Here is a 70,601-nt window from a genome sequence, read left to right as displayed (position 1 = left end):
GCAATGCTAGTATTGGTGTTGAAAAAAAATTGCATATGCAGTAGGTTTTGTGATTTTATGATCTGGTTTTATCTGAGGGATCAAACTGCTCTGACAGAGGAACTTTGGTCTTGACCAATGTTTTTAATTTAAGATGCAAATACAGTGAGCAGAAAGAGACTTCTGTATTCCTCCAGTGAACAAGTCTCAAACATCCCCATGCTAGGCTGTGAGGGTACACTCAATAGTCATGGTTAGAAGAGCACAGACAGTTAGACTGGAAGAGGCATCAGTCAGTGGGACAGTTAGTAGGGGTAGAAAGTCGCAAATGGAGATTCACGTTACTAACACAAAACTGACCTGCACACAGGTGAGACCAACAGATCAGGTACTAGACAAGGATGGAGGCAATTTGGGTCCCAAACCTCTATTTGGCCTGTGCCCATTGAGCCCCAGCCGACTACACTTTGCAACAGGTAAGAGCAAGTCTGTACAAATACTGTGCTCAGCAGAGGGAGGAGGCTCTGAATAATGCCATGGATTTTCTCCCTTAAGGTCCAGAAGGTTGGCAGAAGTCTCTTAAGATATTTCCTTTTCAGTCTTTTTTTTCCGTTTCAAAACCACACTCAGAACTTCAACCCTCCGGTTCGTTCCAGGAGCCCTGTGCTGCCTTCCCACCTCCACCATGCACCCCAGAGAGATACTTGCTGAGCTCTGGCACCTCTTGCCTCAAGCATTTCAGCTAAGGCTAAAGCAACGTGAAGAGGGCATGACATGAATAATTAGTCCCTACAGATCTGCTGGGATGTTATCAGCAGCTCAAGCTGCACCCTGGGCACCTCCCCAGGCTCTCCCAGGAGAGAGCATTGAACCAAGCCAAGCCCAACCTGTTCCTGCCTTTAACCAAAACTTTTGGCCTCACCAGCAAAAAACATGCCTTGAAGTACCTCAGGGAGTGGCCCACAACAGCACATCCTGAGGCAAGAGGCTGTGAGGCAGCACTGACTAAGCTGCAGAAAACAAAACACAAGCTTCCCCTCAAGGGCTGGGCCAAACACCCGCACCTGAGTCAGCGTGGCTGCCCTCCGAGCAGATACCGCCATGGGAGAGCTGCTCCCTGCATCGCCACTCCACTGGCAAGCACTGACCTACAAAGCCAGGGTGACCCTGCTCCCCAGATATTATTCCTGGTATCTGCAATTTCACTCATCTGCTTACAGTTTTTACAAAATGCAGAAGTGTTGTCTGGTGCATAAAACTGAACTGAGCACAGAATTTGGTTTTTCCCTTACCAAGTGATGTTTTTCAGATAAAATGGCATTTAAAAGGGGAATATGATAGCTACAGATTTTTTAATAGCTTTTACTCAGAGTGATGTAATTAGTCATGATCCAAGAACAGTTTGCCACATGAAATCCAATTTCTAGTTGTTGTGTAAATCAATGTGAGGCTCACTTCTTTCTGTCATTAAAATCAATGGCAATTGGAGTTTAGGAAGCAGCTGGGCCTTGATTTTGTAAAAATATAAACCAGACCTTTCCCTCTTGGCCCTGCTTTTTTTAAAAAAAGAAACCCATCAAACCTACACCACATCAGTTTCCCTCTCTTCTAAATATATGTTTCTAAATAAGTTTCAAAAAATATATCACTCTTTTGACTGAAATGTTTCCTTCATATGACATTACCCATAAAGATGGTTCTGTGATGTTTTAGCAACTGTATATGAATTTCCCAAAGTATGTAAGACTGGACAGCTTTTGTGTAGGTGGTGATCTTCTGTAGCTGTATGACTCTAGGGTCTCTTACCCTTTGCATCTTAACAAGCCTCAGGAACATTCCTGAGACTCTAGGAAGCAGATCCACTGTGTCCCACCACCTGTGGACACACTACAATTTGCAGGGACCAGTTAAGGCACTAATTTGCTCTAAGGCTTCACTGACAAATAGAAAAAACGACTGAGGTGAAAGAGGTCTAGTCAATACGAGGTAAAACAGGTCTAGTCAATACGAGCTGTTGGAGAGCTACTTTATTTCAGCTCTAGTTGTACAAGATCTGAGAGCACGGTTTTCTTCCTCTATGAACATTCAGTCAAAGAAAGAGAACTAGTGTAGAGAAATAAACTGGTGGGGAGGGGAGAAAAGAATACAAAAAAAAATCAGAAAATTTATTTTCTGTTTTCAAGACATTCTAGGAAATTAAAGCAGAAAAAGAAAATATTTTCAAAAGTCTGCTTGAAACAAGAGGTGGAAATAAGAGGTCTAATCCAAGGTACTACTTTCTAGAAACAGAGACCATCAGAAGGAGCAAATTGTGGCAAGCATGCAGCACCCATACCTGCATCTGCTGTGATAGTTGACACGGTGGTTCCATGATCTCTTAATCAACACAAGTGCTTACTCAAGCTGGAAGGGATGGTCCAGTCTTCCCCCTGCTCCCAGGCCTCATTCCCTTCCTCTCCCTTGAACCCACGCTTGGCTTTTAAAAGTCATTTAGTCAACATCCCTGCAGTGAGCAGCAATGTCTTCAACTAGATCAGATTGCTCAGAGCCCCTTCCAACCTGACCTTAAATGTTTCCAGGGATGGAGTATCTACCAGCTCTCGGGGCAACCTGTTCCAGAGTTTTATTTACTCCACAGCTAAGCCTATAGCCACTTATTCCAGCCCCTTTCAGCCCCTGGTGTCTTTCAGTTACCAGGACACCCGTGGAAGTTGCTAGTGTTCAAGGTAAGCAACCCATCTTACTGACCTGTGGTCTGCTTGATGCGTTCTGGGGTTTACCAGGAATGAAAATTATACACATACAGTCCACCAGGCAAAAACGGAGTTTAAATAGCCAAGCTTAATTTTCTTAGAAGCCTTTACCCCCCTCCCTGTTTAAGATAAAACAGGATCTGGACAAGAGGGTCTTTACTACACCCTACCCAGGCAGGTTGCTGACACAGTTGGCTTTTAGGTGCCCAATGCTGTGCTGTGATCAGGAGCTAGGGATGAGTATTTTAAAAAGCTAACATTATGCACATCATTCATTTTGGAAGCATAAGCTTCCCCTGCTGATTCATGTCAAATCAATTCCACATATTGTAGAGTACAACAATGCAGTAAGAAACACTGATTAATGTATTAAACACAGATACCAGTCCATGGTGCTAATACGCACAGAGTAGAGTTCAAAGCCTTCCAGTGCCTGTGTGGCCCATCCTACCACCCCTGGGGACAGCCATCCTCTTAAGCCCCAGCACTGGGAATGCTAAGCCTCCTCATCAGAGCGATGTTCCAGAAGAAATCAGATGACTGCAGCTTTTAAGTCAGTCTGGCAGAGGCTAGGGTTGAGGGAAGGACAGAGGAAAGGCAAGCACTACATCTTGAAATAAAACTCAGGGCCCAATCATGACAAAGCTATCTGTTGGAAGCAGGAGGAGAGGTTAGTAGTCTTGACCCCATGGGAACTCCTTGTGGATTGGACAGGACAGCACTGCAGCTGGTATAGCGCCGCCTCAGCCCACCTTAGGGTCCAGCATTGCTGCTTCAGTGTCAGAAACCAGCCAGGTTTATTAACTGAAACCCACTTTCCTGTTTTCCTTTACAGAAGACAACTGTCCACTATCAAAAGGGGGAGTTGGGTTCTGTTAGTTTACCATTCTGATCTTAATGGGCTCCACGCTGCTGCTGTTATTAGACAAGCCTTTACCGTGTGGGTGGAAGCAGAAAGTCTGCCAAGAGCTTCAAAACTATGTGAAGAATGGGTATTTCTGATGAGAGCCTCTGATGATGAATCTCCTGCTACTGCATTCATGAGAACAGGGCAGATGTCTGACTTCTGAGCTGCCTTTCCTCAGTCGTTAGTGCTCTCACTGCAGGGTTGGAGCAAAAATGCAATGGTTATAAAAAGTGACATGATCAATGATCCATACAAGGGATATAACAAATACCTTGTCAAAATGATATGAGGAGGAGCGGTTATAGCAAAAAACAAATAGGCCTCAATGATACTTTTTTTTCCTCATAAAAGTAGGTTGAAGAAACCAAGATCCATCAAAGCTGACAGCTCATAGAATTTGGCAGCAGTTCAAAGCTAGGACCTCTTGTCCATGCTGTGCACAGCTTGCACCCACTATCTGCAAAAGGTAAGGAACAAGGATCAGATATACCTCGCACAGAATAAAGGAGTGAACTGGCTATTCTTCCCGAGTTTCAGAGGATACTCTATGCAGCCTCCAACACAGAAAATACACATATTCAATGAGAATAAAAGATAAAATATGAAATAAAAATGAAATAAAATAAAATTTAAAAAAACCACCCTGACACATATGGTTGGCAGGTAGCATAAAGGAATTATGTAAGAAAAAAACATACACTCCATTAAGCCTCTAATGCTTATCCTGGTATATAATAAAAAGAGAAGAAGAACTGTTTACAAAGACCATCCATGTGTGTTAAGTTCACATAAAGAAAGCTCTGTTCAAGGGAAAGGTGAGGAGGGTGTGAGGACATCGCCTATACTGGAGATGCAGCTTCAAAGTGGTTCTTCTCAGTGATAACAGCATCTGGAATTTAGTGCGTTGCAGCAATAAGTAGGAGCTCAGACAATTTTTAACTTTTCTAATTATAGCATGTTGGTAGCGATGCTATAATTATGAGGACAGAGGTACTCTCATATATATGCCTAGAAGAGCTGTTGGTTCCAAGGGGAGCTGGTAGCAGCAGTAATTGTCCTCGGTATATACCGAACTTAGTTCTTGTTAAAATATATGTAAGGGCTCAGATGCCTGCAGCTGACCAACGTCCTTTGCAGGAGTGGGAGCTAAAAGTTCTCAGTCCCCAGCAAAAGCAGAGCATAGCATCTTTCATCTGCAAAGGTTTAGGCTGATATACTTCATTTCTCATTTCCAACAGGAAGTAAAAGCACAAACAACTTGATTCTCTGATTGAAGTAATGTAGTAATTCACTGAAGAGAAGTATTTTGGCATTTCTGAGTTCCAGCTGTTTTGTTCTGACACAAGAGAAACCATCCAGGAGATGAAAGGCTCCAGGGACATCCCACAACAACCATTCCCACACAGAGGCTGGGGGTAGCAGTGAACAAGCCACAGCACCTTTCAGCTTTAGAAAAATTCAGTGCATAAAATTACCCCAACAATAAAATAAAACAAAACCAGCCTCTAGTCCAACCATATCAAATATCTTCCTTTTAAAGGAGAAAGAGACAACTACAAGAATACAAAATGCCTCTAAATTCAATTAGATACAAACTTAGTATTTAAAGTTATTAAATCATAACAGCTATTAGACAGTGATACAGCCAAACCAGAAAATAAGATGAAGTTCAGACAAAGAATCTTTTACCACAGAAATCACAAAAACAAAACAAAAAACGACAAAACTGTAACAAGGCCCAAAAAGAGGAACTTGCCTCATTTAAAATGGAGTTATGTGAGAGAAATAAGGACAGATAAAAACCAAGGACTGGATCTCATAATTTCAATACTTTCACGAAAGTGGTTTCTTACAGATATGGATGTACGAGACTTCTACTCAGGGAAGAAATCAACACAACCCACATCACAGCATCAGCACCCTGCATCTGAATAGGATGGGTATGGATGTGAAAAGCCATACTTAGTTTCTGGCAATACTGTAATCATGCCTTCCTCCTCTTCAAATAGACCAATAAATGCAAGAAACCCCAATTATTGTTAGTCAGGCTATTCAAGTACTGAAATGAAAATTCATGTCAAAGGACTAGAAACAAAAATTACAGTAGAGAAACAAACATGTTTTAGCAGACTGCAGCTTGGAAATGCTATAAATGCAAAAAATTATGAAAGCAGGAATTTGGAACAAAGACCATAGACCAAATTATTTACCACAGGCACAGGAGAAATGTTAGGTGTTATCAAAATAGGTGTAAGGCTTTATTAAAAAAAAAGCAAAACTAAAAGACAGGACTGTAAACTCAAATGCATTTATTCGTAAAAGAAGAATCTTTGGAGAAATGTCACCTCAGAAGCATGAAAAAAATAGTTTTAGAAACAATCCCAAGTATATTAAATATTTTTTCACACTGAAGTTATTGGTAGATACTTTGCTTAAACAGAGTTGCAGGAAGGCAAGGAGTTCAAGAAGAAATGAATAAGACTGACCAGAGCATTGTTTTTAATATAATTTATTTTCAAAAGTGTCAGTCAGGCTTGTTCCTTTGAAGAGCAGCAGTACCCAGCCCCCAGAGACAGCAGCTTCTGCTCAAAGCAAGAACTCCTCTTCTTTCCCAGGACCCCATCACGACCTCCTGTGGACTTTACCATGACTTTGGTTGGCAGGCACAGTCTCAACATATACACTTGGGACATGCTGATCTGTGTAGCTGGGGATGTTCTTTTTGGCTGCTAACCTTGCACAGCAGGAATAGTTTAGTATCTTTGGATATGCCTAGGAAAAATCTCACTAAGCCTAAGGGTGAGGGAATGGATTCAGGCATCTTTAAGACATTTCCATACTCTTCTCCTACCTCCTAAATATTTGAGGTGTACTCTGCATGCACATAGTGGGAAAGAGTCCCTGCCCTGAGTTTACAGTGGTCAAAACAAGCAAAGAACAAGCAGGGAAGAGAGAAATATCCACCATTATTTATCTCAGTGTCTACCTACATCCAGTATTGTTCACAGCTGGGAAAAAAATGTATTCCTTGGAGAAAAAAGCCAAACCAGTCCTCCTTCCTAGGGAAAACCAAACTACTTTTCAACTAACAAGAAGTAAGCTTATGTTAAAATACCTCCTACACAAAACCTGACGTGGATTGGTTGCTATATCACTCATAAGACATTATTCCCAATAGCTGGAAGTGTGCTGCTGGCAGCTTACATCTGAGGAACTGACACATGGTCCCCTCACAGTCCTCCTGAGGACAGCAGCAGGGTTGGAAACATCAACACAGTCACTGTTTTGGGTGGCTCACTTTTCAGCTGCACATCTGCAGAAGGCTCTCTGAATATGATCAGAGAGAAGGTGAAAAAACCTAAAATGCCAGTTATTTTGAATGTTTAATCTTTATCTTAGCTTTTTTGTTTGTTTGTTAGTTGTGGGTTTTTTTCCTCCAATTGCCTGTAAAATACATTCCCAGCCTTCCTTTTTCCCAGGCCACGTGAATGGAGGTCCCAAGAAGATTGCAGAGGCCACAAGGCAAAGGCAGGTTCTGCCTTTTCAGGTGAGAGCTGGGACAATCTTTAAAAGTGGGAAAGGATATCTGAACATTTTATATCAGACAAAAAGGTTACTCTTGCCTTAGAAAGTGGGCTGAGCAAGCAACAGAGATAGCACTTTGGATTTGCAGGTTCTCCTGGGAAGATGGGCAGTGGAGGGCTCAGTGTTGTGTACCGAGGCTTCAGTATCCTGCAGCCAGGACAGCAAGCAGGCTGGTCTGAGCAGACAGTGGTCCTGCAATAAAACAGACTAATAAAATTGTGTACAATTGTTTTAACTCGGGAGAAATGTCCAGGTATAATGGTTTTCTCAAAATGCAGAAAAGACTTTTGTGAACACTTAAGGCTGAAAGAGGAAAGGAGATGTATCAGGATCTGAGTGCTCTGTAGAGAAACAGCCTTCTCAAAAACATGACTGCAGTCATGACTTAATAACTATATTGACTATCAGGTAATAGTTGGGACTATGAGGTCCAGCAACAAAGCAGTTTGAATGGATTAAGTACTTGAAAAATCCCAATGTGGAATGACAACCATTCAGATTCATGCATGTGTTTTCAGACAAATCATAGCATTTACAAAAATACTTTCCCACATCTCTTTTTTTGCATTAAGGCAGCATGATTTACTGTGCGCCCTAAGCACTAAGATGATGTTTTCTCTCAACAACAGGATTATCTCAAACAGTTTACACTGTCTGTGATTAAAGAGAAAAGGATAAGGAGCATGACACATGAAAAGGGATTGCAAATGCTGCCCTTAACTGCTTCTCAAACCAGAACATCTAATAGCCTTAGTGGAAATACAGGGTTGTACTCTTACCAGCTCCCTTATACCGAGTAACATGACAGCTCTGAATCCCAGTCCCAATAGTTTTGAGATAAAGCAGAAAATTGGTGACAGGCTGCCATGGACAATGATGGATCTATGATGCTTTGGGAAAACACACATTGTTTTGAAGGATTAGATGTTGTAATTTGTACAGTAAGTCAACAAGAAGACACCACAGCAGGAACAGGCAAGGAACAAACATCCAATTACTAATGCAAAATAATGCAGTTCATACTTTATTCACCTACTGTGATCACCATTACCTTTTAAAAAATCACTCTATTGCAGCAGAAACTGCTTGAAGTGACAATACACTTCCCCTTGAAGCGCTTCTACTCTTAACTGCAGATGCATCCAAATTGTGAGGGGAACACCCAAAGGCAGGCAGGGAAAGAGAGAGCAGGGCCGGGCTCACAGGGCAATCTGGGGTCATAGCAGAGCAGTGGGACAAAGGTGCATCAGAGTGACCTTTAAATCCTGCTCCCTCCCCAGCACTCTGCAGCCACCAGCAAAGGCCCAGGGTAAGGTGGGTTGTGTCTTGCACCTCTCCAGGAGGAGAGGTATGGTTTAAGTACAGGGTTATAAACAAGACACTACTGATTGCCACTTCTATTGCAGATATTTAAAAAGAGAAGACAGACTGAGGAAACACATGGGCACTACCCACATGAGTTAACCTCTGAGTGCCTCTGGGTTAAATGACCACTTTCTTCATGGCCATTTTGCAACTACCAGGCTCCTTTACTACTTGCTTATCAGAAACACCTTGTTATTCTCCGTGCATTTCCAACTGGCAGGCCCAGAAGTGCCTGAGGAGCAAACCAGCTACTATATAGTGGCAAAATTCCTGGGGATTGTTATTTTCTCAGCTTGGGTAATTAAAGCTTTAGCAGCATTGACAAGGGTGGACTTTAATCACATTTCTCTCACTGAGATTATGAGCAGCACGGTGAGAGAGAACATACTAACACCAATGACAGAGAAAATTCCATAATTATTTGGCAAGAAACAAAGTATTTTGGTCTTGTGGGACACTCTTGGGGTAAATCTGGCTCTTAAAATACACTGCAAGTTTGGTGAGTCAGTGCAGGTCTTCAATTCTATTTAATTATTTGCTTACAGCACTGCACGCTGCAGGGAGATGTGAGAGGAAGAGGAAATGCAGAAAAGTAACTGCTGTTAATATAAAATGCATAAAATTGGACTAAAAACATTAGGCTAAAAATTTGCTTCCACTCTAGCTTGTGAGAATTTTGCCCTCAATGGCAGAAAGCAAAAAACATCCTCAAAAGTTAACACCAGTTTGTAATGTGATCATACCTCAGAACAGGGGGTGAGTGTGTTCACATCAGCTCTGTGTTGGAATCCCAAAATAGCAGTTTCATCCAGTCACTTGCTTATGAGACCTGCTCAGGACAAACTGTGAAAACCTCAATTGGAAGCTTTTTCTATGAAGATCAAGTATTTAAAGTTAGACAAAGTTGTACAAGCAGCATGAAGCATTTGCAGTCTGCACAACGGAAGAAAATACCATATTCAGAAGAGAGAGATGCTGAAATTTCAAGCCTTATTCTTTAGTCTACTGATTAAGAACAGTAATCACATCCCACTTACCTAGTTGATAAAGAGCATGGAGCTGCCACAAGTCATCTTGGATAGATGCCAAGGCAAACCCAGGCAGAACTGAAAAATCCAGTTAAGATGACTGAGTGGCAAATGATGGTTATTTATTCTAGTCAATTTGTTAATTTATTTCTGGAAAAAATTGATTAATTTGTTTCTAATCAAAACAAGGACCTATTCATTATAGTAGGTAGGATTTCTAATAGATTTTTAAAAAAGAAGACAGATTTGGTAGCTTATGCCCCAAAAGAAGACCATTTGGGCTCACTTCCCTGGAACATACACTTCCTACCCCTTTATCCAGGCCAATTTCAAACACCACACTGATGGGCCATCTACTCCAAGCTCTTTTGTCCTCCCAGTGCTGTAGTCCTCACTAACTTTTCACCCTACATTCACTTGTTCCAGCTGTTCACTTCCTACCAGACCCTTTAAACACTAGCATCTAACCTCTTTCCTTTGACTACCATTGATTTAGTGAGAATAATCCTTTCTGCTGAGGCCTCTGTCACCTCTGCTGCCGCTGCCTAGGCTGAGTCACTTAGAACTCAACTTTCCACAGTGCTGAGGTTCTGCTTCTTCTCTCTCAAAAGGCAGGATTATAATAGTCATGAGACACAGGTAAAAACTAAATGCCAGATATAACTTATTTTACATCTGCTCTGGCAATCCTTCTGTCTAAATCCCCGATAATGTTTAATTTGCCCTTTTCTGAACTCCAGCCTCATTGATTGCACTCAGATAACGAGGTCTCTGAGGCCCATCCTGAGCAAATATACCAGCAGCAATTACATCAGTGCTCGGTGAATAGGTCAATGGCAATGTCTTCACTCCTGGCAAACCTGCAGATGCTCCAAGAGGACAGGGACAATGCTGGGACTAGGTACCTGTGCAGCCCAAAATGACACTGGCCAGCTCCTATACCTCATTAAATGCTAAATGTTTGGTGCCAAAACATTTGGGATTGTTTGCTTATTTGTCTCAAATGTGTAACTCTCAAATGACATTTCCCATGCTATGACCTTCTTTTGTTCTCTTACTGATAACAACATGAGCACTTTGGGGAGGCCAGGAAGTAGAAGAACCAGCAGCCCAGCAGGTGGGCAGGGAGTCTCATCATGGAGCTGGGCTGGCAAGGCCAAAAGTCCCCCCAGCCTCATCGTTTCCCTCATCAGCAGCTGTGTCTTACCTCTCCAGTGCCAGCTGCTTGACACCCTGGGCATCCAGAGCCTCACTAAAACCCCACCAACCAAGCAAGAAAAGCAAGCTCCACAATGAAGGGAGACACAGCAGGTACGTACCAGCCTCTGGTGGGCTTGGGGCACACTCCCCTGCCTGTGGGACACAGCATGGGGACCAGGAAGCAGCACATCCCTCTCACACACAGGGTGCTGCTCACTCCTCACCTACTACCAGCCTTTCTCTGCCTACACTCCCTATGTCCTGCTCCATCCCTTTTTGCATCTCAAGTTCTTATTTTTTATGTTTAAACAGCCAGATTGAGTCTTCATTATTTAAGCACCTTCCAGATTTAGAAAGCTGTTTTGCCTGTGAAAGTAACACTCAGTGCAATCATCTCTCATCAATAAACCATGGAAACAAATGTGTACTCCTGTTGGGAAGGAACTTTATTTAGAGCACACTGAAAACTGTTTTAAATAACGTGTGAAAGATGTGAAAAGACCTAATGGTGGTCATGTTTCAGTGAGGTCAGGACATTTTAGCTCAAGTGAGAAAAAATGGAACTTGTGTCTTATTCCACTAATTCTACTAGGAACAAGGTGGCTTGACTTCCAAAACAATCTTGGGCAAAAGGCTTCCAGAAAGGCAAACTCACTTGAGAGCTGTGCTAGTTTTCACAATTTTTTTGGTGAGGTCTTTTTTTGTAAAGTGTTAAAACACAGAGGCAAGGACTGTTGTAAGTGCTCACACTTTACTGAAAACTGTTATAAAGCCTCAAATCACAGACACACAAAGCATACAGGTGTTTGGTTCTTCAGGGAAATGGAGATTTGGGCTTTAAAACAAAAAAAGGGGGGGGGAAAGCAGGCACAGCATCGCCAGTCGGTCAAGGGGGCGGATTGTCCCGCTCTGCTCTGCACTGGGGCAGCCTCACCTTTGAATAATGTGTGCACTTCTGGTCATCACAATATAAGAAGGATATTAAGCTCTTAGAGAGTGTCCAAAGGAGGGCAACGAAGATGGTGAAGGGCCTTGAGGGGAAGCCGTATGAGGAGAGGCTGAGGTCACTTGGTCTGTTCAGCCTGGAGGAGACTGAGGGGAGACCTCACTGCAGTTACAACTTCCTCCTGAGGGGAAGAGGAGGGGCAGGCCCTGATCTCTTCTCAGTTTTGACCAGTGACAGGATCCGAGGGAATGGCCCAAAGTTGTGTCAGGGGAGGTTTAGGTTGGATATTAGAAAAAGGCTCCTCACCCAGAGGGTGGTTGGGCACTGGAAAAGGCTCCCCACAGAACCAAAGCTGACAGAGCTCAAGAAGTGTTTGGACAATGCTCTCAGGCACATGGTGTGACTCTTGGGGATGGTCCTGTGCAGGGCCAGGAATTGGACTCGATGATCCTTGTGGGTCCCTTCCAATTCAGCACATTCTGTGATTGTTTGAAAAAGCTCCAGCACAAACCAAACCGCATTCCTGTTAACATCTTACTCTAATAAGTATTTCTTCATAACATTTAAGAACTATGGCATAGCCTAGATATCTACTTTGAAGAGAGATTTTTTTTCTTGTCCTAATAAGAGCTTAAGGAAGATCATTTCTGATCCCACTGGGATATACACCGTGTTATTGTGTTGCCCACTGACAGCCCAGCATCACCTCTGGGGAGTCTTTGCACACCGAGCTTCGACCAGGCGAGGTGAGGTTGCAATGCACTGCTTCAGCCAAATGACCATGGACATGGGACCAGTGCACTACTGCTCCAAAGAAGGTTCTGGATATTGGGCTGGCATAGCTAGTCCTAATGGCTTCACCTATATGCTTGCCTTCTATAGCCATGAGAAAGCTTCAGGAAACCTTTTTTATTCCAGCTTTCTAAAACTGCTAACTGCTTCCCACTGAGTGCAGAAACTTGATCCTAAATAAACCCCATGCAAATTGCTGCTTGACTCCTCTCCTTTGCAAAGCAAAGCTGCTCTTTATTTATGTAACATTTTCATTTAATTAGCAAAGAGATGGAACAAACTCTTGGTGGTGGAAAAAATTGAAATGTCACCTTTCGCCACGAGAGAAGGAAAGAAAAAGACTACTTTCTTCCTACTGGTGACACTAATGCCAAGGCACCCTCGCTAATGCCCCATTAGGGCCTCGTGGAGGTCATGAAGTGAACGGGAGAAGGGGAGAGGGTGAACGGGACTTTTCTGCCTTTGCTGAGCATCCCAGCCACTGGACAGGAGCCAAAGAGGATGCTTTGACATTCCTTCCTCAGACATCCGACACTGTGTGGACAGGCTCAACATACGCATGTAAATTACACAACAAAAACTGCGGGTTTATAATAGGACCAAGTTAAAATCCTACCCACTTATTGCAGCCAGAGCTTACATTCAAAAATGCTGTAACGCTGCAAAGCCCGTTACTTCAAAGCACAGGAAACAAATCAACTGTTATCTGCCAGGGACCTCTAATGCAGGTCTGCGGCTCACTCATTAAGATACTCTTTAATTACACGGTCCCATATTGTTTTTCACAAGGGGTCCCCTTGCCTCCATGGCCTGGGCTGGAAGCCCTCTCGGCCCGAGGGGCCGCTCGCTGTTCCACGCAAGGACCTGACTTGTTGGACGGGACCCGGAGCCGGTCCCGGGGCGGCGAGAGCCCCGCACGCTGCCGGTCCCGCGTGGAGCCGGTCCTTGGGTGGCGGGAGTCCCGCACGGTGCCAGTCCCGCGTGGAGCCGGTCCCTGGGCGGCGGGAGAAGGGCTGGGAGCGGCTCCGTGCGGGGGACCCGCACGGAGCCGCTCCCAGCCCTTCTCCCGCCGCCCCACCGGCCCCGGCACCCGTGACGTCACAGCGCCCCCGGCCGCCGCCCGTGCGCCCCCCGCGCCACGCTGACGTCACGGTCAGCCCACGGCCGCCCGGGGGCGGGACCCCCCGCCCCGCGCCCGCCCCGGCCCGGCCCCGCCCCCGCGGCGCCGCAGCGGGACAGACCGGCCGGTGCCGCCCGCCGCCCCCAGCGCCGCCGCCAGCGCAGGTAGGGCCTCGGCCGCGGCGGCACGGAGGGCAGCGCCGCGGCTCCCCGCCCTGTGGCGGGATGCGGCGTGGCCTCCCAGGCCCGCGGGAGGATGCGAAGGACGAGGGGGGCGGTGCCGGGTGGGGGCCGCGGCGGGCGGGGGGCGCCGCTCCGCGGGGCGCGCAACAAGTGCGGCGGCAGCGCCGGCGGAGTGGAGGGAGGGAGGGAGGGAGGGCTCGGCCGCCGGCGGGGAGCGGCGGGGCCGCGGCCGGGGACGGGGCCGGCAGTGTCGGGCGGGCCGGGGGAGGGAGGGGACGGGGCGGCGGAAGGGCCGGGGCTCTCGCCGGGAGCCTCTTTCCCCCGGTGCAGTTCGAGAGCATGATGCAATCCCGCATTGCCATGGATACTGCATCCCGGGCGGCGGCAGCGCCTTCCGCCGTAGCGGGGCACGGGGTGGGGAGAAATAGCGGGCAGGAAGGAGGAGACCCCGCATCTCAGCCCTCGTCGTCGGCCGTGGGCTGCCTCCCCGGGGAGCTCGGGGAGGGCTGAGCGCTGCCACGGCTCCAGATGGAACCCCTGACCCGTTTTTCCGGCGTGGCGGGTGTGCGAGGTGTGCATCCCGCAGCCTGGCCCCGCTGAGGGAGCGCTGCCGGCGGGGGGAGCGGGTGGCGCGGAGCAGCCCGGCAGAGAGGGGCAGGGTGTCAGCGGAAAGACTTGTCGGGCTCGGAAGGGACGATTCCTTCTTCTTCTGCTTTTCCTTCCCTGAGCTCTCGCCCAGCGCCCCTGACCGCGTTGCTGGTTTGGGACTGGAGCCGCCGGCGCGGTGGTTCCCGGGTCTGTGTGTAGGATAAGGCACACGCCGCGTTAAACCCGCGCTGTGGGGACGTGCGGTGCTTCCGAAAGATGCCGGCCCGTTTGAAAATCTGGATGCTTAAAGGGTACAAACATTACGAAATGAGCGAAAAAGGAAGGGCACGCGATAGAAATGTGTCAGTATGTCAGTAGCCTGTGCGGGGACTTTCTGAAAAACTTTATGACTTTGCTCTTATCTTTTCCATCTCCTGGAAGCCGTCGGGCACTCGCAGCATTAGAAGTCGTCAGTGCGCGGGTTTATGCGAAGTATTGTCTTGGGCAGTTGATAAGTGTTTTCTCCTTCCCTTCCTGCGCTTGCTGCTTTTCTGCCCTCATTCCCTTCCCCTGATTCCCAAGGGTGCAGCCGCTGAGGATCTGACTCCAGAGAGCTTTCCGGCACCAGTCTGTTCTCTGAGTCTGCAGACAAAAGGCCAGTTTTGCAGACCTGGGCAGGAATAGTAGCACCTTGGCGTGATCAGCAAGAAGGGCTCCTGGCAGATGACAAGAGGCGTTTCCCCCCCGGGCAGCTGGGTGCAGTGCCTGCTCCCTGTCCCAGCCGCAGCTGAACGGCAGTGCCCCACGGCTCATTTGTATTCTCAGTGCTTTGGTGATCTCCGAGGCTGTGGGATTCAGTGCCATGGCAGCGTACTCGTGGCTGTGAGGAAAAGCGCCAGCAAAGAGCTCAGCCGGCTACCAGCGATGGTGAGGGAGAACAGGGCAGGGGCATGGCTGCAATTGGGATGCTTCCGATCAGGAAGTCTGCGAAACCGCTCTGTGCAAATTGAAACACGCCCTGCAGCTGAAACCAGAGGAGGACAAGCGTGCAGGCGTCTCCCCTGGCGGCACGGCCTTTCGCCTGAGTTTTGGGCCAAGCTGCTTCCAGGGTGAGGTTATCTCTGCCAGAGCAGCTCCCTGCTGAGGAGCTGCGTGTCTGCCTTAAACCGCCGGCTTAAATTATCACCGGTGGCCGCGGCTGGGTGGAGGGATTTGCAGTTGAGAAGTTTTTGTAGGTGCGAGCTGACGGTGCTGCTGCATCAGTATTAATCTCCTAGCATGGAAGGAGGGGATTTATTTGGTTTTAATAAGAACTTGTGAATAACGCAATATATTTCATTCTAAACCCTTCTTCGTTCTGTGCAGTCACAGCCTGCGATTTTTCTTTTCTGTTAAAATACTCCATAGCTAGAGATAAGTACTGGTGCATTCTCACCTCTGCTAACAGGGAGAGTAAGCCTGTGGCACACGTGATCGTCTGATGCTGTTGAGCAATAAAAGCTGGAGTTTTTTTATGAAAGTATTCATGTATTTAGGTTGCACTAGGCACAGTCTGTTTTCAGAGCAGCAAGTAGCCAAGGCATGTACTCTGCCTGGGGGGAGCTGTACTTGCATGCACAGAGGGAGGATTTCAGCGGAAAACTTGTGGGACCTGGAGGGGGCTAGGGTCAGCTGGGTGGAGATCCCTTCTCAGCTTTGTGTGAACTGAGGAGCAAATGAAAAGGACCACTGTGCTGAGTTTGCTGAAGTTAAGGGTGGGTTTGCCCTTGAGGATGTTGCCAATTGACATGGGTCAAGAGCACTAAAAGACATGCCAGAATTTTGCTTCATTTTACTGAATTTATTACAAGGCACACATTATACATGTCATGTGTGCTGGAAGCCCTGCTTTGTGTTTTTTTTCAGTAAGTAGTATCATAAGTGATCTATAGTTAAAATCTCCTGTATTCTGCATTCAAATGCAGAGAGAGCAGCAGTGAAATGAATATGCAGTGTGGCTTTGTCTTGCAAGCTGGGAAGAGTCTGGCTGATGGTCTTCCTGCCTCACTCTGCTTTTTAAAAAGCAGTTGCACTTTCTGTGAGTTAGTGCCTTTTACATAGCAGCAGCTGATCAGAGGAGTATCTTTGACTAAAACTCATGCATACTTGGTACTTAAATATAGCATCATTAATGCTACCTAGTTTATGTGCTGTCAGATCAGTCTCTGGGTTTACTTACTGCAGTATTTTTAGTAAGTTGATGTTGTTCTTGCATTTCTCAGCAAGAATTCTTCTTGTTACATTCCTTGTCTTTTGTACAGCCAGAACTGAAATGAAGTATTTTGAATTCTCTGGTCTAATCTCTTCTTTCCCTGTTGAACTTCCTTTTGTGTTGTTTACAAGAGGAATTAACTTAAAGAAGATAAGCTTAACAGAACAAAAAAATGTAAATTGGAAATAACACTGTAGATCCATCAGGATTCTGGACAGTTCCTGTAATTGCTCATTTTTTTTGTAACTTGCTAGGAGCAGATTTTTGGAAATATGTTTGAAGATTCAGATTTGTGGGAATGATGGTGGAACTGACAGTATTTTAGAATTTCAGGCTGACCTGGTGCTTGAGTGCGGTGGAAAGCTCAGTGCTGAGCATGATCCAGAGCTACCCCTTGGGAAAGCGTATTCTTTGTAAGTGACATTCAGTTGGTAATTGGTTAAATGCTCTCAAGCAGTGACCTCATTCCTTTACCTTCCTCATTTTTGGGGCAGTAAACATTGCAACATGAAAAGCTTCTGTTTCTGCTGAGCTCAGAAAAAAAAAGCCACCCATACAGAGCACAAGGTTAAAGTGCTTGTCTTCTGCCTTGTGGTAGTTCTCCGCAGCCCTCACTCAGTGGCAGATAAAGCAAATCTCCCTGTTAACAATGTCTGCATCTCACCGGAGGCAAATTTTTGGGAGAGGAACAGCAATTGCCTACAGTGCCCTGTTAAAAGTGTCATGCCTCTGTGTACTGTTGTGCCCTCTGTCCCTCTTGGAGCTACCGCTGAAAGGATGTCATTGCCAAGGGGTATTCATGTAACAGGCAGGGCAGGAGCCATGCGGTGGTGCAGGGCAGTGGCTGGGTGGGAGGGTGGGCTCAGCACTACCTTAGGTGTCACCTTGCCACCGGCATGGGAGGGGCCTTAGCGCTCTGGTTCTGGGGTTCCTGCCATAGCAGCAGGAAGCCAGAGCCCCCATGCTGTGCACAGAGTTGTCTCCTGGAACAGGTCATGCCAGAAAGGCCCTTTTGGACTGGGAAAGCCTTTTGGGGCAAATGGGCTCGTGATGGTGTGGGGTTTTTTATTCTAGACATGAAGGGCTTCTTCTCTGACTTTGAACAAAGAGAGGCAGGGGTGTTCTTTCTGCTGAAGGGCAGAGCCTCAAATACCTCTCTACCTGTTATTTCTTGGCATGTTGTTTTACTCCTGTGAGTGGCATGCTGTCTTAAAATGGGTCACAAGCAAAATGTTGAATTTTCACAGCTACTAAAGCACTACTTAGTGTTGGTAGCTCTTCATATAGTTTGTGAAGGCACGTATAGATAATGATGCTGTTTACTGTAACCTCCACTGCATAACTGAACAATTCGTTTGTTTTGTCCTCTTAATCCTCTTTCTTTATAGTCTTTCATTGCCATGTCTTGAATTGGTCATGTAGGGGTGAGATCTATAAAACTGTTCAGACTACTTTGGGAGCTCTTGCCTCAATTTTTTGCCGTGATGCTTTTGTTTTCCTCTTTTTATAATGTACAGAATTATGTTCTTCCAGGATGGAACATAAGCTTTTCAAAGCTGTTTGACTACACAATAGTCTGAAGAAATCGATGCTTTCTGCATGACAGTCAGAGCACACTGCTCCGTGTGCATCCAGACACTTCACAAAACTGACAATAATCCTTGTAATCTGTAGCTGTTTTGTCATATGTAATATAGTTGCTAATTTATGATTCTTAAATGTGTTAAAAATGCAGAAGAACCCTGCAATCCAAACAATTTATGCATGCTAGCATTGGAAATGCTTTTTCCCTTAAATGGAAGAACACCCATAAGGACAAATAAAAAGGGTAATCAATGAATTGCACAGAAGTTGGTCTGTTTAAAAACTTATTTCCAGGTCAGATTGCTTTGCTATGACCTTTCCTAAGGCTATTTGAATTTGGTAATGCAGCAATACGGTTAAGAGGGCATTGCTTAAGCTGACATCCCTGCAGTTCATAAGTGCTGACTGGTAAAAGTGATTTATATCTGGATTCCTGAGGGCACTGAAACCTGTCCCCATTATCCAACAGAACAGCGGTTAGATCTCTGTTTGATGAAGGTAATGCAAACAGTGATGTGAATTGATTTTTTTTGATTGACAAATCAAATAAATGTTACCTCCGGTCTTACTGTGGAAATAACTTGTAGAGTTATTGTTGACTGTGTACAGACCCTTAGATCTATTAATTGAAATTATTCTCCTGAAATTTATTGCCTTGGTTTCTCTGTGTTTTGGCATTGAGGATACATTATCTTACAAGGTAAATAAGAGCACAAGAGCAGACTTGTCCAAAGTATGTCCTCAGTAAATGTTCTCCTGCTATACTGGATGCATTGGAGAATTACTTAATTTCCTTGGTGAAATTAACTCGTGTGAAACACAAAGCCTTGTGCGTTTAGAAAGCACAGGGCCGGACCATTAAACTCCCTCACCAGGTGTAGAGATTTTAGAAATGCATGCTGCCAAATGCACTTATTGCTTCTCCATGAACAAATGAACCACACTACTTACACTGATCTCGGTGCTGCAAATTAAGAGTTGGCCTCGGCATCCCATTGCATCTGAGTATTTTTCATGCCCTTTATTAAAGGATTATTAGCTGTAGAGGTTGTGCTTCATTAATGGTAGCCTTGTTAATGACCAATGCCCTACTGAGCAGGTAAAAATTTAAAAACATTTCATGAACTTGTATTTATGCTAAAGTTGTCTGGATTTAATTGGCCTCCATGCCAAAACTTCATACTGAGCATTTGCCTGCCAAGTGATGCTTTGGGTGATGATTAAATGTGCTGAGTTGCACTAACATTTACAGGAGATAAAACTTGCTTGTGCAAAGCTACAGCAAACATGGAATAAAACTTTTTTCTACATTTTCAAATTCTGCCCTGCTCTTTGATCTTCTCATAACCTTACCCCTTGAGACACTGGCCCAGTTATTTGAACAATAACTGTTCCTCTGCTGCTCTCCCTCTGTGACCTTGAGAAAACTGTTTCTCCTCTTGCCAGTTGTCTTTGCAGTGTCTGGAGGGTAATTGCTTTCTCCCTATGTGCATGTTCAGGCTCCCTGCTGTAAAACATACACTTGAGTTCAAAAAGGAAGTAATCTTGATTTCAGGTAACACTCCAGCTGTTATGCGTGCCGATGGTCTGTTTTCATTGGTGTCATCTTGAAGATACTACCAGTGTTAGACAAAAACTAATAAGTATTAATTTGCAGTATTTAGCTTATTAAACCAAATAATACTCCTCAAAATGTCTTATGGTCTTAGGCCATATGTTAGTTAGTTAATTCATAACCAGGCACCTTTGTGTTTTCTTTTGTTCTTTTTTTCCCCCTCCCTTTACCTTTATGCCTTCTTACCTTAGATGCTGTACGTTTAGGGTTTGGAACAGATCATAACTTGGTGGAGGAACAGCTCCTCTGTCTCTGCTGTTAAAACCATGGCATCCATATTCAAATAGAGATCTTGAAGCTCTTAAAAACGAACAAACGAAATCTACTCTCACCTTTACCATTACTGTATCAATTGTCAGCATAATGGTCTAAACATAGAGGTCTAGTTCTTGAGCTAGTCCTGTGTCCTCAGTTTTGGTTTGCTTAAGTTAATGACTTGGGAAACTATACACCTTTATACCTAATCTATATAGGCTTCCCCTTAGATGTGCTATTTCTATGCACATAATTGAATCAGAAAGCTTCTATTAACCTTTTCTTGAAGGAATATTTCCTGCTCTCAGGTTACTTTTAAAAATACTGGTGTTTTGAATCATCGTTTTGAGAATCATCTCCTTGCCAAACAGTAGGGAGAACCTTTGACTTAAATAACAATAATTAAACCTTTAACCAGTTAGGAGGATGACATTCTCCAATGTTTAACCTTACCCTGCCCTTTAGAAAATGAAACTTGAGAAAGCCTTTTCACTTCTTGAAGTTCAAATGGCACACACTAGTTTGGGTGCACGGCATGTGTTCTTACCAGAAAGCATCTACAGGTTCAGGTCATTCATGTGACTACTTGTATGCTCTTGGGCAAGAACTTGTGTGGTGGCTGCAGGACAGTGTTGGTAGAGGCACACGGATCAGGATTTGCCTTTGAAGGACACAATGCCAGTTGTGCTTGCATTTTTACGTGTATGCATCTGTGGATTGCAGAGTAGTAGATGCTTATGGTGAGTGTTTGGTTGTGGTTTGCAGTACTGGCACGGAGAGGTTGGTCTTAGCTGATCACAGACCCTGTGAATTGGTGCAAACCCTCAGCTGGTTGTCCTAAGTTAGGTTCATGCATTTATACCTTGCATCATACACTTATCCCTTAGTTCACTCATGTATAGTGGCCTTTGGTGTCTTGTTAAGGTTTACATTAGTCTTGTGAGCTTGACTTATTGCATGCATGAAGCCTCATTAATGGGGAAAATACCTGCACTTGTAATGCGGTGTGGAATGTTCTTTTTTTGTTAATATATGTGATACACTGTCAGAAAATAAGCTGCCAGTCCCGCAGGCCTGGTTACTTACGGATTTTTCTCTGCCTCTGTAACAGCCCTAAGCAGAAAAGCCTCTTGCAAAAGATTTGAGCAGATTTTTTCATATTTTATTGAATTCTGGCTTATGTGCCACCCAGAAGGCACAGCTCAGACCGTGGTCTCTACTGCAGCTCCCTGTTTGCTCTGGCTGTAGAAGTGGTGGCTTCGCTCTCCCGGCCCCACCCACCAGACTCAGCTGTGGACTGGGAAGTTTTGGATGAGTGTTCCCATAACCTTCTTCAAGAGGTTGAAATACAGTGTAAGGGCTGGAGGAAAATACAAGTGCAAGGGAACAACCCCAGCAATACATAGGGTCGTAGACCCATTACGTAGGGACTGAGAGAGACAGCACCAAGTCAGTCAGGAGTGCTGCGTTTGTCTGTCCAGTTACAAATGAGGAGCAAATAGTAATAGTAATACAGGTAGTGACAGAAAGGCCACTGTGTTTCAGTGTAGATCATTGCCCTGAGTGCATGAATTGCTGCTGCTGCCTCTACTTGTTTATAGGTAAAGATTGTGCATGGCCATAAACCATTTTTATAGTTGATAGTGTCAGACCACTTGTCATGTTAGTTAAAGCAGTAGTAACTCTGTGTCCTGGTTTTGGCTGGAATAGAGTTAATTTTCTTCCTAGTAGCTGGGTGCAGTGCTGTGTTTTAGATTTAGTATGAAAATAATGTTAGTGCACTGATGTTTTAGGTGTAGGGCTTACTCTAAATCAAGGACTTCTCAATGTCCCATGCTCTGCCAGTGAGCGGGTACACAAGAAGCCAGGAGGGAGTTGGACAGCCTGGACAGCTGACCCAAAGGGGTATTCCATACCAGAGAGTATCATGCCCAGTATATGAACTGGGGGGGATTGGCTGGGAGGTTCTGATTGCTGCCTGGGGACTGGCTGGGCATCAGTCAGAAGTTGGTTTCTTACTTGGGTTTTATTCCTCCCTCTGTCTTTTTGTTATCTTCATTTTCATCATCATCGGTGGGGGTGGTGGTGGTACTGTGGTGGTGATGTGTTTTTTGTTGTTGTTTTGTTGTGGTGGTGGTGATGATGATGAGGGTGATTAACTTAAGAACAGTTTAATAAATGAACTAACCTCAGCCCACAAGGCTTTACCTCTTTCTGATTCTGTCCCCATCCCACCAGGTCTGCACAGGGGTGAGCAAGTGGCTGGAGGATAATAATTGCCAGGTAGGGTCAAACCATGGCACTGTCCTCTGGTTTTGCAGCCTTCAATAAGTTCTCCAGTAACTCTCCAGAGGCCGTACTCAATCCACCTTTACTTGACGGGTTCCCGGAACCTCTAACTTCCCTATGTTTTTTTTAGCTCTTTCAAAACCACCATCATCTCCCTTTGAAGCACACAAAGGCAGGCTGCAAGTTTAGCCATGCCTTGCAGAACAAAAATAATATCCTTTGGTACTTCTTTGTATTGATTCCTTGTTCTATCACCACTGCTAAGTGGCTCACATTACAGTACAGGAGGGACTGCTAATGCTGTTTTCAGGGGTTTTTCTCGCATTTTTTAAAGTCATCTTAATTGACTTATTCTTCCAAATTCAGTGCTGAACTTTAGATCAAATATTCAAATTTGAACTCGAGTTGAACAATTACAGATCTGTAATGAATTTGAGTTGTGCAGACTGAATAGTTCTTGGTTTCACAAATCATGTCAGGCTCACACAGTGCACCAATGCAGGTATCAGTTGCATATAGCACAGTGCAGTTTTCTAAGTGTTTGTGGAGTTTGACTTTGTGTCTTAAAATACACGTTTATGAAACTGGTAAAATAGAGATTTGAGTCCTCAAGGACGTACTTGGTGAGAACACATGGATGTATTCAGGTTTTAACCACCATTTACGGTGTATGAAAAATGATCATTTTGGAGTGAGTGCTTTATTTATATCCTTTAGGGCTGTATTGCCTCCAAAGGAGAGATGCACGGCCTTGGGAAGAGATGACTGTCTTTGAATCTACAGTGACAGGGACTGTGAGTTTCCAGTTGCACGTGTTTAGGAGCTTAGCAATGAAGTTAAGGAATTTTCCACCCCTCTCCTCACTTTGTTTTTCCTTGCTGCTCCTTTTCACACTTTCATTTGTCTGTTTGCATCTATTTTTCAGGCTTTGCTTTTTAAAAATCTTACTCATCCAGTGCCCTGGGAGGTTGTTTTGCAGAACAGAGGGACAGGGCTAGGTTTTGTGCTGAACCAGTGAAGAAGCCCTTACATGAAGAAACCTTTATTAGGCATTGGAGGCTCTTGACGCCTCCTCTCTTGCAGCATCATTGCCCTTCTGAGACCCTCACCCAATTCCCACATAAGCTGTCAGTCCTTAGTGTGAGAGAAGAATGTTAAAAAAATCTGGAGGGTTGGTGGTTTGTTTTTATTTCTTCTTCTATTGTTCCTCCACCACATACCCATTACTGTGTGTGGATTTGAGTTTAAACATTTAGCTTCCCTGGTTCAGATTAAGAGATCCCTTTAAATGAAGAGTCCCTTTGCTGCTGTTTATTCTAGAGATGACACATCTGTGTGGAGAGCTTGTATTACAGGGAGATAAAAACATTGTGGAATAACCTGCAACCACTGGAATTGTCTTCGATACTTGAAAAATTGGTTCATGGAAGAGTTTTTTGCTCAAAATCATGTTTTGCTTTTAGCATACAGTAAAAATAGAGCTGTGGTGGTGGTGAGATTCCAGAGGGGAAAACTTTCAGAGAGCTGCCAAAATGAATAAGCAGTCCAATTGCCTGAAGTATAATTTTGTATCCTACACAGTCTGTACAAAACATGTATGAAATAGGTGCACTCAGGATGTAAAAATTTGGATTTATCTGCTGAGCAGCTTTTAAGATGTTGTCACCTCTATAATTATTGTGCACAGTCTTACTATAGAGGCTAAAGAGCTTGGCTTTTGCCTAGAGTTTGAAGTGTTGCTTTACAAGTGTGCTGATGAAATACATCTTAATTCTGTCCTGTTTTTCACTCCTGACAAAATATGAGCACTCATAAAATACACTTTAAGTTAGGTTTTCGCTTTGCTGCAATGAACATAGTAATGGGAAAAGTTTTGTTTTCTGTGTGTAAATCACTATCTAGTTTCATAGCAATAGATATGCTCTCATAGAACAAATTTAATTATAAGCTTTGGGCATTAAGTAAAAAATGTTGGGTATTATCAGAGAGTCAAACCTCCCGTTGAAATTTAGTTTTGGGATGCTGTGCTCAAGATGTGTCTCAAATCACTAGTAAGGTTATTGTTTGTTGCTTCTTACAGTAGAACATGCTGTAAGGCTGATAATTAAAAGGATTCTTCCCCTCTGTTCTCAAGGCCCTCAGCTGCAGGCTGGTCAGCATGTAGTAAGAATTTTTGGTTATATTCACTGTCTGTTTAACTTTGTGTTTCAATATTTTTCTGTGTATCTATTTTCATTACCTGTGTTTCTATTGGAATAGTTTTGCTTTGTTTAGACTTAATAAAACATTCATGTTACCTTTTTTTGGAAAAAGAACCAAACTTGTTGTTGATCTCTGTCTGTTGGGTCTCTCAATAGTTAACCTTCTTCTCCTGTCCTTTCTTCCTCTTTCTTTTTTACATCTGACCTGCCGTGATATTTCAGGGATGGAGGCTTTTTATGTTGTTTGCTCTTTACAGTGCAATAATCTACCAGTTCATAGATTGTACCAGCTGCTGCAATTACATTTAAGAAATCTCTGGAAGTTAGCTTTGATATATTCTGTATGATCTCTTGTTATTTCTTGTTACTTTTTTTCTGCAATTCTTGTACTTTTCACTAGTACCATTCCTTTATGTTAAATGATGCTCGTGCAGTGCATTTTTTGGCCTTTTTTTAATAGCTTTTTAGAATTCCACTTTAAACATTCTACATCTTCCTCCTTGTCTATCTTTTTTTTTTATTTACCTTTTTTTGCCTCAGTTCCTTGCTGGGTGCGATGCCAAGACCTTGCTTAGCTTCAGTCAGGTAAGACCTCTTTGTCACCTACATGCCTGCCTCATGCCAGTGCTTCTCCTGCAGTAGATCAGGCGGTGGGATGGACCCAGCTGAAAGCTGATCTTCTTGCTTGGTTGGTTTTTTTGGGGCTGCCTCAATTTTTCCAGGTTCCCCCCAGTCAGGCAGGGTGGAGAGTAGGGAAGGAATGAAAGCAGCAGTATCAGATCCGTTCTTGGTTGCTCCTTGTCACCCCACACACCTGGGTATGGTTTTATGGCTATGGACCTGGTTGAATGGAGAAGTTAGAGGTGATGTGGTGGCTGTTAGCCTGAGGGTTCCTGATGGGTGTGAGCCACACCACAGTAGGTGTGAGTAGGAAGAATGCACAGAGATTATCTTTAGGAATGAGTAAATTGCTGCAGATGTTTGAAAGAGACTTTGCACAAGCCACGAAGCAAAGGAGGCATATCTAGTTCCCCCTTTTCCAGGAGACCGCTGCCCTGAGGAGGACTGGAGAGCTGCAGGGTTGTGGAGAAAACCTGTTGCCTGCTGTTTTTGTGGGTATTGGCTTATCCCTGTATTTAAAGCAGATACATTACATCAAATTACAGTAGTGACCCTGCCTTTGCTCCAGTGCTTTTGAATGCATGAAGCAAATGTAGTAAAACCTTCTGCACCTTGATGCTGGAGCTGGGGGTTCAGTCTAGCTGTGTTTTTCCATGGAACAGATTTTAATGGTGGCAGGATTTTCACTACACCAGGAATTTGTTGCCTCTTATTAAAAAAGAGTGGCTAAACTTTGGAGGAAAGGGACTTGTTTTCCTGGAGTTCATTGCCTGACTTCTGCTGATACCTGAATCTTTTATATTATGAGTTTGCGGAAAACAGCTTGGAAGTTACTGTTAATTAATTTCTGCTGCTATTTGAAGTTCATAGAAAGAGTTAGTGATAAGATCACATCAAACTTTACTGTTACAGTATTTCCTTTTAATTGGTTGTTTGATCTTTCTGCCCTTAAAACAAAGAGTAAAATACAAGAAACTACAGTACTTCCCTCCTGGAGCAGAGTCTTATGATGAAGTAACATTTAGGAAAGTGCTGCCAAAATCAAACCAAGGAAATGTGCAGGCAGAAATACTTTCTTTTCTAATAACTCCAGGTATCAGTCCTCTTTTTCAGAGGCCCTTGCAACAGAATAATTTGGTACCCCAAAATTTACCGATTCTTGGCAGAAGCTGTTTTGGCACAGGTTTGGTGCAGGCGAGGATGTTCAGCTCCTCAGGACCCAGCAGGGTTTTCAGCCCTGAGCTTCTGTAACAGAAATGCTATCAGCTGACTGCGTGGTTTTGGCAACAATTTGTTTACAGATGTGCAAAATGTTGTACCAGAAGGGAAAGGTGGAGGAGAATGATCTGACTAAGGCATCTGTAAGAAATCTCCTTTCTCATTGTTGTCTATCCCTATGCCAGAACCTGACATCTTAATTTTCAGTGTTCCTTGTGAGTCCTGGGCAGGAACAGGGTCAAAATCTTGCCTTACAGAGTGTTGACACCTTTATCCTTTGGAAAGGAGGTAAGATTTTAAAGGCATTTGATTTTCTGAATGATTCGCCTATTGTTTCTACACTGCTTTGAAGGCAGGGGTGCTTAGTGGCAGGGTTTTGTCCTGAGCAGCAGTGATATCATGGCATAACGCTTGTACCTGAAGTAATTTTATTTTTTTTTCTTAGTTCTCAGAATGGTGGGAAAAGGAAAACTTTTTGTACCTTTTTCTATTTGAGTCTAGGCATCATGAGGAGTAGTCAGGATGGATTCACCAAGGGGAAATCATGCTTGACCAATTTGATAGCCTTCTATGATGACATGGCAGGATGGGTTGATGAGGGGAGAGTAGTGAATGTTATCTACCTTGAATGAGGCAAGGCTTCTGACACTGTCTCCCATTACATCCTCGTGGGTAAGCTCAGGAAATGTGAGTTAGAGGAATAGACAGTAAGGTGGGTCAAGAACTGTTGAATGGCAGAGCTCAGAGGGGTCATGGTCAGTGGAGTAGAACCCAATTGGAAGCTTGTGATCGGTGGCATTCCCCAGGGATCAGGGTCCAGTTTTACTCAATTTGATTATTAACAACCTGGATGAAGGGATAATACGTACCCTCAGTGACCTCAAGGATGTTGATAGGCTTGAGAGTAAGGTAGTGCACATGGGGAGGAGTAACCCCAAGTACCAAGTATGGGTTGGGGGCTGACCTACTAGAGAGCAGCTCTGGAGAGAAGGATCTGGAAGTTTTGGTGGATGAGACATTGTCCATGAGCCGGCAGTGTGTCCTTGCAGCCGGGAGGGCTAGTTGGTATACTGGGGTGCATCGGGAAGAGCATGGCCAGCAGGTCGAGGGAGGTGATCCTCGCCCATTACTCTGCCCTAGTGAGGATGCATCAGGAGTTCTGGGCTCCTCAGTACAAGAAAAACAAGGAACTGCTGGAAAGGATCCAACAGAGGCCACAGAGATGATGAGGGGTCTGGAGCATGTCTCTTATGAGGAGAGGCTGGGGGGAGCTCGGCCAATTTAACCCAGAAAAGAGAGGACTGAGAGGGAATCTCACTAATACATTTAAATACCTCAAAGGTGGGTGCCAAGAGGATCATGCCAGACTCTTTATGATGGTGCCCAGCGACAGGACAAGGAACAGTGGCCATACAGTAAAACACAAGAAATTTCACCTCAACATGAGGAAGAACTTCTTACATTGAGGGTGGCAGAGCACTGGAACAGGCTGCCCAGGAGTCTCCCTTTCTGGAGATACTCAAAACCCACCTGGACGTGTTCCTGTGTCACCTGCTCTAGGTGATCCTCCCTTGGCAGGGGAGTTGGAGGATGATCTCTGGAGGTCCCTTCCAACCCTAACAATTCTGTGATTCTGTTTCTCATACTTAGGCCTGACTTTTGTTAGTATTGTTCACTATGTATGGTGGTACTGTCTGGCGTGATGTTTAGCATCTTAAAATAGAGGCACCAAGTATTAGAACAGCTGCAGCCATGCAGGATTAACTCATCTGATGGGGGTACAGCAGGAAAATAGAAAAGTTTCAAGATTGGCTTCTCGTAGTGCAGCTGGCCATATGATGAAACAACAGCAAGGCAACCACGTGCATGTACAATTGTCAGTATGTGTCTTCCTTTAAGTAAAAGTGTAGAAATTCTTTTTTTATTGAAGAATGTAACTAACTCAGTGTATTACATGTAATTTTTTGTGTGTTAGGGCCCATCAGAGAATTTCACTTCTCCCATAGTGTTCCAGGTACCACCCCACATGCTTTGGAAATACGAGTAAGTACACAAATAAATACTTAATATACTGTTACTTGCCTGAGAGTGACATGTGTACTTTTTCAGTTGTAGTTTCATATCTTAGCAGGGCGTCTTAATTCAGGTTTTATGTCGCTCTTCTGCCTGTACTAGTCAGATTTGCATGGTGTGGCATTACTTTTTTGTCACCCCGGCTTTCATGATCATCTTCTGATTTCTCCACTTTTTATTGGATTGCTGTATCTAGTCATCACATGAACCCCAGATAACTTTTTTTATATCTAAACCTTTTTTACTGGATAGCTGCATGCAGGCATATTTTGCTTTGTACAGTGTTTCACACATACAGAAGAATTTTAAGTACTTTTTTGGGTTAGAAAGCAGACTGTCAATTTGTCAAGCTACTAAATGCAAAGAAGATAACCAGTATATCTGTTCTACACTTCCAGTTTTATTCTAGAGATGTCCCCTGGGTTCAGAGCTCGGTGCAGCAAGATTTTGGCAAAAGGAGGGGGCAGGCTGGTGACAAAGGCTCTCTCGGTGCTTGGATTCGGTACTGCAGCTGCAGCATGTTGGAGGAAATGAGGGTTCACGTGGAGGGACAGGGACAGTCCCGCTTGTAACTCTTTTTTTTTTTTTTTTTTTTTTCCGTACTTCTCGCTTTTTAAATATTATTCTGCAATTATGAGATGTGGGCATTTAAAGAAAAGGTAAATTGAAACTTACTGTCTTGAAAGTACGCAGTGCTCTTGAGCTCTGCTCTTCGTAATGGCCATGCTTTGGTTCTGCTGCTGTGTTCTCATCAACTCTGTTAGAAAATGCAACCTTATGACCAAGAAGGCTCATTAAAGTAGGCTTTAGGGACTTTATTTTTCTCTTGTGGAAGTATAGAGTTGGTTTGAGTGAAGTACACAGAGATCATAGGAGTCCCTTTATTAAAGGGGAGTACAGTTTTTCAGACCTTCTTGCAGGTGGCACTTGAATAAGAGAAATGAGACCAGAAATGAAAGCAAATGTCCTTGTGGGCCTTTGGACTTAGCTTTTGACTCCTGTCTTCTGAGCTCTCTTTAGTTTCCCTGGCTTCCTGAGGCCAATTTTCCATTGTGAGTTGCAATAAAAAGAGGGAGCTTCAGATTCAAAGAGTGGCTGTTAATAAACACTGCTTGGGGAGGTTGGAGCAAAGCTATCTAGCACATGCTGTGCTTTGGCCTTCCTTTCAAAAAAGTCAGCTTGTCGCTCTTGTGCCATGTACGTATTCTCCCTGTTTCCATCTCACCTAGTTTGCTACAGATCCTCTCTTCTGTTTCTTTCCCATTAAAAAAAAAAAAAAAAAAAAAAAAAAAAAAAAAAAAAAAAAAAAAAAAAAAAAAAAAAAAAAAAAAAAAAAAGGCAGTTCTTTAACCCTAGCTTGGAGTTGTCTGTGCAGTGTCCTTGCACGTGTTGTAATTGCAAGCTATTACAGACACAGCAGTTGAATAACCCGGTGTGCTTTGACTCTTCTCCCTCCATATTTTATTTCTGTAAATACTTTTGCACTCTGCACTGTGTTGCTCTAACAGCACCAGGGGTATAAGCTGGCAGTGGTGAGCGAGTTTCCAGCACTGCAGTGCTGGACTCTAGGAGCAGTGGCTGGGCACAGAATCCACCCCTGAACTCTTTATTCCAGGAAAATGCACGCTGTTGAGAAAGCTGTAGTGCTGAGGGGTGCCAGACCTGCTGCTGTTAAGGTGGACTTTGCAGCATGAGAGATCCTTATTTGTAGGTGGATGCTGGATGCATCCTTCTGGGATGGAGAGGCAGTGGTGAGCCATTTTCCACTGTTTAGTACTTCTATGGGTGTCTTTGTGTGGTTGCTTCCAACATGCTCTTCCTGCTTGGCCATTGCCCTTGGTGTTTTCCCTCTGCCTGAAGTAATCCCCTGCCGTATCAAGAGCTGTTGATTTCAAGGGGATGAATTTTGTGTGAATATTCTAATCCTAGGATGCTCAGATCCTAATTCAAGCTAGTTTAGATCTGCTGAAAATGTGAATAAAACTGCAAGGACCTATGATTTTTCTTAACTCTTCTATATGAAGATCATTAGACTCTGATTTAATGAGGTATTGGGTATTGAGCACAATTATTTACTCTGTTTTGCAGTATCCTTTTCTTGTATTTGTTTCTGTTTTGTAAAATACTTTAATTACCACAACTTTAAGTATGAAGGTAACTATTACTGAAGGATTTGAGGAGGGAGGTGGAATGACAGGAAAAGTAATGGCATGAAATTACCCCTCTATAGTTCACTGGTCAAAGTCTTCCTTTACCCCCTACGTTTCCAAATGGTTTGAAATGCCGTTGAGGTTAAACTGTTTGAAACTGGCTTCTCTCCTTTGTCCTGCATTTTTTTACGCTTCCCTGAATTTTATACAAATTATTTATTTCTAAGCTTCCTTATGCTGGTGCTGCCAGGGAGTGTGGAAGCTCAGCACTGTGAGTCCTGGTGTGTCAGCAGCAAGCTGGAGGGTTTCCTGCTGATGCTGGGGAACCAAAAATGTACATCACTTTGCTAGAGATACAGATGCAAATGAAAGTTTAAAATAGTTTCTTGTATTTTAATAAAACTAAAGTGCAAAATCTGCAGCACTTATGCTTCACCTGGTTTCCCATAAGTTAAATGTGCCTACACTTTCAGATCAACAGGGACTATAATTTATTCTGAGCTCCTTTTTACTGCTAATGTTAAGCATGCTTGGGACTTAAGAGGGTATTCAGAAAGGGGGGAAAAGGGTAATCTTGGGTTCGGAGGAAGTTGAAAGGCAATACATGCAAGGGGTGCTTAAGGCTTTGGGAATGGAAAGGAGAAACTGGGCAGCTTTAGCAAATGGACAGAAAATGGTTGACAGCTTTGATTATCAGTGCTGTCTTCCAGCTCTCAAGCAACCAAGCATTTTCAGTTCCAGTACATCTACGAAAGCAAAAAACAGTGTGATTGTTGGATTTTTGGATGAAGGATAGTTTGTACTTCTGGAGGAAGAAAAAGAGGAGTCACCTCTGCAGTGGCAGGGACTGCGAAACATCACTTGCAAGAAAACACAAATCAAGATTTCCAAAAGCAAGTGCCTAAAATTAGGTTTCGAAGTCCTAATTTAAGAATGACGAAAGTGGCTGTTTTCCAAGAAGGCTGAGCAGCCAGGCTTGACAACGGATTGCTCTCAGAAGCCAGCACAATTATTTAGATGCCTATTTTGGGAATTTTTTTGGAACTCAAGTTCAGACACTTAGATGTGAAAACTGGAATCTGTTTCATGGAGTTGTTGAGCATCAGGGTGAGAGCTGAAGGATCCTGCTTAAAGGGAGCAGGCTCCCAGTGCTTTGAGCTTTCAGCTCAAAATGGTTTTTTGCTGCTGTTTGATTTGCTTAAAAGGGTGCCATGGGACAGAGGGCAAACCTTTATATTTTTGTGGATCATCTTTGCACCTGGAAATTTACTCCAAGAAAAAAACTCAAGAAACAACATTAAAATGTGACCAAGTGTTCTTAAATTACCTTTTGGCATAAACCCCCCAGAATGTATTTGCAGTGCAAAGCATAGGAGAGAATGTCACTTTGAAAGATAGGAGCTGGTTGAAATGCTTCAGTATTTAGTAGCCCTTTCCTCAGAGAGTAACGATGTGCATTAGAAGAGCATGTTGTCAATGCTTGTAGCCTGGATGAAACACTTTTTATAAATAAACTTAGAAAACATATACTGCAAGGAAAGGCTTTGCACTGTATTTTTGATTGTCACACTGAGAAGCACCAGGGCCATCCATGCCTGGACTGAGCGGCAGAGCAGAGCTTACATTTTCTGCCTAGACACGTGGCTGGCTGCTGGAGCATGGTGCTTGTCTCAGCTCAGAGTGTCAGAAGTGAAACAAGGATGCAAAATGACCTGTGTAGGTCCAAAAAAACCTGTCAAAATCCAAAGGATTATTGAAAAAGTGGGGCTTGATTGTGTTGGAGCAAGGTACAAGTTTAGCCTTCCTTATGTTTGTGTTGCAGAATTGAAGTCCAGTAATCTTCTTTTGTTTAAAACATCAGATAGGTTTTCTCTGGGTTAGATACTTGGACTTGAAGGAGTAAAATCTTTCAGATTGTAAGCCTGAGTGCTTCCAGACTCTGATCCAAATTGCCATAGTGTTCAAGGGCCTTACTGCAATGGTAAAATTTGGTAGCAGAGAGGATGATTTTTTTCCTATCCATTGTAGAAACTCAAGAAAAAATAACCGGTGTATATAGAGGTACATGTTTAAAAAGGATTGTCTAGCATAATTGGGCCTTTTTTTTTTTTATTCTTTTCCCCCTGACTGTAGGCACTGAATAAGGCTACAGGTGTCATCTGTCTGGTCTTCTATAAGGCCTTTGACATGTGGCCCCACAAGATCCTTGTCTCTAAGTTGGAGAAATGCAGATTTGATGGGTGGACTGTTCAGTGGATAAGCAATTAGTTGGATGATCACATCCAGAGGGTAGTGGTCAGCAGCTCAGAGTCCTGATGGACAAGTGGTGTCCCTCAGGGGTCCATATGGGACTAGCACTGTTTAATGTCTCCATCAATGACATGGACAGAGGATTGAGTGCACCTGCAGCAAGTTTTGCAACCCAGATGAATGGTGTGGTTGACATGTCCCATGTCCCAAGGGACCCTGACAGGCTCAAGAAGTAGGCCCTTGGGAACCTTATGAGGTTCAACAAGGCCAAGAATAAGGTCCTGCACCTGGGTTGGGGCAATCCATGGCATCAGTATGATTTAGGGGATGAAGGGATTGAAAGCATACCTGCTGGGAAGGACTTGGGCTGCACACAGCCCAGAAAGCCTTTGCACCCTGGGCTGCATCAAAAGGAATGTGGCCAGCAGGTCAAGGGTTGTGATTCTCCCCCTCTGTCTGCTCTTCCGAGACCTCACCTGGAGTACCGCATTCAGCTCTGGAGGTCCCAAGGCAAGAAAGACATGGACATGTTAGAGTGGGTCCAGAGGAGATCAGAGGGCTAGAGCACCTCTCCTATGGAGGCAGGCTGAGAGGGTTGGGGCTGGTCAGCCTGGAGAAGAGAAGGCTCCAGGGAGACCTTATTGTGGCATTCTAGTACCTAAAAGGGGGCCCACAGGAAAAATGGGGACAAACTTTTTAATAGGGTCTGTAGTGATAGGACAAGGGGCAATGGTTTTAAACTAGAAAGAAGGCAGATTTGGACTAGATGTAAAGAAGACTTTTTTTTTTACAGTGAGGGTGTTGAAACGCTGGAACAGGCTGCCCAGAAAAGTGGTAGATGCCCCATCCCTGAAAACATTCAAACTCAGGTCGGATGGTGCTCTGAGCAACCTGCTGAAGTGGACGATATCTCGCCCATTGTAGAGGTGGCTGGATTAGATGACCTCTAAAGGTCCCTTCCAACCCAAACCATTCTGTGATTCTGTGAATAGCGTGCCTTGCTCTGGGATGCCTTCCAGGTAAAGGAGCATTGCTGCTGATCTGCTTGTGTATGTGGTCAGCTGCAGAATTTGCTTACTTTCAGTATTAGGAAACATGCCGATTGCAGTGTTTCAAATGGCCACTGGTTTAATTTTTCTGGGAGTCGATGTTCCTCTGAATTGGTTAACTATTCTAATTAAAAAAGAACCCTTGTAGTTGCTGCTGTTGAAGCAGTGTTTAATGTTGTGTGGCTGTTGGCAGGAGACTTGATGCATTTTCACATGACCCCCTCTGGAACAAAAGCAGATTGTTTCCTTCTGTTTTTCTGTTACACAAATGAGTTCCTTTTGAAACCATTTCTTTTTCTGGAAATTCTTGAAATCAGCACCAGGAGTAGTTTTTCCTTTGCTGTGCCTATTTCAATATGCTGTCTGATAATGCTGGCTCAAAAAGCTGCTTTGGGGTACCAGCCCAAAAAAGCTGGGACCTCTGCAAAAACACTCATCCTCTTGGAGAATGAGTTTTTCTTCCAATTTTATGAAAGGGTTGAACATGGAGTTTCGTTTCTTCCTATCTTTGCTATAGCTAGGCAGAGTTTGTTTCTGCTTTCCTAGTTTCTGCATTTTTAGTGTCAAGCAAACAACAATATGTAGCAAGTCAGTTCTGAATTGAGCTTTTTTTGTATATTTTTGTGTAATGAACCCTTATTTTTGAAACAAGCTCTCCCATCTGAAGCCTTCCCCTGTGAAGAGGGGAGCTGAAGTCAGACACAGTTGAGGGTTGTTGGCTGATGCAGTGCTGCTTAAGTAGATCAATCCGTACTGGATCAAAGGAGCAACAGACAAATTGAGTAAGTGGGGATTTCAAACAACAAAATGAGTTGTCTGCCAGGCAGTGCTTTTCCTGGTGATATTTAATAGCTCACAGATTGGGTAAAAAAAAAGAGCTGAGGTGAAAAAAATGCTTTCTCTCATCATCTTTCTTCTCCTTGGAATTATATACTCATTTATCACAGCCTTCCTGATTCTCATGCTTCTGATAACATAATATAGGCTTTCTCACATTTCCTTAATCCTAGGACACTAGTGTGCCAGTGCTGTGGGCATGCACACAGATGCTCAGTTTGTGTACCATAGCTGGTGAAGTGATGTAATCCCAAAAATGCACTTTCTTGTGAAGTGTTTGCTTACTTGGGCTGGGCTTCTTCAGTCAGAAAATAAAATCAGTGTGAATTGGGACTACAAAATACTTGTAACACTTCTGCTTATTTTGATCGAGCTCTTTGTTTGCGCCTGGTGACCAGATTCCAGGGATGTTTCTGTGGCTTTGTGTAGTCCAAAGCGGTTCAACACAGAGGGGAAAGTCTTATTTTTTGCGTCCCCAAGAACCCTGCAGGGAACGATGGGTTGTGGTGCTGCCAGAAGTCTTTGGTGAGCGAATCAGCCTCCTGCCTGGGGCCTGTGGTGGAAGGGATGTGGACTTCTGTAGAAAACCACACGATGTAAATGCATTTATCTAAGCCCCCTGTATTTTCTTGGTCCTGAGGGAAGTCAAAGCCCCTGTAGTTGCTGAGTGTCTCCCTGTCCTGCTTACCGGGGAGAGAGCATTGTTTGCATCCTGCTTGGCTTTTCTTGCAGGACCCGGAAGAAATGGAGGTTTCAATCTCAGCTGACTAAAACCAGAGGGCATACTATTAATTTTATTTACATATATCAGAACCCCTTTAGAGGTGAAGTTTCCACAGTTGGAAGAGAGGTGTTTGTTTAGCTAGAACTGAAAAAAAAATTGATATTAACTTTTTTGTTGTTATCAGCTACGTGTAAGCTTGTCTGATGGTTTCAGTTTGTGCTGTGAGTATGCAGATAGCTGGTGTTGCTTATGTTATTTCCCCAAAACTAAAAATTGCTGTGAATACTAGTACTTTAATGAAGGAGAAACATCAAGCAGTGAAAAACATCCTGTTAAAAACCGGTAAAATTTTATTAGTGAAAGCACAGTGCAGTTCTGGGTAGAAAAGAGGAAATTTTTTCTTAATCAAGAAGAAAATCACTTCCTCTTCTTTTAAGAACAACTTCATGCACAGTTTTCCCTGCTCATGGAAAGTGTTGCTGCTTTCCTGGTTTAACCTTAGGGAGGTACAGCAATTAAGTACACCAGTGTATTGATCAGGTGATACCAATAATCAGTGGCCATGTGAGGAGCTGACAGATGACATTTGAATTCACTCTGCTAATGTTGGATGAGTTTTATCTGGTAATGTTTTACCAGTAAGCAGTTTCTGGAACTGGAGATGCTCATGCCATGAACTGCAATGTTTCCTTCCTTGGCCTCTGCAACCCTCCCTGTCGCTCGGTGACTGTTGATCTTTTGGTTTTATGGGCTGTTAATCAGAGCTGTAATCAGTCACCTATCTGCAAGTGATAGCAGAGGCAGTTTTCACTTTTTTCCCCTTGCCTTCTTCACCCCAGCTAGCATTGCCAGCTATGGGAGTCTCTTTGTTAAAAGAGCTTCATAGTGTATATTTGAACATTTCACTGTTGCTGGCTTTCTCAAAGTCCAAAATCTGAGGGATTTTGCAAGATTCCATGTACAAAATACAGAATTAAAAAGAACTTCAGGTTAATCTGAACTCATTATTTTAAGCTTCTGTGCATCTAGATCTATGATGAAATACTTCAGTGGGAAATACAGCTCATACACCAATGACTCTGAGAATAAAATAAGCTTTACAGAATTTGTATCTGCTGAGAAAGTCCAGTATGTTTGCTGGAATTTTCCTTCTTATTTTCCTAGTTAGTGTAGTATTTTCCTTGTTAGCCCTAACAGATGGTGTTCACATGATTAAACTATTTTCATGAGCTAACTTTGTCCTCTTCTTTCCATTTCAATAGGTTGTAGAATGGAAGTTCTGGATAAAACAATCAATAGTTACTTTGATGTTTGGCTTGGACCCAGAGGTAAGTTGTCTCAAAAGTTAAATACATAAATAAAACTGATCTTACTAGAACATAAGAAGCAGCTTCTCTCTAACTTGACATTGACAGGTGACTACTTTCCTAAGGATTGTAAAGCATCAAAATGCATGACAGTGTAATAAACAAAAGCCAATTCAGTGCTTCTGATCTTTTGATCTGAAGAGCTGTTAATTTTTCAGCTATGACCATTATAGGTCCTGTTCTTCTCACTATCAGTTTAGATCCTGTTGTTCATCTTATTGACTGACTTACCTCACTCAGATCTTTGCTGCTTTTTTCCTTTCTTTCTTTTTTTTTCCCAGAATTTGATAATAGCTTTTATTAAAAAGAAAAACCTTTTAAATTTGCATTTAATAAAAAAATTAATTAATTAATTGAAGAAATAAATCTTGTCCTCATAACTGGAGCTGCTTTGGATTTTTTCACTACAAATATCTGTAGCTTTTGGAAAGCATTGCTGCTTTGAAACCATTCTGTTTTAAAGAGATAGTGTTCTTGGTAGGTTTTTCATTGGGAAAAAGTCTGCAGGTGGAGAACAGCAATTCAGGTCAGCATGAGGAAGGGAGAGGCAGCGGGACCAGGACAGGCAGAGGCCTCATGCTGAGGGCATGGGTAGAGATGGCTCCATTCCACCTCATTCTGACCAGGGGGGATTAAACGTCAGCATCTCGTGTGCATTGTGCATAGCAGTGCTGCACAATAGCCCGTGCTTTCTTCCTCTGACTGCTGCAGTAACACCTTTTCTGCCTCTTTCTTTGTCCCAGTGAGGCTCCGGTGGTGGTGCCACTGCTTCGCAGGACAAGGAGGTGAAACGAGCCTCTGATTCTTCAAAGTGTGTTTTCTATTTACTTTTATTAGTATCTTTGGTGTCTGTGTTGCCCCTCTCTTCTGTTTAAATTAGTCTGAATGTTCTGATACAACTTGTTGTGAGTGCTGGCATATGACCTGTATTTGCTGTGTGTTAAGAATAATGAACCATAAAGGTGGCAAATCAAGACAGTTCCCCAACTTGCTTAATTATTTCCCAACCTACATTTTAAGGCTTCATTTCTTACGTTCAGGATCCGCATACGAGTCCTTTAAAATTAAGTCAAGGCTGTGAATGCTAGCAATACTTGAATTGTTCATTTATAGTTTGGTAAACTTGGTTTCAGTACTTTGGAACGACCTTAGTGAGAGGAGTGAAATATCGCGCTGTTGCTGGGTATGGGCACCACAGTTGTGGTTCAGAAGGATTACACAATTGTCCCAGGTCTTCCCCTGAAATCCTCTTGTTCCATGTGGTTGATTTGCTTTTCCTGAGAAGTCAATGCGTTGCCAGCAGGACTGGTTAGTCAGACTGGACTGACTGCTCTGTGTTTCATTGCTCATGCAAGGTCTCCAACATTTAATTCTTTTAAATAGCATATACGTAAGTCTAATTGTGTTAGTACTGATTAGAAAATAAGTATCAGGATCATCCCCTGATAACCACAAAGGGATCTGCTTCACTCCTGAGTTTGCTGACTCTGTAGGAGGTAAGGTGTGCACCATCGGGAAGGGTTGGTTTGAGAAAATAAGGGGAAGAGATTTGTTGAAGCTTTTCTTTATAGTTTAAGCTCATCTGTGGTATTCAAAAGGATGACAATTCTGAATGGTAATGAGTATTTAAAATAATAGTAGTAAATTAAGGTAATAAGAATATTTTTTGCCTTAGGAAGAGAATTATTTCTGCTTTCTTTAACAACTGTACAGCTAAAACCATATTGTTTGTAATTAGCAATGTGGCCCTCAGTAAAAGGGCTTGCTGCGCTTCCTTCATCTTTCTCTGGTATTCCTGCACTGGATGCATTTTGGGTTCAGCTATTTTTGTGTGCTTTGAATGCTTCCCCTTACAAAATCCAAGTGTTTGTATGTTTTTGTTTGTTCATTTCAGACCCCAGAGTAAAAGGATGGCTTCTTCTGGAAAATTATACACCTACCTTTATCTTCTCAGCCTTGTACTTACTAATTGTTTGGCTAGGACCGAAGTACATGCGGAACAAGCAGCCGTTCTCATGCAGGGGTATTCTAGTGGTCTACAACCTTGGACTTACACTGCTTTCTCTATATATGTTTTATGAGGTAAGAGAAAAGGAATTGGATCAGGCTTATTTTGCAGTATCTGTTTTAATTACATTGCCTTATGTTGAAAATTATCTCTGAGGACAGTGCTCCTAAAATTGGGGAAGTATTTGCAGAAGTGTTGCGACCGTTTTCAATGTCACTTCTGTGGGGGAAAAAACTGTAGTTGTAATGTTACCTCTAAGGATGGTGTGAAACAAACCTTGCCTTAAACATCCTTGCTGACCTTGGTTAGCAATGTTTCAAATGCACTTTTCTCAGTGGAAATGAAGGCCTGATCTTTCATCGTGAACCTGGCTACACTTTCAGTAACTTCTTTTTGCTTAGAAGTCTTGCTCAGTGTGATTGTGCCGGTAGATTGTGCGAAATACTTTATAGCTAAACTGTGGCTTGATCTAGATGGGGAAATGTGTTTTATTGACTTGTATTTAATCGTGCACACACTACTCACATCTGTTTCTGTAAGCTTGCAGTAGTTTCTTTTGTATGCTTCTTGTTTTGCTGGGAAAAAAAAAAGTTGCTGAAACAGTGTTGTCATGATTCATCTGTTTCTTGGAACTTAAAATCTAAATATACAAATATATTTCTAACTGAATTGAACTCTCTGTGGACATATTTTCTTTCATAAAAATGCAAGGATTTAGGCAGTGTAAAGTTTTCCATGTCCCAGAGAGCCCTTTAGCTGCTTTTACTCAGAACTCTATGTTCTTATGCAAGTGAAAATGAAGAACTGTGGTAGTCTAAATAACAACGCAGTTAGAAAATGACTTTGTCACTTTAACGTACAGGATACTCTGGCTTGCTTTTAACCAATGTATTTCTCCTTTCTGTAAGGAGATATTTCATTGTCAACATCCTCTTTTCAATTCTTTCAATATGCTCTTTTCAAATACAAGCTAGGGCTAAAACTACTAATCATTTTTTTTTTTTTGGCCTGTATATACGAGATGTAGTTGTCCTTTAAGTTTGTAGTTAATTAATTCTACAGTGTTTTACAAGGCGAGTGTTTTGAGATGAAGTGATATAAATGTAATGTTTCTCCTGTGGAGTGAATCGTCTAGTCAAAAATTACTGAGTTGGGTTATTGAGAACTTAGATACTTAATTGTTCAGTTGGGAGCAGTTTTGGATTCAGTAGGTGCTTGGAACATCTTGTGTTCTTGATGTGCTTACATTTCTAACCTCCCTGACAGGATGTTATAATCCAGAAAAAATTGTGTGTTGATCTATTTAACTTGTATATTTTTAGTGTTGATGTGGACTTCAATGTACATTTGCATTATTTTATGCAGATATTATTTACAATTATATAATGATCTATTGTTTTAACCTCTTGTTTATTTACGTTATTGAAAGTCTACAAGTGTAGACTTTCCCTCTAATGGGCAGATGGAGCTCGTTAGCCCATAAGGCAATCCATCTACGTCCTGAGGACCTCACTGCCACTGTCCAAGCGTGCTTGGCCCCGGCAGATGAACCTCAGGATTAAAGGGTGGGCTCAGTTCCGCGCACACTGTGTCTCACCTAAAAAAAAAAAAAAAAAATCCAATGCGCAGGCTGGAAGGTGGAAAGACCTTCCCCGGTTCTTCGTTCGCGAAGAGACTGGCCATTAGACTTTCCCTCAGTTGTACCAAGTGTGGATAAAACTCTCAGGATAGCCAGTCTTTTTTCCTTGAGTATTAGGAATAATACTTATAGTTCCCAAATTACTGTAACATTCTGCCAAGTTACAAAACCTGCTGATAAATTTAAACAAGAGAAAATAGCTGAACTGTTGGTCTTATAAAAGCCTTTTTCTTGCTAACAATGAACTTGGTTACCAAGAAAGGACTGTTTATTATTATATGCCAAAGTCCTCATACTTGTAACCAGATGAATAGCTTTTATAATGTGAAGCAATGAGGCAGCTAAAATACAGTGAATATTAAGGATCCTCCTTCCTATATAATGAAACGCTTTACATCAAAGCGAGTGTTGCTCTGAATTTAACATTATCCATATGGAAGTGTTCATTAGTATTGTTCTCCTTATAAATGGGCATACACGAAGCTAGAGCATTATGAAGACTATTAAGCTCATGACAGTTGCAGTGAAATGGGGTTGGCAGCACTTGCTTCCCATGTGAGGGCAAGCAGTGCTCTGCCACAAGGTACTGATCCCCTAAAAATGCTGCAAAGCAGTGTCCTGTTCTGACATAACACCACACTGCTTGATGTTTGCAGGGAGAGAGCCAAAGGCTGTAGGGAAAAAATCGTGTTGTTGCACCTCGAGGTACGTTCTCAAGCTGAAGTGCCTACGCATTTACCTGTGTTGGTGCACGGCATATGATACCGTTGCTTGGATCTCTTCCATCTTGGAAATTTGGCTTTAAAGGATTAGCCATGTATCAGTAGCACTGTACAGTACACTTACTCGCTTTTAAGATAAAATGGTGATGAGCAGCATTCAAAACATGTATATAACTCCCTGTTCTTGTTCTTCTTGTCATTTTGAGTTTCAGTTGTTATAAGTTTTTTTCAGTCCTACTGTGAGGAAGGTCATAAATGTCATCATTTATAAACTTTTTTACTACTCTGTCTGAAAAGAAGTTGCTTTAATAGCTTGTATACAATACACCTGAAACCCTGCTTTGGAGTTTTTCCTGAGTTACAGCTGCGGTGATTCAGGTCATGAATCATAGCATCACAGCTTAATTTACATATTATATGACCAAAACAAGATGCTAAAGTGGGGCATCCTCCCATCTAGGATGAAAAGGATAAGCTGCTTGGTTTTCTGACCTTTACCTCTGAGTGTTGGTAAACAATAACATGGGGAAATTTTGCATTGTAGGATTTGTGTAATTCTAGGTATTGTGTTGTTGTACTATTTGGCCTACTGATGTAAAATAATTCAACCTTGTTCTCAAATCATTAGGAACCTTAGACCTCTTATTTGGAATTCCTAGTAGTTTCTGTGTGTACTTGCTATAACTTATTTGGATATTTAGTGAGCAGGTTTTGATACTAGCAGAACTGAGTAGTGGACTGCACTTGTCCCAGACAGTATAAAAGGCAAGGCAGATCTGGAGCAGGGAGAGTTTCCTGCAGGCTGGCTTGTCACTCCTGTACTACTGGTCAGTGATGAGGGCTCACTTTCTTAACGGATCTCTTTGCTGTCTTTTTTAATTCATCTGAAAAATTAATTCCCTCTGAATCAATCTGTGAAATGTCTTGGATTTTCCTGATGAGGGAGGTTTGCATATCCTGTATGAAAAGCATCATAGGATCTGCACCCTGTTTTAGGAAGGAGGGGGCTCTGTGAAGAAGTGCTGTGGCATGTGAGCCACAGGTGGCAGCTGGGCTGCTCTTTCCTCTCCCCTTTCTTTCTCTACCATCCTGAAGCCCTTATCTCTGTCCTGGAGTGACTGCGTTCACGTAAAGATAAAATTCCATATCTCTGTAGGCATTTGCTTTCTTTGATCAGAGATGTGAACTTTGTTTCTCCTCACTGTAATACAGGCTGTATTTTGAAGCTTGTAAACCCATCACGCCTTGACAGCATGATGCAGTGCTGAGCACCTTATCTCCCCCACTCCAGTCAGTGTCAGACTTCAGTTTTATCACAAGAAAAAACAAAATCCTCCCCAATAGCACCTCTCATACAGCCCAGTTAGACCGGTGTTACTGTGCTGGTGTTGGTGTGTTGGTTTATTTTGATAGCAGAGTTGATAGAAATAGCATGTGCCCATAGTGTTTTAAAGAATTCAGCACTGGAATTACAAAATGAAAGCCATATGAAAAAAAGATTTCAGTGCAGGGGAAGAAAATGTGAGTTACTTGAGCACAAAAGTGACCTCAAGCTGCAGGGTTTTCCCCTGAGCTGAGGGACTTAACATTGAGTGCCATATTAATTGGCTTATTAAGGAGCTGTCTCTTTTTATTCTATTTAGAAACCATGCACTCTGGTGAAAATAGTTATAGTTGGCCTTTTCTGGACAAGTTAATTTCTTGAGAGAAGATATGCCTGTGGTTGTGCATCAGTGGTGCCATTAGCAAGCCAGGACTCCTGCCAACCTGGAGATGAAGGACTTCCTTGGGACAGCAGGCAGGGAAAGGTTGTCTCAAGGCTGGGTTGGCTGAGGAGCCACCAGCCTGTTGCTGGAAAAGTTTCAGACTTGCTGGACAAGTTTCAGACCTGCTGTACAGTGGCTGTAAGAAGGGCTTGGAAATTACAGCCATCGAGGAAGCAGACCACAATAAGCATGAGCAAGGACTTGAATGCACTAGCTGGCAATTTCTGACCCCTGTTATTGCTTCTGTGGTGGCAGGTAAGCAGCTCCCTGGGGCTGTGCATAATGGAGCCATCTGGGGGCCATTCGTGATCAGGTCTCAGAGTGACCCATTGGTTTTGTTTTCTGAACCTTCCAGCATGTGCTGCAAGTACTGTGGGTGCAAGAAATAGTGGTGCCAGGCAAAGGAGCAGCTGGGTAACCGGGGGAAAAGATTATTTACATGTTGCATGTGGCACTGACCAAGGTTTATGGGCAGCACCAGCAGATCATGGGCAGCTTTAGCAGCTTTTTACCAAATTAGTTCCTTCTGCAAATATTGTGATTATCCTTCTATTTGTAACACTTCCTTGAACTATGAGAACTGTTTGAAAACATCTGTAAGCTCTTAACAACACAATCACAGCACAATGTGGTCTTCTGTCTGAGGGACGGGTGGGCACTCGCAAGGCCACAGTCGTTCCCTCAGTGCCCTGAGAGTGGCTTGGTGCAAAGCTTGTTCCAGGACATAGCTGGTCCTTTAGCAAGGTACCACTTTTAAACTGGTGTCCTTTGCACAGCCATGCCTGCCTTATGGCTGGAAGAGGAGTCCTTCCATGGCTGCCTCCCTTTGCTGCTTGGGTACAGAAACTGCCTGGGTTGTTGATGTGCATGGCTGCCCTGCTCTGGCTGTGGCTGGGTGCTATTGATTTATCTCTAATACTGGAGATAATTCCAAGTCTATATGTTATGATATAATTAGATGTAATTTTTCTCCCCCTAAATAGCAGTAATAATTTTGTCTCAGAAGGTCAGAAGTAATGACCTAGGGTAACTGGGTATTTTAAAAGCTAATTTAGGGGGAAAATGAGGCATGAAAGAAGTAACATTAGGGAAAGGTAGATCATTTAAGTGATAATCTTTATTGTACCTTTTAAAATTAGCTTCCTGTTCACAGTTCTGAGCAGCATTTAGTCATAGTAGTTTCTGTAGTCTTTTAATCAAGTGATCATTTAAAATGACTTATGGTACAAGGTGTTTCCACAGTAGCTTTGCAAAGGTGTTTTTTATCCTGCAGGAGAATAGAAAAGGCCAAAAACAGACAGCTTGCTTGTGCAGGATATCTGCCCAACCTATCTGTCCCTGCCTTTCAGATGTTCTTTTTGGGATACCTAGCAATTCTTTTTTTTCCACTTAGGAGTCATCTAAAGTTGTTACTCCTCTCTTCATTCTATTCAAAAGAGGAAAAAGATCTTTATAAACAAGGTCCACTGATCCCTTCTGCTGAGATATTAAAGGGAGCTTGCTTGTTTCCTTCCACCTGCTCTCTCGTCTCATTCCACCCTCAACCTGTCGCTCCATCTCCCACCCATGAAAGGATGAGATGTGAACAAGCTTGCATCTTGCTTCTCTGGAGACTTCAGCCAGCCCCACTGCAGCAGGCACCTCGTCATCCTCTCGTGACTAATAGCTGGTCGTTACTCTTATTTAAAATAATTCCGTTTTGTTTGAGGTGTTATTTGTTATGCCAGGAAGTCAGGCATATCCTGCCGAGGAAGTCACTTATTCTGGGAAGGAGAAGTCACTTATACTGGGAAGGATGTAAAATGTGCTTGGCGTGAATGAATTGCTCAAAAAGATCTTGAAGAATCGCAATGCAGTGAAACATCCGTTGTTGGCTGTTAAAGACAGCAAAGCTGAAGATTTGCTGTTACATGGTTTAAAAAATTATAGTCACATCTCTGTGTATAAAATTTCTTAAAAATATGTCTTTTTATTTCCAAAAATAATCAGAAGAAACATATATGTACTTCAGTTTGATTGATCACTTTCTCCAACAATGAGATCATCAGCCCAGAAGGAGAATTCTTGAGAATCTGTGTGGGATAAGTGGGCATAAGATGCTACCTCCTATTTTTATTCTGGTGAACATCAATAGGAAGAATTTGTTAATTCACCCCCCACTGTGATTGTATCACTGGTTGGAACTTGAATTCAACCTGGTGCCACACTTGTGCCCATGAATCTCTCAACACCAGATATCTGGGTAGAGCTGCAGTGGAGGTTTAAAGGTGCCATGGGTTTCAGCCTTCTCCCTAAATAACTTTTTTTTTTATTATTATTATTTGCTCAGCTGGTGACAGGAGTGTTGGAAGGAGGATACAATTTCTTCTGTCAGGATACACACAGTGGAGGAGAAGCTGATATGAAGGTACCATAATCGAGACTTAGAGCTGGTAACATTTCAAATTGTCTACCTTAGTGTAAGTGAAGAGCATAACAGTATTGATTATGCAGGTTTTGCTTGAACTATATGCTTGTTTTCCTCCTTTTGCAGTACAATGGACAGTGCACTGTCAAACATAATAGTTAATATTACAATAATCATACAATATATTCATGGTTGGTATTTTGGTAAGTAATTATGTGTAAATTTTCAAGCGTTCCCAGGTCAAGACACAAGGACCTGGTCTTCAGACTGTGTCCAGCTGTGTGTTGTGACTCTCCTTCTCTTTCTGAGATGTGATGACTTCTGGTCACGCTTCTGACCTCTCCTTTACAGAGAGCACTGTAGCACCAGCTCTAGTTAAATATTTTCTTGTTTCTCCCAGGACACTCCAGGTGCGCAGCAACAGCCTCATAAAACAGTCTTTGTCATCCTGTTTTCAGCTGTAGCTATGGGTTTGTACCTGGATCTCCTTCAGGGAGACCTGAGTCAGAAGCATTATGGAAGATCCTAGCAGTGTCTTCAATCCAAGTAGTGCAGGACAGAATCTGGATTTTAATTACTTAGGTAGCAGAAGGGTTGAAATCCCCCACAATGTGCAATGCTTCTAAAACTTGTTTCCTCCTTTCTAGATCATACGTGTCCTCTGGTGGTACTATTTCTCCAAACTCATTGAGTTCATGGATACCTTCTTTTTCATTTTGAGGAAAAATAATCATCAGATCACTGTTCTGCATGTCTACCACCATGCAACAATGCTGAACATCTGGTGGTTTGTTATGAACTGGGTGCCTTGTGGTCACTGTAAGTACTGGGTTATGGTGGGGAACATTTGCAACGTGGGCGTCGTTTTGGTTTTCTTTTGGTCAAACCAAACATCTCTGGTCCCTTCAGCTGCAGGATTTGTTCTGTCCCATATTAAGCTGCTTTGCTGAATTGCAACTATTGGAGATAGTTGCAGGCAATAAACTGCCAGCACAGCATCTAGAAAAGGAATGTCTTGTGTAGTTTAAAGAATTTGTGTGGCAGAGGGGCCTTTATGAGCTGCAGTAGCCCAGGTCAGATACCTGTCAACCTTGCTCTCTCTGTTTTTGTGATAGTTGCAGACCCTCTAAAGAAACAATACTCTTTTTGAAGTCAGTACCAGAAGTTTGTTTCAGCAGCAAGATGACTAATAGTGATACTTGTCCTTGTATCTGTCAAGTTCACTTGAGATGTTCCTTTCTTAATTTAATCTCATTATACCACTAGGCATAACAAGTGATTTAAATTAAAATCTTGTTCCCTGAGCACTAATGAACATGACCAAATGCAGTTTAGGTTGAAGATTTTCATGTTTGTCTTGTCTAAATCCTGCTAACCTCTGGCAGTCTGGCTTTGATTCTCTACTTTCATTCTGTTTAGCTGGTATCTAGTTTCCTAACTGCATTAGCATTACCTACCTGTGGTTCAGATTTGCAGTTTAGAGATACTGACTGTTGAACACTCCCTCCAAGAGAAACCTTTTCAAATCCCATGGCTGTGAACTACTGGCAGTGCAGACCAAGAGGCTGCATTCCTCAGGAGTCTGCTCTCTGAGCCAAACGACATAGAAACCCGTATTTGTTTTGTGTTGTCAGCACAACAGTGAGTAATGCTGAACTTATAAAAAGTGTGCGTCTGGAAACATATTCTGCTTCAAGGAAGTCAGTCCCTGTTTATATAGCAGGCAAAAATGCAGACACTTAAGAGTCTATCTTGTGTTTGTGTGGTCTTGAAAATACTTTTGTGCTACTTCTAGTCATCTGTTTTTCTTCCAAGCTTTTTGTTCTGCTTGGTCATCACTGTTCTGAGCAGTTCAGTGTTAAGCTAAAAGTTTTTTTTAATGACTAAAGGTGCTGTAAGCAAGGACCAATAAAATGGCTAACTTGATGTTTCTGAAGATATCTGTTGCTTTTTGCTATAAATGACAAAATAGGCTTCCGTCTGGAAGGAATGAAATAAGCCTAAAAGTAGATGGGTGAAGTTGTCAATTCTTGGGTATGTGAGTGTGCCTCCTTTTTACCAGCTTCCTTAGTTCTCTTGAGAAACCATAATGTAGATGTAAAAAAGAGTGACTTGAGGAAACAAACCAGAAGACTGGTATAAAGTGCACAACTGCAAAGCAGCTCAGCTAATATATTGGGTGAGCAGAATAAAAATCAAAGTGGAAAAAAAAACCCTGAACCTTCTTGCTTTTCTTCTAAGAGAAATCATATTTTAAATAGTAACATTTTGAACTTGTTATTTTTGTAGGTTCCATGAAACAGCATGTTCCTTCCTGATAATGCAGTGTACTTTCTTCTTCCCTTGCCCTTTTTTTAGCTTACTTTGGTGCCACACTGAACAGCTTTATCCATGTCCTCATGTACTCCTACTACGGACTGTCTGCTGTTCCAGCAATGCGTCCTTATCTGTGGTGGAAGAAGTACATCACTCAGGGGCAGCTGGTGAGTGATTTGCTCTTCAGTGCTTCAGCACTTTGTCTTCAGCACTTTTTGTCTTTACTGAGTTAGGAAATTTTGGAAGGGAGTAGAAGAAGGGATAATGAGGGCTCATACCTCCTGCATCCTGTAGTGCTCAAATCACCATAGAAATCCCGTTCCTGCACGTTCATTTGCTCTATTTTCAGGACCGTGGGGAGCTGGGGACTGATAGTGTACATGAATCAGGGCTGAGATTGGTGGGGTCTTCACCTCACCATGTATGGCTAGATGTATTTGGGAGTTATGGTGCTGGGTTTTCTGGGACTCAGTAGCCAGGAAGGAGGGAGAAGTTTTTCTTCCAAGGCCCCTTGAGCTAATGTGCTCTCCCCTGTGCTTGGTTGGTCAGGCTGATGACAGACCAGAAACTGAGTGCAATGCAGTCCACTACTAACAAGGCCCATTCTAGTCCTGTGGGACAATGCCTTTCCTGTCTCACTTTTGCATGCAGTTGCAAATGGTTTATTAAAAACTATTCAATATTTCTGCTCTCTTTCTGCACTTTAAATGGGCAGATTTTTTTCTCTTGTAGTTCTGTGTTGGACTCCTTGTATCCATTTGCATTGTTTCCCCTGTGTACAGTGATGAAGCCTGAATGCTGTGTACTGGAGCTGAAAAGAGCAGTGAAATTAAGCACTATGGCACATGTTGTAGTGATACTGCACGAGAACCAGGTTTTCATGTGTACAATGTGTCAGAATACCACAGGGAAATGTGCAGTGGTGCTGTGTTTTCTCCATTTTGTAGGGGAGGAAACTGAAGCTGAGAGATAGACTTTTCTGTTATCTTCCTCCCACCCATCCTCTCTTAGCACCCTCTCAGAGTTGTGAATAGTTTTAATAACATTCCTGGTGATGATTAATAACATTTGCTGCCAGCAATTCAAGTGTTGATTCTTAACATCTTTATTCTCTCCTTCCTGAAGGATGGCCAAGTGTTGTAGCTGTGGGCTCATTTTTTCCTGGGACAGATGGGGCAGTTGCCTTGGTTTGGGGTTTGTTTTTGTTTTTCCTTCCAGATTTAGGCTCTATTCTTCATCCTGGTTGTTCAAGTGCTACAGAGTGCAGTGTCTCAGTGCTTCAGTTGCTCCCCTGGCTATTGTCAAAGCTGCTCTCACTTCCTTGCCTGCTCTTCATGCATAGCTGTTAGAGCTGCAAAATAGCAGAGCAGAACAAACAGTATTTCCCTTTTTAAATAAACATTCCCTAATCTGGTAGCCTTCATGTAAGGATGAATTTTGCTTAAGGCCCTCTGCAGCACTTAAGCCCAAACTCTGTTTTTCCAAAAGAGATAATTGTAGATAATTGGATCCCAATCCTCCTTCCTGACTCCCCAGCTTCCCTGCAGTCTTTTACCACAAAATTTCTTCCACTGGAGCCATATGCCAGACAATTCCTGTCTGTGGGAAAGATTTGCATTGTCTGTGTGTAGACCAAGTGACCCCAGATCTTTTGCAACTGAAGCAGTGAGATGCAGATCTACTTTGTTAGAATAGTAGAGTCAAACCCCATTGAGCTGTCACTAGGAAGGCAGTGGTCTTGTTCCTTATGATATCTATAAGTCAGTTTTACATTACTTACTTTACTGTTCTAAAATGGAACAATATAAATAAAATAAACAGGCTTGAAAAACAGAATACTACAACCAGAATGTCTGCTAACTCAGGTTTACAGAGAAGATGAACTTGTTAAATGCAGTATTACATATTTTTTACTTGATTTAGAAATACCTGTTGAGATCTTGGTCACTATAATGTTTTTTTTTCCCTCCTTCCATTAATGTGGTCCATCTCTCTTTTTTTTTTTTTCTCTCCCCAGATTCAGTTCGTCCTGACAATCTTCCAGACCAGCTGTGGTGTTGTTTGGCCATGTGCATTTCCTCAGGGGTGGCTGTATTTTCAGATTTCTTATATGATTTCTTTGATTATCCTCTTCACAAATTTCTATATTCAGGTAAAAATAATATTTGTCAACTCTTTCTGGCATTCTGCTGGCAGTATCTCTCTGGAAAGCTGTTTACAGAAAGATATGCTTGAAATGTCCTTTTGCTATCTTCACTAACATGCACATGGTTCTTAAAGTATTCCACTTGCTGATCTGCTCTTCACTTTCAGATCTTCTGATGTTTTGTATCTGCAATTCGGAATTATTAGTAATTTCAGCAAGCAGAGTGGCACACAAAAGTGGCTTACTAATGCAATTTTAACTGCAGATAGGGAGAGGAAGAGCTTTATGAAAGAAGCAGCTTTCCACTCTGAAATAAACCCATAGCATGTGAACCTGTGAAGCACCTGAAGGAATTGTTCATGACTGCTTTTACAAGGGGAAATTCTTGGTTTATGTCCAGGGAAACTTCCTAAACTCCCAACATAAGGAAATCTGGTTCTGCTTCACCTTTACAGGCATTTGTTTATATTTTGGAATTTTCATATGGAAAATTAGTGTTTTGAGTTGTGTTTCTACAAAGCTGATTTCATGTCTGAACAGATCCAGACTTGGTATGTGTTGTTCTGAGCAGTTCATAATTGGGCTCTGTACAAAGATGCACCCATCTTCAGAAAATCAAACCAGCACAGCCTGCCATCTCCAAACAAGCTAACTCTGTTGCATGTTTTAAATGTCTTTTGAGAGATTTGAGCATTGTGGTTCTGGTAAGAATGATTCATGGAGGGAAACACTGCAGGCTTTCCCATCTGATCTTTTGCTAATACTTAAAATCAGTCCCATGATTCCTATCACTTGCTGCATATGAACATGCTAATTAAACATTATAGTATATTCCAAATATTACTCAACTTTCTTCCTAAATTTTACTCATATTGTAACTTTTAACCATTTAACTTCCTTTCACACACAGAAATTCTGGGAAATGTGCTCTTGTCAGGCAACTGAGCCCCTCTGAAAAAACTAATCAATGTATATATTTTCTCTATTTTGTTTGGACAAAGTCCCCCATATCCTGTTAGTTTTTTGATTCTCATGTTGGCCAGTGGAAAGTCCTTTCCCATTTCATCTGTGAACTTCCCTCATTGTTCTTGTTTACCTACTTCTTGCTCTGGCTGTGTTCAACGTACTGTCACCTGCAGTGCCTCAAACCTCCTTCCTCACTACTTGTTTTGAGTATATTCTTGTGCCGCAGTCTGCTCATAAATTCGCTTCCCTTGTTCCTAATTTACAATTAACATAACACTAGCATCATACTGCCAAGCCTTTTTCTTTTCAAGTGAACTAATTCTTTTGCTGTGATGAATGAAGGCATAGTATAGTTTCATACACAAGAAGTGGTAGAGCTTGTTAGACTCTACCACCGGCACAAGGTCTTAAAAAGTGATGAATGCGAGTTTACTTTTGTGTTTCTAGAGTTACTCTGAAGAAGTGGTTATTTATATCTAATTAAGCAAAACCATGTGTCTTTCCCTATATTCTAGACTTACAACAAGAAGGCATCCTCGAGGAGGAAAGAGTATCAGAACGGCTCTACTGCCACTGCAAACGGGTACACAAACAGCTTTTCTTCCCTTGAGAACAATGTGAAACAAAGGAAACAAAGGAAGGATTGAAGACCAAACTGAAAAACCATTTTGATAACCCCAACAACAAAATCATCTGATTGTAAGCACAATGAGAGTTGTGCACTAATACTCTAATGGCTACTGTAACTATTCCTGCCTAGAATAGTGTGATTTATGTAGGACTTAACCAGTGCAAACACCCTAGAAACTGTATACAGAACATAAAAGTAGGTTAAAGTTTAAAAATAATTCTGGGCTGTCACTGACCCTGCTATAGACTGTGGAAGGGAGTATTACCATATTATCCAACACTGCTGTTGCCTTACTAGTCAATATGATAGGTGCTGAATTATGAGTCACAATTTGAAAACACTGTAATCTAAACCTCCATTTTTTTTTACAATAGATCATGCATGTGATTGTAGAGGTAATTTGTATGATGCTGGTTTCAGTAGATAAACACACATGCCTTAAATTAAAAAGCAGGGCCCAAAGCTTATTACTGGTTTAAAAATTAGGGTTTCAACTTTTCAGTTGACTGACTTTTTATTAAAAAGTCATTTAGAAGAATCCATTGATCATTTTACTGTTCTGTATGTGATACACAATGTTACGTATCTCTTACTCGATACAGTGAAATTGGAAATGGCACATTTAGTTTTGTATATTTGGCTTTGACTAAACAGTCACAAACCAGATGGAAAAGTTATTTTACCTTTTTAATAGATCTTATTTTTTTATTTGAAGTATGTCACTGATGTAAAAGTAATTGGCGCTTACACAGTCCAGTAAGATTTAAATATTGTCTCTAAGGTTTAGAGCATATACAGGGTGGACCCATCTATTCTTTTCACTTTTTTTTTCTTTTTTCCCCCTCCTTTCTTATTTCTGAGAATTCTTAAATGCTAAATGAAGAGTGATTTTTAATATGAAACTGGCAGAGTTTCAAGTGTTATTACCATAGCCATATCCACGTTTTAGCAGCTACTGTTGAAGTCTGTGACATATCCAAAGGCGTATTTAAAAGAGGAGACAGAAAGATGCTTTTCCGATGGAATTGTCTGTATTTAAGTTGGTATCTGAACTGTTCTTCATGTAGCATATGTTCACTTTTAAAATGTGCCTAACACAAAGGTGTTATTTTTCCCAAACAAGCGAGTTTAAACAGTTTAAGTCATACCTAATGTTTTTTAAATGTTACTGAAATGTGCTGGAAATGTCTGTTTCTGTAATGTGAGTTGTGTATATCACTGGTAATGTTTTGGCTTGTTATCTGAGGATTTGGTTTGAGTGCTGGTTAAAGTTACTCCTTCTTGTAAAATCTTGCCTTGCACATATGAGGAGTCAGTTGCAAAGCCAGTATCTGTTGCTGGCATTCTGGTATCTGCCATGGTGGAGTTTGGCTTACGAGTATTTTATTCATTAAGCTCTGAAAAACTGAATTGTGCAAGACATTCTGCTGGTCATTGCTCAAGTTTAACTATTTGTTTTTTTGATATTTATATAAATGCCAGTTTTAACATGTTTAATTGTTTTTAAATCTTTTTTAAAATTTTTGCACATCTCTTAAGGAATTAATAAGTTCTATTAGCCTTGTGGGTTTTCATTCCTTGTTTTGAAGGAGACAGTGTCTTTTATGTTTACATTATCAAAGCTTGTGCGTGTGTCTTCATTTCTAGGTACTGGTTTGCAGAGTCTTTACATAGCTCAGTACAGCAGCTATAATGTTCAAAATAGGCTGTCTAAATGTGCTAGAAATAAACCCTTGGCTCGTCTGAATATACTTCATTGTTAATGTTTGACATGGTTTAATCATTAAAACACTTTTGATGATCTCTGCCTGAATTCTGTGGGTTTGTACAGATTTAATGCATTGCCCCATCCTGTGTCACCAGGATGAAGAACAGCTGCAGATATTCAGAGATGTTTAGAGTACCACAAATTTGGTAACAAATTCTATACAGAAACCCTTGGCTGTTACTGAACACTATTCCCTTGCCTGGCTGCAGAAATACTGGTCCGTGTGATGAATTAAACCTCCCCCTGGGATTACTGACTCATTGAATGCAGAGCAGCCCAAATAGTTCCAAGATGATGAGTGCCAGGTGCAAAGCTTGATGTGTCTGAGAGGGACTTTCTGCCTCAGCTGTCCTGTCTATAAAATGGGAATAATACCTCTCTCCAGAATGGAGATTTCCCTATCCCTCTTCAGAATGCAATTTCCCTATAGCTCCCCTTGGCCTTAAGTGATTGTTTTGGAGCCCTCTCCAACTTGAGTGTTTAATCAGGACACTGCAACAATCTCAGATAGGCTGGTGATGGACTTGGTAAAACAGAACTACTCATGTAGCTGTCTGCTTCTCACTTGCAGGCTCTTAAAACAAGAATTGTAGACCAGGGAAAAGAGTTTTACACTTCATGTGAAGGGCTCAGAGCTTTCATGCTAGGCTGGTCTCCTCTGGGAGGGTGCTCTGAATGCCTGAGATGGTTGCTAAGACAGTTTCCTCTTCTTCACATGCCAATGCATCTTTGAAATTGAGTGTTTTTTCTAAGCAAGGTTCAGTAAGGTGCCATTCTTTAGATGATAAGCCAAATCTAGAGGAAATACCTGGAAGGCAGAAGCCACAGCACCAAGCTGGCCTTCCCCAATGTGCCAGAGGAGATGGGGCTGCTGCCTCCAAACCTCGCCTTCAAGGTCAGTGCTAAAACATGATGGCTTTATCATTGTTTTGCACCATATAGACCCACTGACTTTGGCTAAAATTGGCAGGAGATGTGATCTTGGGAACTTGTGTAGCATCAGTAGTGTTCACACCTGCACGGGAAAGAATGTGGCTCCTGCCTGCTCTTCTACACTCTTAGATCAGACATCACCTTACCATAACTGATGGATCGAGGCTGGAGCCTTGGGTCACCTGGCTGAGCTTCTAGTGCATTACCTGACCTGGAGTTGGTAACAGCCTGATCACCTGCAGTTTTCCTAACAGATACAGCTGTGATTGGTGCTTGGGATTATGAAAGAGTCCTCAGAAAGGACTTTCTATGTTGTAAAGGCTGGAGAGATGAAAAAAGACCAACTGATGACAAAGGGGTTGAAAAGCCTTCAGGTAAAGTTAGCTGAGGAGAAGAGGTGGTTCAGTAGCTATTTGCAGGGTGAATGACCAAGCTTCAAACTGTTAAGATCCTCTGCAGCTCATGAGTTGAGCAAATCCCTCCCTGTACTCAGGCCCTGAGTGTCCCTGGTGGTGCAGTGGCTAAACCACAGCGTTGTCAACGCTGAGATCCGGGTTCGATTCCCGGTTAGGACACTCCCCGGGCAGATGGAGCTCGCTAGCCCTGTAAGGCAATCCATCTACGTCCTGAGGACCTCGCTGCCACCGTCCAATCGCGCTTGGCCCCGGCAGATGAACCTCAGGATTAAAGGGTGGGCTCAGTTCCGCGCACACTGTGTCTCACCTAAAAAATCCAATGCGCAGGCTGGAAGGTGGAAAGACCTTCCCCGGTTCTTCGTTCGCGAAGAGACTGGCCATTACATTACACTCAGGCCCTATAGCCTGAGTGATGGAGAGAGAAATGTTAAGCTTTTATTAAGTCTATTTATCCCATTCACAGCCTAAATGCCCAGAACACAGCTTTTCCTAGGGTGGTCCTGGTGTGAAGACCCCAAGTGCTGTGTCACAGATGTGCAAGCCACCCCCGGGGCTGGGATCACTCGGGCACTGGGATTCCTGACTTGGCAGAAGAAAAAAAGCAGAGAAAACTCTGGGAGTCGTTGCGGTTGATTGTGTATTTTACTTGATGCAAGGCAGGTGCTAAGTAAGTGTTGTAGCTTCTGGTAGGACTTTACCACCAAAACTGGGGCAAAGAAACCCCCAAAGCCCCAAACCTAATGGAGAGCTGTTCTGGGGGCTGCTTCTGCCTTTGATATTTGGTTAGCTGTATTGAGGTGTAAGTTGATAAAATGTGTGTCTCTTGCATGAGACTGGAATGTATATTGTTAAAAGGTATGCATTATTAAAAAAAAGGGATGTAAAAGTAAGCTGGATGCTGAAAAGAAGTATAAATAAAATTGGAGGTTAAATTACTTTGAATGTGGGTTCTGCTGGGAATCCCTTCAAGGCAGTGCAGGAGATGATAAAATATAGATAGAGATCTTGTTAGAGAAATGTGGCTTAGAGTTACACTGATACAGAAGTTTAACTTATATTGTCACTGTCATCCTCTTGCCAAGAATTACTGAACCAAGGAAGGTGATTAGTTGTATTCATCAGGATGTTTCAAGAACTGACTTATAAAAGCAAACTTGAATTCAATTTTCGACTTTTAATCCATTTAATTTAAATAAAAAGATATACCAAAAGGGGTCCATAAGTTTCTCAGTTTCAGTACAGCACATGAGCAGAGGACACTGAGTGTGGGTGACCAGCAACAGAATCCATGGACAAGCAAGGTCAAACTGCTGAGCAGTTGGTTTGTCTCAATGCTTTCAGCCTGAACAGAACCCATTATAAATGCTGTCTTTAAGACAGAACCTGGTATGAAAAGTAGAACTATTTGCAATATTTGGAGATGACAACATCAGGAAGCACTGTCAATGCCAAGGAAGATTACAAACCCTACAGCAACAACCACCACATGACCTTGATGGCTGGAGTAAGAGATGGGATTACTGTAAATCCCCTTTAGGCACAAGTAACAGAAATTGAACTGTTTTCACCAGTTTTAGTTGGACATGACTGAAGAGGAGAGAAAAAAAGATATTTGAGAATCATCTATTCAACAACTTATAGCTGCCACTATGAAAAAAAAAAAGTGGGGGGGGAGGAAGTCTTATTTGTTAATTAGTCCATTTGTAGTAGAAGGAGGAATGTGCTAGAGTGGGAGAATGAGGATGAGGCTCTGGTGGGACTTCCTTTTGAGGAATACACCTGCTCTCAAAAAATCTGCTTCTAAGAGATGTGCTGTACAGGAGAGTTACGGGGGCAGTCAGAGAAATGGAGAAGTCCTCCAAAATGGGTATTTAGCAAGACCAGGAAGGAATGAGAAGGAATGTAGTCACACCCAGCAGAGACATCGTGATAGCAGACAGCATGAAGGAAAATGAGCTATTTTAAGTGTAAAAAATGGGTAAAAGCTACCCAAGAGTCAGCCTAGGCCAGAAGTAGGGAGAGGGCCTTTGTTGGCGTAGTGTGGCTCTGGAGCATTTTGCTGTGCACAGGGTGAAGGTCGGGGGGATGGCTTGGAGACAGGGCACTTGGCCACTTCTAAAGCTTGTAGGACCACAGGGTGTTCTGACAAAAAGCAGCTGTTGGTACCTCTTCAAAAGTATTTTTAAGAAAGGGCAAAACACTGCTCAGCAGAGAGAGGAGTGAGGACAGAAGTGTGAGAAACAGCCCTGCAGACACCAAGGTGGGAGAGGAAGGATGGGGAGGAGGTGATCTGGCTGCCAGAGCAGATTCCCCTGCAGTCTGTGGAGGAGACCACATCAAAGCAGATACCCACACTGCAGCCCATGGATGACTGCTTGGTGGAGCAAGTGGACGTGCTCTGAAGGAACTGCAGCTTATGGAGATCCCACCAGAGCAAGTTTATCCCAAGGGACTTCAGCCCATGGGAAGGACCCATGCTCGAGCATGAGTAGGAAGCAGCAGAGAGGAGCTGCCATGGACTGACCACAGCCACCCCCACACTACTTGGAGCAGGGGGGAGGTAGAGGGATCAGGAATGCAGCAGTAAAACAGCCTTGGAGAAGGGGTTAGGGAGATGTTATGGGTTTTGTCTTTGTATCTCACTATTCGATTCTATTTTAAGTGGATAAATTAAAGTATTTTTCCCAGAACCTCTTCTGGCCATGATGATTATTGCTGAGTGACCTTCCTGTCTTTATCTCAAACCTCAAGCTTTTCATCTTATTTCCGCTTCCAATCCTGTTGAGGGGGAGAGAGAGCAGCAGCTGAGTGGCCATCTGGCAGGTGGCCAAGGTCACCCCACGCCACCTGGGCACTTTGTCTGCTTACAAATCCAACAGTTTAGGGCAGAAGGCAGCTTCCTTGATTATAAGGAAGATCTACGAAAGGCCATGAGATACCACGGCACCAGAAAGCCTGAAGTCCTGATACAGCTGGAGCTCTTGTAGTCTGGGAAAATATGCCCCCTGGAGTGAAGCAATCGCTTTTAAAAAAGAATTTATCTTGATTTTTCCAAGTCTAATACATATTAAAGCAACATTTCCAGGAATCTAGCCTTAATTCTTGGAAAGTTTTTAAAGGCAGTAGAGGAACCTCCTGTTTGTTACAGGAAGGTAAAGCAGTGGCACAGTGTGTGAAGGAAGCCCATGTTCAGCAGAAAGGTGCTGAATTCCCTCATGAGAGGAATTGCCTCACACCCTTCAGAGGCAGCTGGAGCCCCAGCTTTTCAAACAGGGATGGTCCAGCCATGCAACAGCGAGAAATGGAAAATTGTACTGTTTGCATTTCATTTGGAGACAGGTGAAGCTTCAAGGGAACTGAATCTGTTGACATAAACATGCCATCCCATATGAGTTGTCTACACCTGAGCATTTGCTGCTCCTGAGCTGGTGTAATGGGGAGTGCACAACCCCTGTGGCACAACTGCACTTTTACTGCCTCAGGTCTAAGTCAATATTCACAGTGTTTCCACTACAATTAGCCAGCTCCAGAGATAATGCTATGTGGTGATAAACTACCTGGTAAAAGTATTTAAAGTGAAGCCAAATGAAATTTCTTCCACCCTCAATAATCCACTTCCAATACTCAAGCAAGGTGTTGTGGTATTCGTGTAATTGATTAGACTCACAGTGTCTCCGTCCCGTTTAGCAAGCGGGAAACGTGTCTTCATCAACTCTTCTGGCTGCCATTGGAAGCCAAATGTTTACTAAATGCCACTAATTCAATTTTACCAGCTGTTGTAGGAAATCAGAATCTCAGCTCACTAAGCAGAAATACGAGTTTTTGAAAATAAAATTTAAAATACAAAAGAGAAATCGGCAGCCTGTGCAGTTACCTAATTGCCTTGCTTCCTTTAAAATCAATAGCATCTCAGTGCCTCAGGGCCTTTCTAGGTCTAACACCTTTCTGTATATTTAGAAGGGATTGTCTCTGAAAGACCTTCTGTTAATTTATCAATTTGCTTTGCTTCCCACAGCACTTGGGGTTGGAAAGGAGTGTGAGAGTGGCTCTTGGTGTGCTGAGCTGGTAGGGACTTGAGACATCAATGCAAATGCACTTTTGCTCAGTGGAATAGTGATGAGTTTGCCAAAAAGACCAGGAAATACCTCCCATGCATACAGATGGCATAACTATTATCAGCTAACTATTATCAGTTGTGTTTCCTTTTAAAATTGTTTGTACGGATTTTTGCAAATCATCATGAAAAAGACCCTTCTGTTCTCAGAAGTTTAAATAAAGAGCTAAAAAGTCATCTTTACATCTGATTCTGGTTTCCATGTGAAGTAGATTGGAAGAATTGCTGGCCGGTGCCGCTGTTATAAAGCTGTACAAGTAGATTTTGAAATGTGTGGGAACTCCTGAAACCAGACCTGGCAATTTGGTGATGGGTGCTTTGCTTAGTTTCTCAGCATTTTTTCAATATGCAGTATTTGCCTTGCAAAACAGGAAAATCGGAATAATTAAAAACTAACTCCCATTTGGTCAGAAAGGAGCAGCATACAAGGTTTCAGAAACCTCCAAAAATATGGGGCCAACTACCTGGCTCCATCTGGCCAATAAAAATGATAGTCAGTGTGAGATTTTACTTTACGAAGTATAAGTAAAAAAGTCCCAAAACCAACAGAACAAATACCTCCCCCTTAATCCTCTCACAATCAAAACCCATCCATCCCACCCTGCCAGAATAATACTGAAACAAAACAAACAAAAAACCCAAACAAAACTATGTTCAGTTTTGCCTTTTGGCCTCAAAATTGGAGAGAGCAGCTCTGAGCAGCATCTGCAGAGGCGACTTACCTCTTGCACAGATGATTTTAAGGAAGTTTAAGAATGGTGTAAGCAAGCACTGGGATTTTAAACCAAATCCTCCAATAGTCAGGTCTGGTTAAACCCCGGACTGCTGTGCCTTTCCGGCTGAGAGGGAGAAGCGCGGGGGGTGGCTGTGAGTCCCGGTAGGTAACGGTGAGCAACCAGGACCAGAAGCCGGGTGGGGGGATAATTGGGGGATGCGCTGTGAGCCGATGCCCTCTCCTGGCGGCACCTGTGAGGTGACAGCTGGGGACAGGCTGCTGCTGCCGGCACTCTGGAACCAGGAGGATTTCATAGAAGACTGGAGCGGACACCGGTGACAAATATAAGAGCAACTAGTACAGGCGAGGATGGTAGATCAGTATTTATATCATGATACAGACTTCACAGTCAGAGACTTTTTACTTGCAATTGCATTATGTTCTTCAAAGATCATGTTTAGCCCCTTCTTAAAAGAGGAAGAAAAAGCAGAAAGGTAAGTGTTAAACAGAGCTCCTGACTTATATTGGACACATCTGCACAGTAGTTTCTAGTAGTAGCACAGATGATCAGAGTATAATTGATTTTGATTAGCAGTAGAATAAACCAGCATGTTGTCTTTTATTTCACGGCTGCAAAGACTCTGTAATCAAGAGCATTTCCTAGTGTGGAAACAGGGGTCATAAAGGAGGAGAAGATTAAGAGCAAGCATATCCTACACAATAGCTTTTATGATGCACCTGACCTTGATTGCACAAATAACCTTGGGAATGCTGACTTTCGGGGAAAAGCAAGAGCTTGCTTTTTTTTTTTTTTTTTTTTAAATTATCAGGATGCAGATCTGTGTACCCTGATACCCAGGACTATTTCAGAGCTTTTTATAGGTAGAGGTGAATTTATGTGTTTAAGTAGGGAAGAAAAAAGGTAAACATTCAAATTTAGCCAAAATCTCAAATCAAATGTATTTTTACATTAAAGCTTAGCCTGTAATGGTTATTAACATAATACATCATCAGCTGTTCAGCACATACAAATGGCTGTCAATTTTTTAATAGCATTCAGTATTTATCATCCTTTATACTAGATAAATTTAGGTGAGCAAACCCGAAAATGTCTGGCATTGGAAGAGGACTATGAAGGGTGGTGCTAGGACAGCAGCTCCTCTATATTCTAGAAGAAAGCATCCTCCTTGCTCTGACACCTCAGAATAACAGGAGGCTAAAAAGGAAAAAATGAGGAAACACAGTTCAGAGGAAAACATTCACATTAAGCAGAACACATACAAACTGCCAGAAGAAAAAGTCAATGAGAGGAGAGACTCCAGCAGGCAAGAAAGAAGGATGCTCTCGTGGCAGTTTTGAGAAGAGGAGCAGGAAGAGAAACTCGAGAATGTGAACTGAATTGCTCTCATTTTCAGCAAGGCAAGGGAGATTCTGCACAGATGAGAACACCCTACCAGATCAGAATTCTGATTGGCTGTAGTTACTGTCTGTCTCAGCAGTAGGTGTTTGATGAACACCCAAACCCATCCCTCCTCTCTGCAGCACAGCCACAGCTCAGGCTTGATGGGTAAGTTTCCTTCAAGCAGCACCAAGAAATGTGTTCTCTGTCTTTACTCCATTCTTTCTTTGCTTTGTATCAAATGGCCACATCCCTCATCTAGGCATGGTTTTGCTTTTCAGGATGGTAGTCTGGGTCAGATGATTACCAGTTCTGCTGCTCTCCTCTTCCTGTCTGTACAGAAACGTGGTGCTGGACTTCCACCACATTCACTGATGTTTGCTAGGAGCTGTTTGCTAGGAGCGCCTTCTGGACTAGGCTACCTGATAATGTTTTGTTTACTGAAAGCTCTTTTGCATTTTATAGCCCTTGTCTGCAGTCTTGATGGCTCTTGTTGAGCAGAATCATTTAAATATCTATAGATAGAGAAACAGGTCGTCATCAGAGTAGCATGAAGAGCACCCCAATACTGCTGTTGAAAAAAAAAGTGTCACATATTAACCCTTGATGCCTTTAGGATGGTGCAGTTTGGCCAGCTGTGGGTTGTGTGGGAACACCTCTCTCCTGGCATCTGACCTCTGTCCTGGGCAATGGGAGCTCAGCACAAGCTGAGACTAATCCTGGGGGAAACTGAAATATGGTGGAGTATGGGGGCAATGGAAGAGGAAGGAAAAGGGTTGCTGGTCTTCCTCCTTCCCTCAGTCCCACCGAGCTTCCTGGGCTCATCCTCAGCACTGTGTTTGGCTGGATCACCCCCCAGGGAAGTGAAGATGGCCAGTACTTGGGGGCAAGTTTTCACTCTCCTCCATGATGCTTCTGCATTAATATGCTGTCCCTTCAGATGCGCTCACTGCAATGGTCTGACAAGTTCCCTGGGAACTTATCCCCTAGGGAATACCATATCTGTTGCCTGAACACCAGGTGTCACTGAGGCTTAAAGACAACATTTTCTTGCTCTTTATTTTAGCTGACATTTTTCAGTTATTTTGTTGAAAATGTGGGGGTTTTCTCTATGGAAAAAATACATCTGCATTTCTGTCAAAGTAATCTGTAGAGAAACACAACACAAAAATACTCCAACAAGCAGTGCTACTACATAAATTTAAAAAAAAAAAAACAAAAACACACAGTCTTAAGTGTCCAGAAGTCTGTTTGATATTTGTTGTACAAAGCAAATGCAAACAAGCCTTGTCACTACTAAAAGATCAAACAGCTTCAGTGAAGCAACATTTTCTCAAAATAATGTTCAGAAACATATTTATGATTGGACCAGAAGTGCATTTTTGTTGCAGAACTGTAATAACTTTGCTGACTGTTGAAATGCAGGTTCTTCTCAAGGGAAAGCTTATACGTTAATCATTCCTGGTATAATGTGAAGAAACCACGTCATAAGGACACTGAACACATTCTAAAAATAATGAAATCTGGTGGGGAGATAAAGAGATCTGCAAGATGTAAAATTAGAGGACAGTGGCTTGACTCATTTGTCCTTTGAAACTGAAGATCCCAGATCAAATCATACCTGGGTCTTCAGCAGCACGAGACTGCAATATGTACAGGCAGCACCCCATGTTTAACTTTTAATTGAGTGAGGCTGGATACCCAGCCCACTAATGTTCAGAGAGGGTGACCTTTTTACCTGGCTCTGCTGGGCTGTCAGGCAATTTGAGATATTTGGAAGCAGCTTGTTTTTACTTAAGATGTCTGAAATCTCAGTTGTCCTCACTTTTCAAGGATGCCTGTGTTTCTGGGTCCTCTCTCAACCAGAGAGCGTCGAGATTCAGGGAGCTGCAGAGTAAAGTGGGGGGTGGGGGACAGCTCACTGCTGTCTTCAGCTGCCTGAGGGTGATGAGGAGGAGGAGTAGAATCTCCTTTGAGGGGCATAGCAGAAAATCAAGAGATACAATGAAAGAACAAATGCATAAGTTGCAGCAAGGGAGATTCAGGTTAAATGTGAGGCAAGAAATCCTTCACAATGAGAGCTAAGTCTGGCACAGGCTTTCTAGAGAGGCTGTGGGATTTCCATATGGAGATGTTCAACTGATTGGATCCTGAGCCTCCTGCTGTAACTTTGAAGTTAGCCTTGATGTGAGGTAGGTGATCTCCAGAGGGATCCTTTATCCCAAATTATTCTGTGATTGTGGCAGTGCCAAGAGCCAGAGGAGACAGACACGTGAGGTCTAGTGTACAGGGGGAAGTGACTGCTACACCAAAAAAGTGGAATGCAGTACCTTGGACTCAGCCCAAGCCAAACACACCCGAATGGGAGTTGCTGCAATGGAAAGCCAGTGACAGCTTTGTAGCATACGATCTTTGCGTAGATGAACTCTGAGAGTGACTGAGAGGTAGCCTGGTTTGTGACCAGCACTACTTAACTACCCCATTAGTAACCCTGTCGTGCTTATTTATTCCCGCATCCTGCAAGGATTCAGTCTAATAGAGGACTGAGCTTTACAGGAAGGCAAGTTATAAAGATGAAATAGAAAACAAAGCTGGAAGAGAAATGTCTTGCAAACTTGGGGATAAGGGAAGAAAATGTTGACTAGGGCTTGCAAGAAATGTTCTTGGAATTTGTTTCTCCAAGGGAACAGCCTGCTATCTCCTATCGAGGGAAATAAAGGTATTTATTCAAGATCTGTTGGTCTTCTTCATCCATGCTGTTGAATAACAGCTGGGAGATACTGCCACTCTTTGTGACAGAACCGTGGCTGATGGGACCTACAGTTCCTTCTGTCACTGATTACATGGGCGGTTAAACCATGCATGTCAACCACTCCTAAACTGGAACACCTTTCAGTCCTGACTGTCAATACTTGCTGTTTCCAAGCTCCAAGTAGTGTGGAAGACAGCTTTGTTCCTGCCCCAGGACACTTTGTCCTCCTGCTCTGTCACAGCCCTGAGGGAACATTGCTGACTCCTTCCTGTAATTGCCTCCAAATGGCAAAGACTTCCAAGATCAGGGAGCCTGAATCATGCTTGGTGAGGGTTTTGCCTTGTTTTTGGTCTCTATTCTCAATCTGTCCACAGACTGTGAAATACACAGATCTCTATCAGTTTAATACTGTTATGAAAGTAAAAGGACACGAAGGAAGACAAAGAAAACAAAATGGCCAGGGCAGGGGGAAGGTTGGGTGTGGTGCACACTCAACCATGAGCACAGGGACTGAAGTGACTCACTGATACAGCAACATGGAGGCACAGGGAGCCTCTCCAACATTTCCAGCTAGAGAGATCATTTATTGTAGTGAAATGATTCAGTGACCTTAAGAAGCAGCCAGAGGCTTTCTCTGGAGACTGCTGGAGAGGCAAAGCAACCTAATAGATGGGAAACTGCACTGAATAGTTTTTTTCTTGGTCTTGTTAATGATCTCAGCACACTCAGCCCATTTCAGCTCTCTGAAAATAGTTGGCAAGTTGTTCTTGAGATTTTCCAATCATTTTAGGGCTGGTACTCAATTACCACTGAAGAGTCTAAAGCATATTCTAGCTGTGTAGTGTTTATTTTCCAATGTAATTTTTGAGACCTTTTGTAACATAGATGTCCACTTCTTATTTATTAAGGTCATTACAGAGCACTTTCCTCTAAAAAAGTAAAAATAAACATCCACAAAGGCAAAACTGGAAAAACACTGTGTATTTGGGCAGAAACTGCACACAGCTTGGAGTAGAAAGAAGCAATTCAGACAAGCAGTGAGTTTAGCTGGGTTTCAAAGTTTGTCACTCCCAGCTTTACAATTCTGGAACATTTTTTAAATTTCATGTATCTGTGCTGAATATGAAGGCACATCCAGAACAAGCAGACAGTGTCTGTCCACAAAACAATTTGAGCACCTTATACACATCCCTTTCAAACTTGTAGTTAGGGATTGTTTCTTCCAGTTCCCACTTGATTCCAATGGGAATTTGCCCTTTATGCAGCTTAGGTGACATGGCGATTCCTGAAGTCATGCTGGATCACCTCCAGCACTGTAGGGCTCTCTGTGTCATCTCTGTGGAAACTGCTGATTTCTCAAGATCCTGAAAGTCAGTCCAAGTCTGCTGCTGCCTGTAGACTACAGCAAAGCTCTGTTTTCATACTAACAAAGGCACAATATCAAGAAAGAAAGGAAAGCAGGAAAACTGACACTAGCAGCTGACTGCCCCACAGGATTTTAACCAGTGATCCTTATAGAGGCTGGTTAGCCAAGGAAGGGTTTGAATGTGGTTGGAAGTAATTTTAGATTGTGAACGATCTCCATAGGCTGTCAAAGTGACAGAAAATGGACCAGAGCATGTTGAGCATCTTGCACCTGCACGAAGTCCTCTCCCATCTTGTCGTCTGTTTTCCCTCAGTGTTGTGTAACATGGTGGGTATGATATTAACAGTGGATGTTTATACCAAATCCAGCCATTTATTTTATTATTTTCCCTAAGAAGATGTTTGTTCTGAATGAGATGACTGATTCAACTTTTTTTTCCTTTTGAAGAATTTGCTGAATGGGAGTGAAAGAGGCAGCTTTCCCTGAATGCTTAACCACTTAAACTTTGCATTCCAAGAAGTTCCATGGTTTTGCCTTTTTTTTTTTTTCTGCTGTTATGTGACTAATAGATGTTGTAGTGATTGCTGTAGTCATGGCTGAAAAGCCCCTTTGCACAAGTTCTTTATATATGAATGAGTTTCATGGCTTAAAAAAAAACCTTGGCGAGCTCAGCTGTTGCTGACAGCAGCAGTCTCCACCTCTGGGATGGTCACTCACTAAAGCCCCAATGCCCAGTCCCAGTCCTCACTTTCCACATGTGCCTCAGAGAAGCTGCATGACCAAGTTTTTATGCCAGTAGCCAGTATGGCCCTTTTCTTCATGTTACTTTTTTCTGTTTTCTGTACAAAAATTTCTTGGGATTAATTTCTGTGATTCAACTGCCTTAAGGGTAAATGCATGATAGAAATCTTACGTGCCCCCAAATATGCCCAGTAGCAGCAAGATTGGAAAACATCATCTTTATGTGGAAGGTAATTTATAAGAGCATCTCTTGCCTGTACCTACTTAAAACTTATATATTTCAAGTATTTTTCATGAGGAGAAAGGTCAGCAAAATGAAGCAAGTGAACAGTAGCTAAGAATGGAAATCACTGTTTCTGACCAGAGTGCAGGCATAGACTTTTGAAGAAGGAATCAAAACTGCTGCCTGTTGGAGCACTAGGACACCACTATTTTAGAAGCACTCTTGAAGTTGTAATTTTTCATATGGAGCTTCCCAGATTAATTTGCTGCCTCTTTCAAGGTGAATTAGAGTCATGCACATTCTGTGGAAGGAACAGACAAGAACATCCTGACTTTCTTCGTCTTTATCACTTTGTAAGAATTTCTGCCTAGCAGCCTTGAAGGTAACTGGGAAGGGAGAAGGCTGTAAAAAGCAATTTTCACTTGTGTATCACCAATAATAAAAATGGCTTTTTGCCATAAAATTAGATGATCCCCAAAGAATGACCTATCTAAAACCCAGCTAGAAGATAGGTAATTCAGAAAACAGCAGTAAAATTATTTTGGTATCAGTGCTTTGTAGTGAGCTGTACAGCATCACATGTCCATTATTTCCATAAGGTTAATATATATAAATAACACCACATAATCAGTAAGGCTTCCTGCCATACCCAGGCTGTGGGTGTCCCCACAGGCTTCTGCCCAAACACACAGGTTCCCTGTCTGCTGCCACCTCTCATTCATTGTCTTCCTGCTCCTGGTGGTCTCACAGAGGGGAACTGGTGCCAAGGTTTGGGATTTCAGGAAAGCTGATGACAACTTGCGTTTGCTCAATGCACACTGTGCCATAGCTTCTGTCCTTGATCTCTGCTGTCCTATGTCAGTGCCAGTAGCAGTCCCTGGCTCTGTGGGACCAGGACCATGCTGCACAGTGCCCTCGTTGCTCCTGTCACAGATACAAGTCTGGAGGCTTTAGTTCAGTAACAGCCTGTGCAGAAAAAGCTGCTGGGTTTCATCTTCATGAAGGACAAATGGACAAGCAAAATGCAAAGCGAAAGACAGGCTTGTCCTTCTGTGCTGGTAGGAGCATGAGGTGTAAAGAAACCCAGTGGTGCTTATCAAACTCCTGCTGCAGTTTGTGCCACAGCATGACAGTGCCTACGCAGGCAGTCACTGGAGTGTGTCATCAAATTACCTGAAAATTGCTGCACCGTGTTATTAGATATGCTGAAAACTGTACTGTATCTGGTTTCAAACACAGAGTCCATCTTCTGAGAGGGCAGCAGTTTGTTTGCAGCAGACACAGAACAACCTGCCATCCCATGCCGCTCATGTGGGTGGGCTTTTATAGCAAGGCCGGTCTGACGCTCGTCAAACTGAGCAGAAAGACATAAAGAAATTCTCCTGTCATGATGTAGTGCCAGACAGAAAAACTACAGCCAGCAGAGCTAAATAACCTTGGCACAGCAACCTGGTAATGCAGCTGCACAGCTTCCAGTACCTAACCAGCTACCTTGCTTTATTAGAGACATACCTAGATTTTGGTGAGCTTGGGGTTCAGGTTGCAGGAATGCCTGACAAGTTAGTCAGTCATTCTGCAAACATGACTCAATCAAGGCAAAAGAGGGGAGGTCAGCCTCAGAACTAAAGAACAAAGCAGCCATCCTAAGCTACTAGTTTTGCTGCCTATTATTCCACATGTAAAAACAACTTGGAAAAGCTGTAGGTGCTGTGGACACTGCATTGTGCACTCTCCAGCTAGCTGGGGGATAGGTGAGTGTGAGTGAAGAAAGAAAGCAGGGCGAGGGACATCACGTGGGGAACAATGCTGCTGTCATCACTTCTAGGAAATTCATCTGTTAGCACATGAGGACCGTAGCTGCAGTGGGTTTTTTGAGAACAAGGTGTTGTCTTGCGCCACTGGATTATGACTGGGGTTACAGGTGTCCTGATACAAATCTGCTGCAAAGTGGCTACCACAGCTAGAACCAGGAGAAAATACAGGAAGGGTTCATAAGCCTTTTGTAGAGGGAAGCAAACGTGGGAGGGAATTCCTTCCTGTGGGGATATTGTGCGTGTCAGACACCAGCTCAGAAGACTGAGAAACTCAGTTGGACCCCCAGCTCCTGGGGTAGATACAATAGCAAGAACAGACAAAACCTACAAGAAAGCAGAGTGGGTTTTTTTTCAAGCCAGTCTGGAGAAAGAGACAGCTTAGAAGTGCACTACTGTGATAGATGGACACTGAATGAGGAAAGTTCACTTCGGCCATAATGTTGACAAAGAAAGAGGCAATAATTATCACCTGATCAGTACTGCCAGGGACTACCCATGTGGGTGGAACATATCTGTCCGGATCTGGCTTGTTTCCAGTTCCCATAACGCAGAAGTGCAGCTAGCCTTCACAAGTTTTGCTGAGTACCTACAGAAATAGTTGCTGGGAACTGCTGTGAAGGCCGAGGAGAAAACGTTTGCAAAGAGGGTATTGGACCATCTTTTGTTGGGTCGCAGTAGACGAGGCCAATGGCATGTAGGGAATTCCAGGGTGTGACAGAAACAATCTCAGGAAGCTACGCCAGATTGCCAAGCCTAGGCTTATAGCTGGGATTCCTCTCTCCTAAAGCAACACAGATAGCACCTGGAATCAAAAAGATAATCAAGCATAATCTGGCACTCCCCAGACTGATCTTATGTCACTGTTAACATTTCCACCAAGCCCTTGGATACTGAGCCCAGTAGCTATGATTTCTCAGGAGTAAAGCAAGCTATGCCCTGTTGCAAAGTAAGCAACCAGAACAAAACTCAGTTTCTCCCACACGATGGGAGTTGCCCAGGCTGTGGGAAAGTTCCTCTCATTCTTGGAAGTGTGGCAGACCAAACTGGTTAAAGTTTTATAATTCTGCCTGAACACTTGAATCTGTGAGATAATGTAGTCTATAGAAAGGGGAACACATATAGGATCTCCCTAGCAGCTGATTATACCAGAAACAGTGGTTCTGAAGTTAGGGCATGATTAACTGTTAGGAATTTATTTTGGAATTACCTTTAGCCAAGGATGGATTCAGTAGATATTATACTCCACCTGACCATGGAGAAAAGCAGCATGTGCTGTCAGAGGTACCAGAAAGGAGTCAGTTCCTACAACACAAAAATTAGAATGCATATTGCAACAAGAGAGTGGGAACAAGGAAAACAATAATCATAGTGAAATACCAAATTCCTATTGTGAAGCAGATGGACATGAAAGACAACTCATTTAGCAATTACATATTCTTTAAATCACAACAGGCAAAATTATAGAATAGCAAGGAAGAGAAAAGGAAGTGTCAATCCATGGGATGGGGTTTTGCATGCATGCGATGTTCGTGCCAGAGAGAATTGCAAAATTAAATGTATTTGCACCAGATGCAAAACTAAGATGAGAAATGGAATGTCAGATCAAGAAACAAAATGGGTGAATGCACTAGGCTTTGAAAACTAGCAAAATAAGAAAGCAGAATGGCCATAAATTAAAGTAATTTTTAAATTACATCATAATACTGCCACTAAGAGATTGTAATAGTTAAGTAGATGACCCATAAAAAGCATTCCAACTGAAATTTTAGATAATCCATAGAAGCCAGTGATTTCAGCGAAAGCATGTGAATTTATGATCTCAGTGAAACAAACAAAAAAGCCACACAAACACAAAGCCAAAACCAAAAGTCCACCAATATGTATGGTTTATACAGTCAGTAAGATCACAGAATCACAGAATATTCTTAGTTGGAAGGGACCCACAAGGATCTTCAAGTCCAAATCTTAAATGAATGGCCCATATGGGGATCAAACCCACATGGTTTGCAAAGTGTCTGATATGTTAAGAGAAAAAAATTAAAGATATCAATAAAGTGAATAAACAGCTAGACTTCACCACCAAAGCATTCTTTTACCAAGAAATAAAGTAAATATGTATTTGCATACACTCAAGCATCCAAACAGATGATGAAAAAGAGCTCAGGTCCCAAACCTTTCACTTGGAGCTATGTTCTTCACATGGAAGGAAAAGATACATTCATAGCAGTTGATGCTAAAACACTGCCCTGGAGAGAGAGGAAAAAAAAAAAAAGAGCTTTCAAGGGATTATTGATAGCATTCTGTTCAAGAGTAAGTCATTCAACTACCAGGCTACCAGCTGAGAACACTGCTTGGGAGATAATGCACAAGTGGAGGAACATTAGTTTCCTCAAGAAGAGGGACTGAGAGGCCTGGAAGACATATTTACTCTATGTAATACGAGTGGGTGGATGTGAAGCTCGTGTGGCAGAACCTCTGAGCCCCCAACTGCATCTCGCAGCTGTAAACCGCCAGGGAAGTAAATATAAAATGAAAAATGAGCATGTTGCACCTGAATGACTGTTCATTTGACACAGAGGAAAAACTGAGATGATTGAAAGCAGTTCAAGAAATTACCACGTCAGCATCAGGATTTGAAAAGTTCCCTTATCAAAGTGCTACAATGTGCATCTCTGGTCTGTGCAACACCGGCAGGCAACGCACAGCACTTCCCAAGTGGTCTGGCAGAGCCACCTTGAGCAGCTGTACTGAGTAGTGACCCAACCCATGAGGGCAAGGGTGATGCAAGCTACGTGTTTGTAGCCTGATAAAAAAGAGTCCAAGACATTCA

General features: G+C 42.7%; 1 protein-coding gene across 2 annotated transcripts; it reads left to right on the top strand.

Annotated features, from left to right (window-relative positions):
• Positions 1-13,781: 13,781 nt before the first annotated feature.
• ELOVL5 (ELOVL fatty acid elongase 5) lies at positions 13,782-53,335 on the top strand. 2 transcript variants are annotated; one of them, XM_027898331.1, is made up of 8 exons: positions 13,782-13,839; positions 36,825-36,890; positions 38,824-39,011; positions 45,394-45,471; positions 46,119-46,290; positions 47,830-47,954; positions 49,805-49,939; positions 51,415-53,335. In XM_027898331.1, exons 2-8 carry the CDS (start codon positions 36,833-36,835, stop codon positions 51,544-51,546), a joined length of 888 nt encoding a protein of 295 aa, XP_027754132.1. In that variant the 5' UTR covers positions 13,782-13,839; positions 36,825-36,832; the 3' UTR covers positions 51,547-53,335. The 2 variants fall into 2 exon arrangements, with proteins under 2 accessions (XP_027754132.1, XP_027754130.1); XM_027898329.1 differs by lacking the exon at positions 13,782-13,839 and adding an exon at positions 16,979-17,109.
• The last annotated feature ends 17,266 nt before the right edge of the window (positions 53,336-70,601 follow it).

Source organism: Empidonax traillii, unplaced genomic scaffold (assembly GCF_003031625.1).
Source record: "Empidonax traillii isolate 1590-97213 ecotype Southwest subspecies unplaced genomic scaffold, ASM303162v1 scaffold591:size1139884, whole genome shotgun sequence".
Classification (NCBI taxonomy): domain Eukaryota; kingdom Metazoa; phylum Chordata; class Aves; order Passeriformes; family Tyrannidae; genus Empidonax; species Empidonax traillii.
The sequence above is the reverse complement of the archived record's forward strand: the minus strand, read 5'-3'. Positions and strand labels throughout refer to the sequence as shown.

What these genes read in the sequence shown, in the direction of transcription:
- ELOVL5 (XM_027898329.1), top strand. Translation starts at nt 17,073, where the DNA reads ATGATCCAGAGCTACCCCTTGGGAAAGCGTATTCTTT. An exon ending in ACATCACTCAGGGGCAGCTG is followed by an intron (nt 47,955 to 49,804) that starts GTGAGTGATTTG and finishes TTCTCTCCCCAG; the next exon opens with ATTCAGTTCGTCCTGACAAT. An exon ending in TCACAAATTTCTATATTCAG is followed by an intron (nt 49,940 to 51,414) that starts GTAAAAATAATA and finishes CCTATATTCTAG; the next exon opens with ACTTACAACAAGAAGGCATC.